The 72089-nt window shown below is 35.0% G+C and overlaps 1 protein-coding gene across 2 annotated transcripts; it reads right to left on the reverse strand.

The window, feature by feature from the left end:
* Positions 1 to 1770: 1770 nt before the first annotated feature.
* On the reverse strand, positions 1771 to 58166 carry LOC150107334 (heart- and neural crest derivatives-expressed protein 2-like). Of its 2 annotated transcripts, none has more exons than XM_090391199.1 (2): positions 57451 to 58166; positions 1771 to 2020 (listed from the first exon to the last, which is right to left on the reverse strand). In XM_090391199.1, exons 1-2 carry the CDS (start codon positions 58042 to 58044, stop codon positions 1922 to 1924), a joined length of 693 nt encoding a protein of 230 aa, XP_090247325.1. In that variant the 5' UTR covers positions 58045 to 58166; the 3' UTR covers positions 1771 to 1921. The 2 variants fall into 2 exon arrangements, with proteins under 2 accessions (XP_090247325.1, XP_090247324.1); XM_090391198.1 differs by having other exon boundaries at positions 1771 to 2038.
* Between the last annotated feature and the right edge of the window lie 13923 nt (positions 58167 to 72089).

Here is a 72089-nt window from a genome sequence, read left to right on the forward strand (position 1 = left end):
AGGACTTGCTGTTTGCTATCCTGTGTCAAAATACAAAGCCTGCATTTCTGCTGGGAAACGACTCGAAAATGGAAAACAGAAAATAGAAGACGCATGTAACAGAAGAACAAAACCGGCAAGACATATTTACTAATTTCGACAATAAACAAGTAAATATTTTTATTTGTTTTATTGTGTATATATATATATATATATATATTCAAGCGTTCCTTAGTAGGAACTCTTGAAGAAATCAAGTGTGCGTACATTGATCAGAAATAGAAATTATATTAGTATGAAGAGCAAACGCTAAACAGAGAAAATAGAATAAAGATAAAAGAAAAAGTTGTTTTTTATGTTTAGTTAGGCTGAAATAAAACTATCCTAATATTTCAGCACAGACTTGGGCTTTTATGAATGACTTAATTAAAAAAACACATATATTTAAAGGAAGAATTTAGGAATGCTGAATATCAGTTAAAAGTCACCTTGGGAATTGAGGGGGAAAAAGCCTCTGGGAGATAAAGTTGAATTATAGAGATAGGCAGAAGGCTTCAATTGATTGTTTCAGTCCAAACGGCACCTTATGTAATAGGCCGACTAAATGATGAAGCCATAAATTCTGAAGGTTCGTCTGTTGATTTTAATTTGGATTCTTATTAGCAAGAAAGAGATTAGCTGGTCACTTGGACTGGTCTCAATAAGCTGTACAGCTGAAATAGCGTAAATTGATCAGCTAATATTATATCTACTTATACTTAATGACCGAAAACAAATATTTATCATTCGAGAATCAAAATACGTGGAACTCCAAACCATTTCGATATCATTCAACTAAAATAGTATCGGTTGAAGCAGCGGATCAATTCGGGTCTAATGTAATGATAGTACACTTAAGCAACTTAGATCACTTTAAGAACAGTTCTTAGGAAGTTAAGAAAGAAAATGAAGAAAGATACCAAAGGGCATATATGCTCTGAACAAACTTTCTAAAAAGAAGAAGAAGAAGAAGAAGAGAAAAAAAAAAAAAAAACAGAGCAAGGAACTATATGAAGATCGTACATAGACAGAGTTTGAGTGATGATTTTTTAGAAAATATTTATCCGTGATAATTGAACTCACAGGAAAAATGTAATTATAAAGGCCGATGAATGAAGCCGGAAAGGTGAAACTAGTTGATTAACGTTGAAACAGTTGTGGTTATTTTTTAAATATACGTTGATTTAAAATAATCTTTCTAAATATCTGAATTAAAGATGTTTTTTTTTTCTTTTGAACTAATATCCAACACTATTAATAATAATAAAGAAACGTCAGCATGTCTGATGACAATTAGTAAGCATACTGTATAAATCGGAAATCGTAATTGATTTTAATCATGAAGATTTTACGTTTTACTCTTTCATCTAATTTAACAAGCTGCACGAGTTTATTCAAATTGCTAGTTTTTTCCCAAGCAGTGTTCAAAGTTCATAACTCAGAATAAGATTTTAAAAAATGCACTCTGCTTTCAAAAACAAATATATATAGAATCACATTTATAATTATATCTGTACAATACGATTAAAATTAATATTTCACATTTACTAATTACAAGAAAATGCTATTATATAGAAGATTCAATACCTTAAAAGTCACAAATGCAGAAGCATTTTCTCTCAATTTTGTGCTTAAAGATATCTTTATATATGTACATTTCCCCTTCAAAAATACAACCCATGAGCAGTTACATCATTGTCACTGTCCATATTACAATTCTCGTAGCCTAGGCTCAGTAGCGCCCTTGTGATATTGCAGTCTGTTCTTATTTCTACATACCAGTTTTCTTCTGCTTTGCTTTGCATATCATAACGCGATCTCTTGCAAGGAATTTCATATCCTTTTTCGTTCGATAGGTTCAAAGAATGCTTGTCTTACTGTCACATTTCAAAATGCATTGCATTTATGGGTCATGCTTCAGTTCTAGTGCCCACACATGTTGCGGCCATCCTGTCCGTCCTTTTGATCTCCTTTCACCAGAGTTTCCGCACATAAGGTTGGCCTGCGAGGAACAAAGCAACTGTAAACAATACAGATATATAAACTGTAAGTTCTTTTCAAGATAAACAAAGATTTATTACCTATATCAGTTGTAAAAAATTAATACAAAAAGTTATACATTTCAATTTGATATACCATTTCTGAAAATATAGATACGCGATTCTAAAATTACACACAAGTAGATTTAAAAGCACTTCTACTGTTAGAGGGGAAAATTACACTACAACGAGTGTTTGGGACTTTTCTTATTAGTTTGTCAGATGGAGAGACAGATTTAGAACTTACAAATCGAATTCATAGATAACTAAATGCAAGCTTACTACTTTGTTTTAATAGAGCTATGTTCAAAACTTTGGTCGGGGGAAACTTGTGTTATCCAGTTTTAAAAAAACATAGATTATTATTTTAATTTGTAACTTTTCTAACCTTTTGTAAATGTATATGCTGTTATTTGACTAATTGAACCAAATTCTGATGATAAGTTACCATTCATAACTTAATGGCAAGTCAACTCCTTTATGTTAATTCTGACATGTGATTTATTCTTAAAATTTTGATATCACATTATAGTATAGAAAAAACAATAGTAATAATGATTTCTTATAAATTATTGTAAAAAAAAGCATTATTAAATTGTGTGCAGAACTAATGAGCTTCGGCAACATTGAATGGATGGTAGAAGTGCGATATCATAAGAGCACGTACATATTAGGCATCACTAGCTGACCGTATAGGTTAAATTGAATTGTATGTTCTAATTGTACTTGTTTTTCCTGTAATTTGTGAGATGAAAGGCATCGCGGCAGCTGTGTGAATTCACGAGACATTTTTTATGTGCAACAAAATAGAATTCAGTCTACAACAAAGACGGTACACCCAAAACCTATGTATTTTGGTTATCATTTGGGAATAAAGATTAAATTTCGGAATCGTGTGTAATACACTTGAAATCATAGTACTTAAATATGAATGGATGGATTGAAGGAAAGAAAAAGAAGTAGAAGAGCATGCTTTTCTCATGATGTGGCATAACCAGCTATCTTGAAATCAGCTATTTCTGCCTCTAATGTTCAGAGCTGTTTGAGAAACCACTATTCCTGCTTATTAAGAAAAATACAAACATTGCACCATCTGATCTAAGTACACTATACACTACACACAGTAATTAAGAACCACTGTATTGAGCAAGGTGTACTTCATGACATAGTAGGTGATATAAATATATCAAAGCAGCAAGCAGAACTTTGCGATTCAAGCTGCAAGAATAGAATTTGCTTGCCAATGGTACAAGATCATCAATATTTAAAGAGAAATCAGAAACTCTCAACATTTAATGGTAAGGTTTATTTTACATTCTACATGCAACTTTGTTGAGTTGAAGAATTTAAAAAATCTTACACGATTAAATAAAAAAAAAGTCGTATTCCCTGTGGGACCTACTAATACATAAACCTAGTCAGTGACTACAGTTGAACATTTTTTCTTCACATTTTGTGATGAAGACTGCCACGAAGCTGCAGTAGCAAAATAAATAAACTTCAGAAATAGTCTCTAATATTAAAATAAATAAATCCACGAACGCCTTTTATTCCTTAAAGAAAGTAGGCAGAACTCTTTTAGTCCTAACTACCTGGAAATCCGTAGTCAGCCGGTCTCTACCTTTAATCTGCATTGATAGCCGAATTCATGGCTACGTTAATTTTGAAGACTTCAGAATGATCATGTAGCATATAACTGTTGTCATTTCATGTTCTGAACTAATAAATGATTACTTTTATTCATAATATATTGCTTATATTGTATGAATGTAATACATTGCTCAAGTATTTTACAATTACCAAGAATTTGTGGTAAATGTTTATATAAAACATTTTCAAAACAAACTGCAAAATTAATAGAAACAAATTCGGTATAGATTCATTTGGATTTATCAAAATTTCTTTTAACAACGAAAGAACAAAAATTATGAAAATAGGACGTTTTCTTCTGTCCATTATATAAATTTTATATAAACTACAAGACTTTATACCATTCAAATAATGTATATACTCCAAAGTTTTGCTACTTATTTAAATCAACAGCACGTTAAAACCGGGTTTCATGGAAAACAGTGCAGTTTATATTCTTCTAGAAACTACAAAATACTTTCAGGATTCTTATGATACTTGTTTATGCACCAGAAGTCATTTTTACTATGATATTCTTAATTTTAGTTAACTCAATGTATATTTTTTTTACTTTACGACGATAGGTGGCATTTTATAGAAAAAAATTACAAGTGTTGGCAGAAGAAAGTTGACAGAAGCTTTAATGGTGTACTTCCATAACAAGCATTATTAATATATTTCATCTTGTGTTTATGCATGAAATCTTGCTGAAAACCCTTTTGTAGAAAGCTCCCCCCCCCTCTTGTTTTAATAAGAATTGCCAGGTGAGTTCTCTCCTAAAATGTTTGAATTTAGAGCTATTAAAATTATATTCACTGTATCTAAATTATGTAGTCTGATAAACTATTGTTAACGATAGCGGACATTTTGTCAATATTCTGCTAACATAGCATACGATATCAAAATTCGGTTTCATAGTGTGTGTGTGTGTGTGTGTGTGTGTGTGTGTCAGGGCATACATTATTGCAATAATAGATAATTTTCCTATATGTGTTATGTTTTTAATATATCACTTTTTATTGTATAGACAAATATACACTTTTATTATTATATATTATAAAAAATATATAAAAACCTTTATAAGAACAACGAAACAACGTTTATAAGAAAACGGTTTCATTACGTGAAAAATTGTTTGAAAAGGCAGCATTTTAATAAAAATCGCAGTATATTTAAATACATCTAAACATTCAATTTTTAAATCACTATGCACACAATTTTCGTTCAAAATCGTGTGGGCAGGCGTAAAATTCGCGTTGAATGAGTCCGTTAGCATAAATCGATGTTCGTTTATAAAAGACGTATCTTTAGTAGTTTAGTCGCGACAAGTTCCAACCATCTTCGACTATAAACATACAGACTCGAAAGCTCTGGCAGAAAGTAGTAGATCATCAACACTGTTTCCCATTGTAAATATGGGCAAAAAAGTTATAAATTATTTATTTAAAACATGTCCATGTCGGTGTCCTAAACACGTCAGTTCACACTTCACGCACGCAAAAACAGATGACACTCAAAAACCAAAAAAAAAGCAACTCATGACAACGTTCAGTTTGATTCGTTGACACAATAGTCCAAGCACAGCCACTGATTTCTGAGTGCTATTGTCTCAGCGCACACCCTGTCTCGCCTTCTGGGTGGTTTAAAACCATTGGAACTCTAAGAATTTGAATCATTCTTAGCGTTCGAGATGTGATGCAAAAATTAGGGGTCGAAAAGTGTCCTCTTCATGATACTGTGTTTAATTTTAGGAATCACGCGAAGCCAGGAAAACAATTATGGGAATCTTTAACGGGAATAAATGCAAAATTATAATATCAGTAATATTGTAATGTGTGTGTGTGTGTGTGTGTGTGTGTGTGTGTGTGTGTGTGTGTGTGTGTGTGTGTGTGTGTGTGTGTGTGTGTGTGTGTGTGTGTGCTGAGTCCACGCGGTTAGCCTAGTGGCTTTGCGCTTCGCAACCATATGCCTGGGAAAGGAGTGTCTTAGGTTCGATTCCTGTCGCCGACGTGAGGAGCTTAAGGATCTTCCTCAGCCATAGCCAAGTTAGCCGGTCTTGGACGTGGACAGCAGGGTTTTTCCGCGAATTTATCTGGGGTTTTTCATCCCCGCAAGCAGTCAAACTGGACCCGTGAACACACAGGCTACAGTCATAAATACGGCAAAGGAAGGCAACGGGAAACCACCTTGCATCACTATCTCCCTAGTAATCAGCTGCAAACCTCTCAAGAGAGGAAGCCACTGGATCAGATCAGATATATGTATATGTAATAATGGTAAGAACTTGATGGATTTCTGTACGAGACACATACTAGTAATTACTAGCACAATGTTTAAGCATAAGGATGTGCACAAATTCACATGGAGAAGCACAAGAAAAAAAAAAAAGTCTTATTGACTCTGTTATCGCTAATAGTGATTTCTTCACGTTCTTTCAGGAACGTGAATTCCTGAAAGAACGTGAAAAATATATAAGAAAGTTATAAGAAGAATTAAATTTTAGCAGCTTTTAGAGGCGAACTGTAGACTTAACTGTAGAAATAATATTCAAGCAAAACTAGAGTTTGAACACAAGAATCAAACTCTTATTGGAAAACTGAAGAAAACAATGATTCAGCCAGAGAAGCATGTAGAAAACTAGTTTGCAAGGATACATAAAGCAGAGTTGATGGACACAAGAAATTAAACGGTTTGTTAATGAAGAACGCATATCAAGAGTTCCTAGCGAGTAAATCGCAAATGCCACGAGAGAGGGGGAAGGGGGGGGGAATCAGGTGTAAGATAAAGGTGCACAGTATCTTCAATATTATTCATTACCTATATAGCACATTATGAAAGAAAATAGCATTAAACTTGATATTAAACCTGGAGTTATTCAAATGAGTTCTTTCCTTTATGCAAGTGATGATATACTCCTAAATAAATCGATAATCAGTCTGCTGGATTTCTTAACTAAATTGAATAGCAATTGAAATAAATTCGATGTGGAAATCAACAATAAAAAGACCCAAACTTTGAGAATAAGTAGGAACATTGAAAACTTCGGCTGCATTCTCAATTGGGAACCATAGAACAAGTAAAGCATATCAGCTATTTAGGTACAATTTTTAGTATATATATGGCAAATTAAATATGGAAATAGATAATAAAATAAGCAAAAGTGATATGGTTTGGAGTTGAATAATTTTATGTGGAATAAGAGAGAGAAATTAGCCAAAACAAGGCAGTATCAAAACCAGTTTTAGCTTATGGTTCTGAGAGTTGGGTTATAAAAAAAAATTCTCAAATATGAGAGTTCTAAGAAAAAATAGGGAAGCGAACAGATTGCATAAATGCAGGATCATATTAAAAACCAAGATATTAGTGGCATTCGTGAAAGAAATTCGATGAGATCTGAGCTCATCTCAGGTTCACTCATGGAACAGGTATTTGAAAAACAGGTATTTGATCATTTGGATAAGACCAGGATCTAGGTAGATTGATCCGATATATTGATAAGCAGGGCCGGCCATCTCGGGGGTGCTATGGGTGCAATGCACCCGGGCCCCACGATCGAGTGGGCACAGTCGGTACACATTTGCGGAAACGTATTTTTTTATTTTATTTTTCTTCTTCTTCTAATTTTGCTTATAACTAAAGGGATTTCATCGACAGGATTTTAGGGCCCCCGGTAATAAAAATATTTCTGTTTCTCTATTATATTAGTGTTTTGTGTTCAGTAAACGTCATGTTAACCTGTTATTCGAATGTGTTTTTTTTTTTTTCCTGTGCCACAATTATTTACAAGTAAGAGGTTTTACAATACGCTTATTTAGGATCCTTTAATTTTTACATTTGAAAAATATTTTAGGGCCCCCAAAAGATTTCTTGCACCCGGGCCCCTTTATAGAGAAGGCCGGTCCTGTTGATAAGCAATGCATTAAGGAACTAATTTTTGTCTTTCTTATAGTTAACTGATGGAATTCTTACTTTTGTTTTAGAATGCACAGTATAGTGTCCATTGATAAACATGACAGTCCATTTCGTTCACAACCATTTTAACAACAAGATCTGACGCTGACAGGTCATTCTGTACAATTTTAGACTATCTCCGAATATAGCAATCCATAAAATAATGAACTGGACAGAATTGTGAGAAAAAAAAAAATTTTGTCACTGTAAAGCAACAGAAATTTGTTCTCTTTCCGAATAATTAAATATATTTTTTAAGAGATATAAAATGCTTTTATTTTTATTTTGACATCGTTGATATTGAATAAAATATATTAACTGATTTTAACATTTTAACATTTTAACATAAATCATGACACTAATAGTAAATATTATGTATTTTACCGTCGTGATTTGTAGTTAATAGTAACGATAATAAGAAATCTTGGAAATCTAGGCCCTGAAACATTAAGGAGTCATTTCCCTAGGACTTTATTAACCACCAGCATGTTCCCACGTTATCGATAAAATACGTTTTGTTTTTCTTTTTTTCCTTTTTTTTTTTTGTCTTTTTTTTTCCCCCCTTCGTCTTTATCCGCATGCTTGAGGTGGTGACCTTTCTTGTTCTTCGATGTCCACGTGGAGTCAAAGAGCGCGTTTTACACACACGCCCTCTGTTCTTTTGTGAACCTTCTGCAGAACTGGAAGCGAATAAAAACAAACTCTATATGCTATAAATCAGCTTTATATATGAGAAGAGAGAAGAGATTGTAAGACAAATAAATAGACTGGAGACAGGCCGACACATGTAACCAGATTCCACTAAAGCTTGTAGTTCGCTGAAGCGATGAGAGATGGACATGAAGTTTGGACTCTGGCTACTGAACAACAACGAAATTTGACAAGAGGTAAATGCTATAGGTAAGTTCTATAGCAGCAACCTCTTGTTCTTTGAACGAGAATTCGATTCGTTTTCCGATTTAAGAGTTAAGCTGTTCATGCCGTCTTATACGGCATGAACAGCGCAAAATATGTAATCGAGTAACGCGCTCCTGATTTTCTTTATTGTTATGCAAGCACATAGGTACAAAAAATGCTGGTTACCTAAACATGCATTAATAATATCCTATGACACAGATATTTGATAAACCTCCGTCAGTTGGATTATAACGAACTGCAGTCGGACTACTTTGGTGCCGTTTTATCATATTGAAGACAGGCCAATATCAGCTATAACAAATTTGATATGGTTGGGCATGTATGGCATGCTTGACATGATAAGTGTATAACAAACTGAAAGAACAGTTCTCTGTGAAATCACTTGGGTGTATAACTTTTATTAGCTATTAATATCATTTCAAATAAAAAAAATCTCTTAGTACACAGAACAATATAACGAGTATTTTAATTTAATATAAAGCGAACCTTTCCGGTTGCATTATTGCAACAACTGACATTTTTTTTTTTATCTTCAAAACTATACAGTTTTTAGTGTAGTTTAATAGTCATTACGTGTCATCTACTAGATCAGTGCTTCCCAAACTTATGGATGTAAAGGCCCCCTTAGAAAAATTTAAATATTTCACGGCCCCCCTTCAAAAAAAATTCGTAATACAGACATATATTATTATAATATTTATTGCATTTTTATTCAATACAAAACATACACAGCGAATATCGCAAAAATCAGATGCAAATATTACATTTTTATCATCTTACATTCACATTTTACATGTCACACTTAGTCTTAAAACATTTTAAATTTGTTTTCGTTATTTCACGTCCCCTCAATAAAACTAAAGGCCCCCAAGGGGGCCGCGACCCACAGTTTGGGAAGCGCTGGACTAGATACTCAAGTGTTGGATTCAACACGCTGTATCGGACAATGAAGAAATATAAAAAGAAGAAATTGTTCCCTGTTTTGCGGAACGGAGTAAATCGAAGAGTACCGACACGAGTTTTGAATTAACTGCTGTGATTCACATACAATATATAGCGTTGTTAATAATAAAAAATATTCTTGGGCATATTATAATACATTGTTATGTTTGTGACTGCAGTTTAAGTAACGATGGAGAGTAGCTATCAGTCGTCTAGAAAAGATTTCCAAACGTGTTTTAGGTAGGATATTTGGGAAATTTATTTAATATCGCGAGTCGAATGACAGTGCATTCGGTTTTGATGATTTGTGAGATGCTAATTAGAATGCAGACGAGCTGTCAATTTGTGATACAAGTTTTAATAGAAGGGGAGGAAAAGATTGAGTAGACTGTCTTATTATGTAGGGAATCTTATTATTTTAGATCAACATTAACCCCTTGACATACAAAGATGTCTGTGACACGTCTTTTGTTTATTGCACCAAAATTGATTTTGAATTTTGGTTTCACATATAAATGCAACCGAATAGAGACGCTAGACAATCTTCTGCCTATTTCCTTTCAGCCGAGAAAAGTTACCAACGACGTGTATCGGCTATTTCGTTTGCGTTTGCACAAATTCATCATTATTTTTCAAATAATGATGAATTTGATCCAGCAAATCACCCTCGCCCAAAACTCGCCCAAAAAATTGGCAGAAAAACGACCGCTTTCTGATTTTTAATTGGTACGTTAAGGGGTTAAAAATATAAATCGTATCTAAAAAAAAATAGTTGTGCATAATTATAATTAGTTGTATGTGCCTCGCTCCCACTCGTCATAATACGACTGGTGTGATGTATGAACACTTTTGTCGTTCTATTTACTTTTTCAATTTTTCCCCTTCCTTCAGCACTATCTACGATGTAGAGCGTGCTGATGGAAAAATAACCGAACCGCTAATATTTGTTGGAGAGAGCGAGCGAGCGAGCAAGAGAGAGAGAGAGAGAGCATAATAATGCTCGATGTCCTTGGTTTTTAAGTATATCAATGCTCAAAGGCCAAAAACGTCGGGAGCAACTTGGGTTCCAGGTCGCATGTTTTTCTGGCATTTCTCTTAGTCACGAATAATTCAAATAATCATCCATGGTTATGGAAAATGCAGCAGCATAATACTAGTGTTCGTTAATCGTCAGGAGGTGATACCTCTTCATCTCGATATCCTACCCATGGCAAAACCTGTAAAGCGACTTCTGAAACGAAGTGGGAAATATTGAAGCATGTGTTCTAGACATTCCTGACATCAGTCACGACTGAATCCATTAAAATAAAAGAACTTTTCCGAGGTAGGCGTTTTTGCCACTTAACTTTCAGATAGGCAGGCAGGCAGTCCCTTGAAGTACTGTAAGTACATCAAAATAATAATAGCAATAAACAAGTATGGAAATGATCTGAGGACATCATCGAAAAATGCATTTTGCAATAGCTTTCATACATATGACATCAAGTACTTTGAACATGGAACAGTTTTGAGCTGCTTATGTGTACTGTAGTCAGTTTATTTATTATTATTTACAGTAGCATAAACTAGGATTGTTCAGCCCGCTCCCAATAAACTTTTTTTGGTTTCTTGAAACTTTGTTTTTGGTCCCTCAGAGCCTTAGCTAAATCCATCTTAGCTCTCTTCCTCTCTTATTACTTGGATATCTCACTATGGTTTTTATATCATTGGTCATTTGTAATATAATTTTGTTCGCTTTGAATCGTTTTGCCAACTTTCGTAAAACGGTTCAAAATTAAAGATGGTCATATTTAAACTAAAATTATAACTCGACATACTTTCCTAAAAATCATAAACGCAACATTTTATTAAAATTCATCCAGTCAAATTGGAATTGCTTTATATAATTTTGAATCGTTTTACCCAAATTGTGCTACTAAAATAGTCCGGAATGTACCAGAACTGAGATTTCTCTACAAATTTTAGTTATTACATTCCAAATTTTAATGAAAGCCCTCCGTCCATAGCGGAGTTGATATGTCAATATCTACGTACAGAAGAAGAAGAGTGAGAGAAAAAAGGAAAAAATATACAGAAGGTACATACTACGCATTTTTCAAAATGCACATAAAAACTTTGTTGATATTCCTTTTCCTCTGCGCTTTAATAAGAAGAATTAACTCAGTTGTGTATATGCAATTGATTTTGAGATACTTCTACAATTCAGCAATCTGATTTTGCAGAATTGTATCTCAAACCATTTAGTGCAGCTCTTGAAGAAGTTTTGAATATAAAAATTATAGAAACTTTTGCAAAACATTAGACATTAATTTACGAAGTGCTCCCTCCAAAGAAACTCAGCTTTATTTATATACCATAGCAGATTGTATTCCATATCATCAGCCCATCCAGCTACATTAGTTATTTGCTGAGAACAAGCAGCCTGTTATGGTCTCATAATGTGTGGAGATAGAGATATACCCATTGTGCTGTTTCGACTGTGTGTAGTGATACAAAAATAGACAGCTCCTGCCATTAATTGGGGGTATTATAAAGATCATTTCAATTGCACTGAAATTCCAGCCACAAAAACTAGCTATCGCGCGACATATAGAGAGTACAAAATGATTCTTTCTCTTCTGGCCCTAAATTCAAACTCATGACCGCAAATTCAAAACAACATTGTTATCCAATTCTTCCCCTTAAAAAATGGTTCAATATATTAAAAATTTGCATTAAAAACAGTTCTCAAGAACATTTTATCATTTAATTTTTTTCCAAAATGCCACTGAAGTTACTGAATATTGTTGTTTTATTTATATTGAAAAATTAAAAAAAAAAAAAAAAAAGTTAAAAACTTTTTCGACGTTATGTAAACTATTTTATTCAGAACTTTTCAATGGATTCATTACTTTCTTTCCAAAATCATATGTTGCAGAGAAAATAAATGGCATAGCCTTCAAGGAATTTTAATTATATGAACATATTTAAGTTGCCGGGTATCAATGAGGGCAAATAACACTATTGAATTAATTAACCCGTTATATTAACCCATCAGTAGAAAACTGATGAAGCATATCGGTAGCGGAATAATAATTTTCTCTTTCGGATTTCCGTTTTGCATATCTTCCTTTTTGCTTTAAATGCATGTGTTGTTACTAAGCAACTACACAACTTATAGCGAACGTATCACTAACTCTTGTTTCATTATGCTAGATATAGTGACCGTGTCTCGGAAAATGAAAATAGCAGTTCCACTTTGACCTGGAATACAGGATATCAACAACTGCATTATTTTAGAGATGAGATTAAAATTTATTATATGAACTAGTATAAAGTTGAAAGAATATCTAGTATATTATTATATAGAGTATTAAATAATAATCTATATAATTTATAATAATCTGTGTAATTTATAAGTACGGGGATATAAATCATTAGATTTTTACCCTTCCTCTGGGAATTAATGTTTAAATATTTTACTTGGCATTCCTAGAAAAATATCACCTGCAAAGTTCGAAAAAAAATGAGCTTTATATTAATTAAATTAAGGGGATATTAGATCCCACATTGTTTTAAAACCGAATAAGAAACTCGAAGATTGGAATCAGAGAGTTTCATGCCGAATATAGTATAAAAAACTATAAAAGGAGATCTAATATCCCCTTAATTTAATTAATGTTTATATCGCCGAAATGAAGCCTGTTGGCTCTTTATATTTAAGTAACTTAATGGGTGCACCTTTTTGGACAACTCGTATAGTAGAGTATATAAGTTCTTTTCGCTATACCCTTTGGTATTAATAATTTGGTCTAGCTACTCACTGATGAAGGCTCAATAAAGGCTGAAACCGGTCTGGGTAGTGGCCTCCCTACCATAATGTAAGAACAGCATACATTCCCTAGGAAATGTGTTTTTACATTATGGTAAATACCAAAGAATAGCGATCAGAACTTTCCCCACCTTTGCAACGAGTGGCCCGTGTTTGTACTACGTTCTAGGACTACTTGCATTCAGCTCACGCTAGTATTCGCCGATACTTTTATAGTTTATTAAACTATATTCGGCATGAAACTCTCTGATTCCAATCTTTGAGTTTCTTATTCGGTTTTAAAACAATGTGGGATCTAATATTCCCTTAATTTAATTAATGTTTATATCGCCGAAATGAAGCCTGTTGGCTCTTTATGTTTAAGTGAGCTTTATATTTTTATTTGTAAGATACAACAGTCATAGATTATTCTACAACCTATATTGGGATTTAATTGGATAACGATTCAAAGAGGTTCTGAATGTTATTGAGTAATCTTAAGTTTCCTGATTGATTTCGGAAGTCTTGCTTGCATTGCTAGCTAGCTACAGATCTACTCGTAGTATGAAATCATACAACATCTCTCACTAATCGATTCACATTTTTTCTGCCACAAATCTTATTGTAAATCTGTCTCGGTAAGTTATTTTCTCATATATATGCATATTTATTTATCCTTATGCCGTTTAGGTTGGAAAGCTTTCAGTTTGAATCTTATGTAGGACGGAAGAGATTTATGAAGTTTTTTTTCCTCATCTGATGGTGAGTTACCCAGTCTCATATAGAGGTAGCAGGTTTTTTATTTTCTCTCCAAGAAAATAGTGTTTTTCTTCTTGCAAAACAGCAAGCCTACCCGAAGAACACACGTACGTTGCCCTCATAGGCTTAGTTGCTTCGGCTTTCATTCAAAACAACAACAGCAGCTGTTATCATCTATACGCCAGATGGCTCCTGTATTTGCTTACCCTGCTCTTAGATTGAAGTGTTCCAATACACGTGAATAAGGGGAGGGGGGGGGATCCTATATACCCCTTATATAGCTTATCATATATACGCTATCCTCAAATCTTTGAATCAAGATAAATCCTGTTTTTAATTATTAGTTTGTTTTCATTGCTGTGGTTAATCCCAGAAAATACGTCTACATCTTAACAATTTCCCATATTGCTGTGTATTTGTTCAGCAAAGAATTGCTAATCGTCAACCATTTAATCCAATATTAGTGTGAAAATAACAGGCGTTATTAGCTCACACCGCGTGTCAAATGGTTTATTGTCTTGAAAATATTAACAAATCTTTGCTGAACAAATACCCACCAGTGATTTATGTGGTCTAATTTCTTTATAGTCTTAATTGGTTTGGCATAATCATAAACAGTAACAACAACTGTTCATTTCCATCATATTCACATTAGTGCCATAAGCTACGTGATCAATCTGAACTCCCTTGCTTCATGAAGCTCTTTTGGTTGCAGTGGTTATTATTGAGGATTGCCTTCTGCAGTATTATGCGTTGCATTCATCACACTAAAAACTCGTCCTTGTAGTATCCAGAAACAGCTCTCTATTTATGAATGCTATACCTACATTTTCAGAGTGAATTTATCTCTATAATGGCACTAGAAAGAAACTAAGCTCTTGAGGGTAGAGGTGACTATTACAGTAACTGGGGAGAACATTTGTTTCCAGATATGTTTGCTGCTTGAATCAGCTGAGACACAGGGCAATAGTGGAGCTTATTCTGATCTTTTTTCCTCCCAAACAAGTAGCATGTATCAGTGATTTATAAAACAACGTTAATACAGTATTATTGGAAATGGAAACAAAAATAAAATTAAATAAATTCGTTTCTCCTTTCTTCCTTCAATCTCTCTCTCTCTCATGTACAAAAAAAAATTCCGCTGTTGTATAGATGTACTGAATGGATTTCTTACGAACTTCTATTTCGCACTTTTGCACCTTTGTACCTTGTGCTTCTGTATCACAAATAGAAAAAAAATGAAAGAACAAATGTTGACGAGAGGTTCAATTTGATTTGTTCTCGTTCAACAACGCTCCATGATAATATGATTAGGACAATTTATTCACTTTCGGTTTAGGCTATGCATAAATTTATTATTATTATTATTATTATTATTATTATTATTATTATTATTATTATTATTATTATTATTATTATTATTATGTGACACCTCCAGGGAGTCCAAAGACTCATCGAGGGAGGACACCTACTCTATATCTGTCTCCGCCACTCAATCCATCAACGCCATCTACCGCCCGCCATCTTTTATTTCGATAAAAGTTTAGGCTCTGATAATACGTAATGCTGAAGAAAAAAAAAATAGTGCTCATCTTATTTTTAATAAGTTCCAGAATCCATGTTGTGTTTATTATGGGTATAGCAAAAAAATAAAAAGAAAGAAAAAAAGTCTAATATTTAAAACAACTAAATTCTCTGTTTGGTTGGTAGTTGGTAGGATCTTACTCCGCATATTGCCTCTTCAGATCCTCAGATGCAAGGGGGCAATGTCACATACGACACCAGTTAGTGGAAGTCATCTACCGTATATTTTTTGTCCTCTTCCTTTTTCTTTTTAAGTAACACCTTACCAATCATTAGCTTATCGGCAAAGAGTTGAAAAAATTATTACCACGGTTGAATTTGAACCCGAAACACAATTGAAGTGATGTTTTTACCCCACCACTCTGCCGATGCTAGTAAAGAAAATACACAAAGAAAAGCAATAAAATATAAGAACATTTCTTATAAAAGGTTATTCTAAAAGTTGGGTTATTTGTATGTTATTAGAGCATGTCATCAGTATGTTATTCACCTAATTTTTGAACTAAATTATGCGAATTATAACGAAATGTTTTTAATGTTCGTGATTAAATAATGATATTCTGTGTTCATTTTGGATCAACATAGAGCTTAGCATGTTAAATAAAAGTACCACGATAATACGGATCTTATTAAAATTTGTGTTCTATAGGATCAGGCATTAAACAAAGATATAAAGAGCTATCAAATGCACTATGTGGTAGATATTATATAGAGATATTATATTACATTTCCTCGAAAATTATCTGTCAATGACAAACATGGAACAGCAAGATATAGAGGCGAGGGTTGCACACGTAGAATGACCGTAATGTGGCAATATTAGAAAATGCGTGGTTTTGAGAGTTCTACCAGGGTTATTATTAATAATCAAATAATTCATGCAATTGCTTCACGATTAGAGCACTCAGAATGAACTGTGGTGAACGTCAATAAATTATGGAAAGGTCGTGTTGAAAATAAACAACAACAACAAAAAAAAAATGAAATTTTCGTAATCAGGAGTTCAGGGAATTCACTGTTTGTAAGCGTGTTAACAAAACGAAACATGTTAACAAAATCCAGCTTACAAAACGCATAGATGCTATAATATCTATGCTTGGCATATAATCCGTGCTTTTCGTAGTCTTAACCGGTAACATCGTCAGAATTACAAACAAAAACTTCGAAATTATGTAAACGCTACAATTTAATGCGTTGTTTCTCCATAAAGTTAAGTGTCTTAAACCCATCTCTTGGTATCTTTTGCAGTGAGCCGCTCTTTGCAACTCATCGCTATACTAAGCTAACACAATTGCTGCAACCTAAATGAGGAGCCCATTTTTTATCTTAGTTACCAACCTCAATACAAAACGTTTATAATAAGCCTTTAAAAATCAAAGAAGTAAAATTTCGTATTCCTGATTTTTAATGTAAATTACTCACACACATAATACAAAACATATGACGTGTTATATTGTTATGATGCGAGTCGAAAGTGACTGATTTAAATGATCAATAGTTACCCCAGCAATCAGTTCTTGATCCATTGTTTTATTCAATCTTTATATTGATATTGGGAAGGATTTAGCAGGTGACACACAGCTATTTGCTGATGTTGTTGCAAAGATAGATAATCAAGAATGCGACTGATATGTAGTAGTTGCATAATGGTTTGAATAGCTGGAATTGTGGGCATGTGAAAATGGCTATCAGTTCAATGTTACTAACTGTAATGTTATGCAGTTAGTGTTATAAGATATCCAGTGTCGTATTATATTGGTGGGATTATGCTAGAAGAAATTAATCAGGCTAGGGATCTTGGGTTTTAGTAGACAGGAAGCTTACGTTCAAGGACCATATAACAAACATTGCAAATACGAGGGGGGTTCTGGGAAGTTCTGATAAACATCTAGAACAAAAATGATATTGAAGCAACTAATATAACCAGAAGAAAGAATATACTGGTAGCAGAGTTATGCAAGTAACTTATATTCTTATATCCTCATATGTTCTTTTTTTGTGGTTATATCTGTTGTTTTAATATCATTTTTGTTCAAGGTGTTTACCAGAACTTTCCAGACCCCCTCGTACAACTCAGAGGATAAGTGTAATGTTGAAACGGACCTTGACTCTCAGTGGACCACTGTGCACAGGTCGGGTCTCGTAGTTTCTTTGGTGATGCTCATTCAGTGGAGAGAGAGAGAGAGTGCGTGCGTACGTGCGTGCGTGCGTGCGTGCGTGCGTGCGTGTGTGTGTGTGTGTGTGTGTGTGTGTGTGTGTGTGTGTGTGTGTGTGTGTGTGTGTGTGTGTGTGTGTGTGTGTGTGTGTCATCTTTAACGCTATTATACAGGATAGCTTTAAAGATGATATCGGGATTGTTGAATACAGATTATGAAGCCAGATTGAGAATTTATATGCGGGTGATATGCAGCCTCTCTGGACGAGTCTTGATGAGTCCCTGTCTCCCTGGAGGTTTCTCTTAATAATAATAATAAATAAACTAATAAAGCATGTGTCATGACGTTTTCTCAAATACACCAATAACGATAATGAACAAAGCAAATTTTACCCTTGTACTATACTGCCTACACAAGGGAGAAGGCACCGGCGCAGTTACGAGGTTGTGTTACCTTTTGTTGGAATGATCTGGGTTTGACAGCCCTCTGGGTTGCAAAAGAACCTCACAAAGGTTATCAACTGAAGGTGAAAGTTGGTTGGTGTCAGTCAGAAGTGACAGGTAATTTCTTCCCGAAATGTTGAGTTTTTCATCCCTCAAACTGATCCCTTGATTCAATTAACAGACATAGTCAGAAACCAGCCAATCGGAAACATGAACAGTAAACACTCAGGACAGGATGACTAATCCTTTCCTGAGTGTTTACTGTTCATGTTTACTGTTCAGAGAGAGAGAGAGAGAGAGAGAGAGAGAGAGACTTTGGGTGAATGGGAAGAATTGTCCGACATTCCGTTTTGAAGATGAACAATTTAGATTTTTTGTTTTTATTTTTCTTCATCATTTTAATCCAAAATAACTAAAATATCCTATTTCCCTTCACATATTAGATCCAATGGTCCGTTGTGTCTGCAACGTAACTTTGCTTCCTGCGAACGTAATTTTAATGATATATCAGTTAATCCTATTTCTGTGGTATTTCCTATCTACGTACAAAACAAACAAACTGATCAGAGAAGCCGGAAGAGTTCAGATTGCCTTACGGAGGCACTCAAATAAGTATGCTTCTGTTTTGCTTCTCCCGTCCATTTTTTAAAAATTAGTCTCTGATTTCACAAGTAAATGATGCGTGTATTTTAAAGTTGTTGCTAGGAGTTTTTTATCTATAAGTTGAAAGAAAAGACAAAAGCAACTTCAGTAGTCTTAGCATAGAGCAGCCCCAGATGATTTTCTTTTTTTTTCATGGAGATCAAACGTTTAAGGGTTTCCTTGAAATTCGTTTATGACATTTTCATGTTTGATCAGTATTATGTCTTACATTCGTCTCAAAAGGTTTACTTATATATTAACAATAAATGGTTATGGTTGTAAGTTCTAAAACCATTTCCAGATTACGATGTATATCTAATTAACACATTATCACAGTTAATCCGAATTTTGTTGTTATTACTTTAATGAATTCTCTGAACATGTGAACTTTTCATAAGCTACTATTACTTAATATTTTTCATATACACACCATGAGCATTTGTTTTTAATGCAGCAAATGCAAAAATAGCAATGCAAAAAATATTGCTATTTTTTGTCTGGTAGTGATGAATTCAGTTCATTTAGTTTTGAAGAATGTCACCCAGGAAACAAATTCAGTGCCGCGTCTTTCATTATCAAAATTTGCAGCTACAATTTGTGTTCTGAAAGGAAGTTTCGAAGTTCACCTCTGAGTTCAAAGACGTAGCGAAAATAATTTTCATGTGATAACCAGCTTGCTTTTGAACTTAAAAGAAGAGTATTATATACTTGTATTACATCTTCAAAAGTTCAGCATTTTTACAGCACCACTAAGAATTAATTCGATTCTTAATTCAGTGTTTTATTTTTATTTCGCAACAGTTGCTTTATGATGGATCATAATCATGTGACTTTCTCATAAGTATGATTTACCTGCATATTAAAACAAAAGATTGTTAAAATTTTATCTTCATGTTAAATCCTGCCAAATATAACCAAATAATATACATTTTTATAATACTGGATCTTTCATTCAAAGTAAATTACAAATTTTATGCTCTTTATTCGACGACAGGGAAGCATATTTATTCATTGCACGCTTTCAATTCAATCATGCATGTCTATTAAGCATATATTCATGGTGTTGTTATTGTTGTTTTGGCATTCATGATGCCCAGATAAGGAAGTAAGAGCTATGTGTTTGATTGATTGGTTTCGCATTTGCACATTGCAAAATATTTGAACAAAGCTTGCATAGTGTTTTCTGCTCACAATGGAAGTATCTGAAAATCCTGAGCTTATAGTGATACCTTTAATTATAAGCATCTCGGTTTAAACGTTGTCTGGAAAAGTTTTTTTTTTAATCTAAAGGTAAGTTATCTCTTGCTTTTTTTTTTTTTTTGGCAACGCATTAGCATGTAGCGAGTGACGAATTAACCATATTACTAAATGTTTTGTATTCAATAACCGCTTACCCATTTTCCGTGAAACAGTAAGAAACTTTGATCTGTTAGCACTTCCATAAAGAAACAGAAGGTCGTTACTGCCTAGTAGTTAACATTTCAAATGAAATTTGGCTTACTTAAAAATTCTAGTGAAGCGCTTCGCGAATGCTCACGAAGTCATCTCAAAATTATTTCTGATGAAATGAATGACATTACTATTATTATCTATACAATTAAATTGAATAGATGATAATGTTATGTATCATAAACATTTATATAAAATCTATAATTATATTATAGTAAACTCATTTATAGTAATTAGATTGTTATAATGGATTGATAAGGATAACTTAATGAGAGGAAATATAACAGCTAATATCACATTCTGATACTCTCTTTACGATCATTTTTTTTTTTTTTTTTGCATTTCAGTTTACAGTATATCCACCCTCTTAGGTAAGATTTTCCAACCAATAGTTAAAATTCAAGCACTATTTAACATTCATTTTTATGATCTTTACAGTACGATGATAATTTGATACCTAGTTTGTCTCCTTTAGCATGTCGCCAGCCTTGTAATTTGAAACTTCAGAGCGAACTTTAGCATTCATATTATCTTTAACTGCACCATCTGGCACAAATTCAAACTCAAGCAGTAAAATTCATGCCCAAATCAAGAGAACTTAGATCTGCTTCCCTTGGCAACTATTACTAGATATTTTATTTCAAAGCAAGCATTCCTTTGGTCCTCACTCCACCTTACATCTGAGCGGAAGTATGAAGATTCATCCACTTAAATTGTACTAAGTTGTAGTGTGATATGGTTTACCCTGCAAATGAATAAATACACATAAATGCTGTTCGCATTATCGTAGTTGGATCCATGAGATTCCCAAGACAAGTGACATCTCTGTAGGAGATACTTCTCTGATCACACGGTGTTTCTTAAACCATTCTGGCACCTCATTCTTATTCCAAAACAATATTCTCACTCTCTTGAGAAAGGTGGGAATACCATAAGTTGGTGTACTAAGTTAACGATGATCCAGATAAGTTATATTATTCATTTGTTCACCTTTTTTTTCACATCGCATTTTTTCCATCCCTAAACTATTCCATGACTACCAGCACTATGCATCGCGTGCAAATGACATGCTGACATCACCATGTTCACATTGCTATAGATGAGTAAATCTAAATTCGGTCCATGCTATAATTCCTACTATTCACGACACCAGTATTTTTGTCCAAATCGAAAAATTACGTTACGATCCAAATGAATTTAATTTAATTTAGTAGTCTAATTTAGTAATCGCAAAATTCAGTTGGATCTCAACTGAATTTTGCGATTCAGAAAAAATAAATTAAAGAATATACTAATCACTGGTTCAGATCGTTTCTTGCTGCACTTACAAGCCACTTGTGAAGGTATATATTCCAAAGTGAGAAGAAGACTCAAGACTAAGCAGTAGAATACGTGGAGAAATTTCCTAAAGTGAGAGTATGTGTCTTTTGATTTTCTATAAGGCAAAATTGTACTTCTAGTTTTTCTAAAAGGAGATATAGAGTTCTTTAAATTAACGTTTTATACTATTGTCTACAATTTTTTTAAAAAAAATCAATACAATGCTGAAATTCGCCAAATGATAAATTGTCACTTTATCATAGATCTTTCGTCAAAGAAATATATAGTATTCTTTCTTGGGGGAAGGGGGATTGTTAATACATCCTAAATTCTCTCCCGGAAACTCCTCTAAACATTGGTACTTTTGTCCAAACGTTGAGCTGTTACAGTATGCGAAGCATCGTTTCTGCTGTAATCGGTGCTTTCTGTACCGATCTCAGTTTTAGCTGCCTTCTACGATTTTACAGAGTTGCTCTGTTCAATTTCTGAAGGCTAATTCAGTAATCAGTATCTTGTTCTTGTCATTAAGCATTCTTTTTTCGGTTGGAATTCGTAGTTGCAGTCTCAGTGCCATCAATTTCCAGGATCACTGCCACTCTTGACGTGTCCAAATCCTGGATGCTTTCTTTGGAATTCGGCTATGGGTTTATGAACATTACAAGAACCTATTTTTTAAATCTTAGTTTATTATTATTTTTTCTTGAATAAAGTGACTTTTACTGTGTTTCACCTTAACCCTGCTTCGTCTGATTTGTTGGTCATCAGTTTCTATATACTCTTGAGTAATGTATGGTGATGCGCATACCATACTTGTACAGTTAATCAACTTCCAGGAAGTGTTTTATGGGGATCGATCCATTCTCTGATGCTTTGTGAGAGGTGGAAAGAAGTCAAAATTACACAAACTTATGGCTTATTTCGGTGATCCTCAGAAGACAAACGACCGAAAGCACTTAACTCTCTGTTATATTAATTAGTACCAACAAACCCCAGTATCCACCTTTGTGAAATCCTAATTCTATTTATTCTAAACACCTCTCCTTCAATACAATGTTCTTTGACTATCCTTCCTTCTACTAACTCCTTCCCCATTTTATATTCTGATTACTCTTACTTATTCTGAAAACTATGCCGTTAAATACTTCGAAAACTACCACCTCACTTCAGGATAAGACCTTGTTTTGTATGTTCTTCTCGAACTAACACACTCCGATTTAAATGCGAGTTGAAGAAAGATCACCAGTTTATATTCCTGATACAACGGACGTGCTCTACAAATGTAAGCTTTCTGCTTATACTAGACTGCGTATTAAAACTCAGATAAGTATATATTACAGATAAGATGTGTTGAGAGAGAGAGAGGGGATGATGTAAACTATAGTACCAAATCCTAGAGTTTTTAGCATAAAAATACAGTAAAAGACAATTCTAGTTTCACCGATTTAGTAAAAATGTCATACAGTGTTTAAAGAGCAGTAAGAAAATATACAACTTGGATATCACCATAGCCAATGTTCCATTATTATCATGCACGCATATTATAAAGATAGATGTACAATAATTTGATGTTAGTGTCAAATCTATAGGCATTAAAAATAGAATCATATCAGATTGATTCAGATGTCATTCCATTCTGTATTATGGCAGTGGCAGGTTTTTGTTTGCAGAGTGTACGGTAGATCATAGAGACTTGGTAAAATGCTGTAACATGACTTTTATATTTTTTTTTTCACAATTTAGATACCGAAATGTTATCCAAATTCTAAACGGCACGATAGATTTTACTCACTATCTCAGTGTATTAAACAAAATATCATTTGAAGGGGATTGTCGCGAAACATGAATATTAAGCCGTGTTTCGCGACACTAGAAGAGTTTGAACAAAATAAGGTTCCACAGGATCTTAGAAAATTACTAAGAGAAAGGCTATAGAGAAACCTGTTATATATATATATATATATATATATATATTCCAGGTTTCTGCCTACCGGTGAGGAGTGAGGAGGGCCATAAGTTCGAAAACCCAAAGAACTGTCAGATCTGGAAAAATCTAGAAAACTAATAAAAGGCAAAAGTATGACGATGATTGTATAGCTCCTCAGGTTTCTAATGCTATCGCTTTCAGAACTTTTGATTGCATACGCAAAATCTGTTTTCCTCCTGGGTGAGTAATATGGATATTTTATTATTATCCTTAATTGTTATGTGTTCAAAGAGTTTTCATTTTGGGTGCAAAATATAGAAACCATCGGGCAGCACGCAATGCATGAAAATTATTTATTATATTTCGCAGCAATTTCTCAACAATGAACCGCAAACTCTCCAGAACCTGCAGATATCGCTTATGCGTATTCTGATACGAGTTAAACATGTAATTTTGTCGCAAACTATAGTCTTGTATCATAGTCTACTGAATGTGGCATGAATCGCAGAAACCATTGATGTACCGAGGAACTTTTTTTTTTATTCATATTTTTTATGACAATCCAACCCAAATGGTGTAAACCTATAGCATTGCATTTTTTCAAACAACTTCACATCTCGAATGAGCAGGGTGATAGATTATTTTCACTATTCGATATGAGACTATCACCTAAAATGTAATACTCTCAAAACACTGATACGTTAATGCGTATATGTATCAATGGAAAAATCAACTTCTCTTATATTGTTCAAGTTTAATTAAAAAAGGCAGTCATCTTATAAGCTAAGAAAACGCAGTTTATTAAATTACACGTTTTAAAACTATTATAGAGTAATATTCACAATTACAATAAAATACGAATTATTGAAAATGCAATATTCAAGATTTTGTAAGAAATGCGCATTAATTTCAAACGTCACTGCGAAGATTCGAAATAGGTTTCTCTTTTTTTTTTTTTTTTAATTGCAAGCAGCGGTGATATATCAAATGCCACTACCTTATCCTTATCCTATTTTATAAAAAATAAATCTACTGCATACTGTTTTTTCTTGTTCACAAAACAACTTCTTTGTTTTGATCTCCCAAACTCATTTTTTATACTTTTGTAATCTTGTTAAAATGTTTTTCTTATTTTTTTTAACACAGCTGCGTTACTATGAACAAAAATCAAAGAAATTTGATTTTTGTTCATAGTAAACTTATATTTTCGTCATATGGCTATTAAAATTCCTACGATGTCTTCGATAACTAATAGTATAAGATGTTAGGCAAAAATGTTATATTGCTGCCTGAGCAGAAATAGAGCATTTTATTTAATCTAATAAATTAAAAATTTTCTTTAGCTCCAAATCTTGCTTGTATTTTCATAGTAATTAATATGCATGCATATATTGGAAGTCGCACTCGTTACACTTCATATTTTTCATTTCGATTTTTACTTCGATAATCGAGAAAGTATCTTTAGAAAAATATAAATGAACAAAAAAATCTAAATTGTTCATCTTCCAAACAGAATGTCGAACAATTCTTCCCATTCATCCAAAGTCCCATTCACCCAAAGTCTCTCTCTCTCTCTCTCTCTCTCTCTCTCTCTGCTATCCTGGTAGTATTCTTCTCATCCCATTTGAACAACTTGGATACGTTCGTGGTCCCTGTGGTATCCAACCAGTTGTGTTCAAGAGATCTGTCCTTTATTATCTGTACACTATACTGTACTCAGCCAGTATCCACCCTACATCATTGAAGCAAGTCATATACAGGCGTAAGGCCGATTGCAAAAAAGAAGACAAAAGTTTAATAACAAATTATTGCTTTCACATCGCCTACTGCTCCGACATCATGTTCTGTAATGTAATGGAGAAGGCAATCAACGGTCAACTTCTTCGAAACACAGAAATTGTCATCTAATCATTCACTAGTAATATGGATTTCTTCAGTCAAGATCGAATAGATCTTCTTGCGTACATTGCCTATCTCTGGACAAACGTCATGAAAAAGTTTGAAGAAACTTGTGTTGTTACACTTGACATTTCCAAGGCATTCGATAAGTTGTTACAACTTATCGAATTACAACTGCCGAACATCGAGAGCTGTTCGGCAGTTGTAATCTCATGATCTAACCTCCACCTTTTATAACCGGATAGTGAGTTTTTTCTCAGACCGATCACTTCTTGTTGGGGTGGAGGACCTCTATTCGGATTTTCCTATTTTTAATGTAGGTGTTCCTTAGGACCCTGTTATTTCACTCCTCATATACACCAGCCTTCTCTCATAAGGCTGGTGTATATGAGGAGTCAAACCTTGCAGTGCTCAAGCATCTCAAGCTTCAAGATCATCTACTATTAATATCTTAAACACTGATCTCATACCATCCTTCGATGGGGTTATAGCAGCCTATTCACCTTTAATGTTTCCAGCCTCCAACTCTTCACGAAACACATTACCAGATTCCTTTCTTCTCTCTGACCGCTTGACTGCACATGCAACATCGTGAGATAGGTCTTGAGATCTGTCATGCGTGGGATTAATATTAAAAAGAAAGAAAAAAAAAAGAAATAATTCTCAGGGAGAATCTACGTTCTTAAATAATGCCTTAGCATTAACTATTGGTAGTTTCTTAAACTGCAACTGCGAACCGCTTGTTTTCCTCTTTTCTGTTGATCATTCGCTATTGGTAATGTCTTTGCTTGGAAAGACAGGTTCGAATCCCATCTTGGACCCGAAGAATTTTTATAGGGCTTTTCAGCTAAAGGTGAATTAGCCAGTCTTTAGCAGGTTCTTACCTCCCCGAAACTCAAGGTTTTCATTTCACTAAACAGTTAACCTGTTAGAAAAACGCTTAAGCATAATACAGTGGCGTAATAGACTTTGTTATTTCGACGGTAAATCCAAACAACCACGAACTTCCCAAGTGATTACTTACACTGGGGCTCGCCGACAGTTTTTTCGGCATGCAACTCTAGGATTCGATGGATTTCAATCCCAGTTTCGTACCCGGCTGTACAATAATACAGGATTTACCATCTCCCTTAAACTTAACTTATGTCGCCGGTAAAATAGCCTTTTGGCTTGTTATAGTAGTAATAACAATATATAAGTACACCATTTTAGCAATTCGTTAGTAGAGGTATATGTAAGTTCGGTTCACTTAAAACCTTGATATTCCAGGTCTACCTACTCACTGATGAGACCTCAAAAAGGGGTGAAACCGGTCTGGGTAGTGACCTCTTCTCATAATGTAAAACAGTACTACATCTCCTAGGAGCTGCGTTTTACATTATGAGAGAATATTAAGGACAGTGACGGAGCTTGCTCCGAGTTGCCCTGGTGTTGTACTTCCCAAGTGATTACTTACACTTGGGCTCGCCGATAGTTTTTTCGGCATGAAACTCTAGGATTCGATGGATTTCGATCCGAGTTTCGTACCCGGCTGTACAATAATACGGGATTTACCATCTCCCTTAAACTTGACCACGTTCCTCTTTTCATTTGTCAAAAAACTAAGGTTGCGCGTCTTTCAAATCATCAACCAGGTCATTTTGTAACAACTATTTCTAGTAATTGGCATTAATAGTAACAGAAATGACAATTTGTCTTCTTGAGTATTCATTATTCATTCTATTCGGGAGAAAACAATTTGTACAATTCTGATTACCCTTTAAACTAATTCGCGTTTGCATTTTCGTAATCTCTTGTCTAAACAATATATGGAATTTTTCCAGCGTTAAAAAATTATTCATTTTAAATCCTTTGTCGTTAACTACTTGAAAATAATATAACAGTTTAAAAAAACCAGAACTAATTTCCAGATTAGATTTTTGCTTCAAATCTTTGTCGTTGTTTAGGAATAATTATAACTATTATAGGATAGGATTATTTGCTCTTCAGGCACTAGAAGATCACTTTAACTGCACTTCACCATATAATTTAAATCTGATAATGAACTATATTGATCTGTAATTTATCTCTTAACTCCATTAGGACACGTTGATATATAAAAAAAAAATGTATTACAACGTTTTGATACAAGCATCCCGATTTGATATACAGCATATAACACATTATACATGACGAACGTAATGCGCTACTTAAGAACCCTATATTTGCTAGAGCTAATTCAAACCAGCCAAGCAATAACAGTAGAATATGTTACAGAGCAGCCAAAATGCAGAGGTTGACATTAATCCTGACTTACAGCTTATTCTACCAAAATATTTTCGTCTAAATGACTAGGTTAATATCGATGGCCGGCGGAGAGGAATGTGGCCATTTCTGAACAATGGATCGTAATAGAGCAGGTAGTGCACGTGTAACAAAAACTGCATTCCACATATTACGATATTGGCTGAGTCGTTGGATGTCGGATTATTGCGAAGCAGGAACAACAGGGAAATAACTGAATTCTGATGAGATGCGGCCATACAGGGCTTACTGTTCGTATAAAAGGATGACGAGAAATGGCATTCTTGTGACGGTAATTTCATAATTCGCAGTATTCTCTCTCTCTCTCTCTCTCTCTCTCTCTCTCTGCCCTTTGTTATTGTATGGATACTTAATTCTTATACTCTTTCCTCTGCTTATATTCTTATCTTATGAATACTCCAAAACACGTGCATAAGTGAAACTATACAAAAATCTGAAACAAAAAACTAGAATAAGGTAATTTTTTAAAAAAATATTTTTGATGTCTAAGAAAGATTGTAAACCTATCGCACTTTGCTACCGTGAGTGAGTTGAGGTCCGTGATTCTTACTGCAATTCTTCTATTTATTTCTAATATAATAATTTAATTTATGTTCATAAAAAATTAAAGAAGTATAGCATAGAAGAGGTATAATAGAAAGAATGAGTGAATCAAATATCATATCACAAAAAATATTATCGCTGATAAGAAACGTATAATGACACGGAAAAGAGATTCAATTATTTTATACGACGAATCGTTAAGAATCTGCTTTGTCACCCAGGAATATTTCTTCTCTCTATGGCTCTACAGTCCAAATCGAGCCTTATCCCCCTGGATTTGTTGTCTCCAAACCTGTCTGTCTAAAATTTTACTTATCCAGTCAATATGATGTCGCTGTCTTGATTAATAATATCCACCCATCGTGTTCTTAGTTTTCCTCTTGGTCTTTTACCAAGAGTGTCACTATTTATTTTCAATACGTAAAACATTTCTTTCCCACTGCAACGTTTTGAACGTGATTAAACTTGATTTGATACTCCCAAGACTATTCACTGGGCCAAATATTTTTTCTAAGGATTTTCCTTTCAAAAGCAGAAATCAAATTCTTACCATGGCTGCAAATATCCAGGTTAACATATGTAGGTAACAACTGAACGAATTATCGATTTATATATTTGTACTTTAGTTTTCAAATGGATTTCTTTTGAGCTGAATACATATGAGTGAGTGAGAGAGAGAGAGAGAGAGAGAGAAACACGTCTGGTAACTTCTCTTTATTCTATTTTACACTTCTTCAATCTCATTTGGTTGGCTTGTGATCATTACTAATATTCCCAATTTTTACATTCGTATCGGGTAACTGATTCTGGCCAGGACTACTAACAAGATTTAAAATATTAAAAAGATTAGGTTGGATTGAATTGTCACCGAAGTAACTAATAGCAGTATATTATGTCTGTTAATTGCACTGATATATAGCAGTTTGTTTATTAAGTGACATCAGAATTTCGGATTCGTAGGTGGGAAAAAAAACTTGTCGTCGGTGTATGAGACCAACTAATCATCAATTTACGAGGGTGGTCAAACATTCTCGGCCCAACAATGAAAAAACGAATTTATAATTTCAAAATTAATTTTATTTTTCAATATAATCTCCCTCAAGACTAATGCATTTATCCAGCGATGCTCCAACGCCATTATCCGGTCCCTGCAGTGATTCTCAGTAAGATCTACAAAATACCCCTCTACAGCTGCAATCACCTCTTGATTCGAAGAAAAACACTGAGCATTGAGGAAGAGTTTTTAGTTTTGGGAAGAAATAGAAGTCAGAGGGAGCCAAATCAGAGGAATAGGGTGGATGTTCCAACAATTCATAGTGCAGATCCCTTAATTTTCCCATTGCCAAAACATCTTTGTGGGCAGGTGCATTGTCCTGATGAAAGATGACTTTTTTCTTCTGCAAACTGGGTCTTTTCTCATGAATTTTTTCATTTAGTCTGGTTTAAAGATCAGAATAATATTACCCGGTTATTGTTTTACCCTTTTCAAGATAATTAATAAGCAAAATGCCTTTAGCATCCCAAAACACCGATACCATGACCTTTCCTGCTGATGGAACCAACTTTGTCTTCTTTGGCGCTGAACAACCGGCTTCTGTCCACTGTTTTAACTGCTGTTTGGATTCTGGTGCGTAATGGTGAATCCAAGTCTCATCCATAGTAATAAATCGACGCACAAGACAGTTTTATTCTTGTTAAAACGCTCCAAGCACTGTTCAGAGATTTTCATGCGAGTGTTTTTGATCTGCTGTGAGCAAGCGCGGTAACCATCTTGCGCATAGCTTTTTCATTTGCAATTCTTCATGCAAAATATATCCTACACGTTCTTTTGAAATGCTTATAGTCTCAGCAATTTCACGCACTTTGACTCGTCGGTCATCCTATACCATATCGTGCACTTCATCAGTGATTTCTGGTGTTGTTACACTTTTTGGACGTCTTTCACGTGGATCATCTTCAAGGCTGGTACGGCCACGTTTAAACTCTTAAGCCCATTTCTTAATTGTCGAAAACGAAGGAGAAGGAGAAGAGTGTCCATAAACTTTTATGAACTTCGAATGAATTTCTTTTGTCGTTAAACCCTCTTTTACAAAGAATTTTATAACCCCACGATAGTCAATTTTATCCATTTCAAGGGATACTTTTGCTTCAGACAGCCGTATAACACAAACTACTCAATAGAATCACTTGCAGTTTCACACGGATGCTTATGACAGATGTACCAACTTAGAAAACAAAATCTTGCGGATAGTTTTGCCATCTATGGTCGAGGCCGAGAACTGTTCAGATGATCCTCGTAAAATCATGCTTATGTGGGATTCGGACTCAGGCCTTTCTTTCGGAAAAGCATGCGTCTCAAGGTTGAGAGAGAGAGAAAGAGAGAGAGAGAGAGAGAGAGAGGGGGGGGGGCTTGACAAGTCCAAAAGAAAGAAGTCTTAGAAAATAATAATACTAATCTACGGCGCTTATAAATCCTTGGCGTTCGGATCCGAAATTTTAGGATAAGGTGATTTTATTTTTATGACTAAATACTCGTATATATTTTTGTGTATCAATTACTTGTGCTTTCTTAGCCAGTTTGGTTGATTGCGGGACGAAAAATCCGAGTTTCCGGGAGGAAAAAACTATTCCACCTCCATATGAGGCCTGCTAATTAACCTTCATTTAAGTTAAGAAGTCCTAATAAATGTTCTTCGCATCCCAGAGAGGATTCAAAATCAGATCTTTCCAACCGAAATCGAGTAAGCTATGAAGGCTCTTGCTTAGAAAATAGTAATCAAAAAAGTGGCCAGTGTTTAGAAAGAACAGTAAACTGTTTAAAATCAGTAGAATTAACTACAATAAATTTATCAAGAAATGATTATCCAATTTAAATTGGAAATGCCTCCATAACGCAGTTCCGAACGACATTGTGCCTTTTTATTACACGAACCTAGGTTAGAATACCATCCAAGAATCGAGAAATATTTTGACTTTTTGATGAAGGTGAGTTAGCCAGTTCATATTTATACGAAAGTGAAAAATTTTCCTCCTAGAATCTCGGTTTTCGTCCGTGAAACAGGCAAACCAGCTGGAGAGCACATGAAAGTAACAATAATGGTAGACTATGAATTAATAAGACTAGCCTGACAAAAATTCGGTTTTGGTAAAAGTTGAATTATCTTCATGTGGATTTCAGCCTTTAAATAATTGGAAGAACGATGATATTATGTATTATAGCTATTATATAGTAAACATCATATAACACCTCATCAATCACTATTTTTAGGATGACCAATTTTCTCCTGTTTCTCTTCCCGGTCTTTCACAGAACGCTGTTATATACGGATCACTGGCCCACAAAAATATTAAAACCCATTTCCCTGAAAGACTACAATTCGTGGACAAACTCAAAAATATAATTTCGATTTTATAATTTCTTCCATTTAGGGATTCATCGATCTGAATTTTATTACTGGAGAATTTAATTGCATGAGTATTTATTTTATGTCTGCCTTGATTCTTTTATTGTTTTAGCGCTCTTTTTGTTTTATTATTTTATTTATTTTGGAATAAGAAGCTGATTATTTTAACATTAATACACAAATATAAAACTTGAACTTCAATCCAAGCTATATGCTATTCAGTATTCAAGAGGGATATTTGTCAAAAGAGTATAATACATCCCAGAATGCACAGATACATCTGCGAATGTAGAATACTACTACACAGATGGGGGATGCAATGGACATCCTGAATCAGTGCAGTTCTTAGTTTTTAAACAATTTTAAACAAACTTGGAATGAAACAAATAGGCCTAACGTACTATATTGAAAAAGGATTTTTTACGGAATCAGCTCTTATTAATATATGTTAATATGTTTATTATTTATAGATTCATTTGAACAATTACATATAATTGAACTAAATTATTACCAGAAAGCAAAGATAAAGATATGTCCGAAATATTTTGAAATATCCTTTATGAAAAGAAGCTGCAGAAAATATGAATTGCATTGCATTATATTTGCACTGCATTTGCAAATCGAGTTCGTTAATGGAAATTCTCTCATTTTCATGGGAAAAAATACGATAATCAGTTATATGGAAAGAAAAAGTTAGGATAAAAAGAAAATCAGTAACGATCATTTAAAATTAATTATTGATAAGAAATTTTGGGCTACTGAATATGATTACATGGATTCTAATTAGAAATTTGAATATGCATGTAATCTTTATTCATCTAGTAGTTTCCATATGTTACTTGAATAAAAAATTAGAAACCTTATCCCTATGCAAATTGGAAAATTATCTGATATGTTACCTTTTGAGAATTTAAAGCCTTCGCAACCAAACACTCCCTTTTGACACGACAAATGAATGCGTTATTGCTGACTTCTGAAAATATGTCTGCTATAATCTTGATTTGCTATCACAAGTGAAAGCAATTAACTGCAAAGATTCCAGAAACCACTGGTTCTTAATGACCACAAAAAATATATATAAAAATGGTTAGCATTGACTGCTGGTAATAGTAGCTGGAATTGAAACAAAATGCTGCAGTAGAGAGTATGTTTATGATTAGGTAAATATGACATGTTCATTTTCCAAATTAGGAAAGACACGAAATATTTTAAGATTTATAAACAGTGTATAATTTTGAAATGTGTAATATTATAATTTTTATTTAACTAAAATTTCTGAATAATTTGTAATAATAATTTTGAATTATTATAAATTGATAATAAGCATGATATGATCATTTTATTGAGTTATGTCTAAATAACGCGCCATTATTATATATGCAAATCAGAAAGCCAAAAACGTATTTAGCGGAAATTCGGCTCATGAGTGGGATACTAAACTTCGAGCTCTGTCAATTGATATTGTGGTTAGGTAAGTCCACACTTATGTACATTCGGAAAGACCTTTCTAGCACATGACACAATACACCCTCTTATACCACCTTCTGTAGTTTGCATGGTGGTAAAATATAAACATGGCTGACAGACTGATATCATTGAAGTTTCAACAGAGCGCTGCCTTGCTATGAATCTTTCAGAACACCTACGTCCTATAATTTTATATTTCTACCCTTTACAGGATGATAATATTTGTTTTTTTTCATCGCATCATATTCATCGGTTTGTGGAATATGTTGTAAAATCAGTTATGTATGGTCCCATTCTTATCCATTTGAGAACCTATGAGATATGCAGTGTGTAGTTTGCTATTCTAATAAAATGATCAGCATACATTATTGCTATGACTTCATTCAAAATTTTCTGAAATAATTTTCGAAAGTAATAGAATGCCACATTAAATTCTTCCTGTTATTAGACACAAGAAGGTTCTACATGGTAACCAAAGGCTTACTTACTCTTTAATGCATTTCTTAAAGTGAAGACAGAATTATTACAAAAATGTAATAATTCTGTCTTCGCCTACTATTATTCATCTTAAAAGCATGAAACCGATTACAGAATGAAGCAAACATAAAAAAAAAGTTATGGCGAGTACTCCAGCATGTACTCTTAGAGAATATACAGCAAAATATAGAAAGCTAAGATTCTGGAAACAATACAGAAGATAAATATTTTCTTATCTATATGTATATATATGAAGAAGATTAAATATTTTGGAGGCTTCTAAGAAAATTTGGAAATGAAGGAGAGTGCTACAAAAAGAATAAAGAATACAAAGGTGATATATAAGGATATTTTTATGTTGCTCTCACTCACGAAAGGTTATTTACAAACCTGTAGTACATTGTGTACCATGGGTGGGCTTGAGGATTTTTTTTCTATTTTTATCAATTTTCTATTTTTATTATTTTTTAATGGTATTTTAAAAATTTTCCATATTCCGGAAACCTTGTTCCAGAGACCAAATATGGAATTCTTTCAAGTCACTTCAGGCATCCAATAAACGGAGCGGTGGTCTCTCACCTAAAAAAAAGAAATAAACAAAATATACGAGCCAACCAGGACTCAAACCTGGAATCTCCTAGTCCCTAGTCAAACGTGTTATCCGTTGTGCCACTTTTTTTTTTTTTTTAGTGAACTATATATTCTCTAAGATAAATCATATATACATCTGTACTGCGAAATAACATTCATATGCAATCATCTACAGAATTTCTTCTATTATATTACAAGTGGCAGTTATAATCACATACAAAACTTTCACGTATGTTACATAAAATTCGGCGTTTTGTAATTTTCCTGATAGTTTTTTTTTTAACTTGTAACACTGAGTTCGCTGTTTGCATTGAAGTAAGAGAGCACTCTTTTTTCCTGCGGTAGGAGATCTGTTCCAAGTGACTCAGGCGCTGTTTCCTCTGATGGAGGTGGAGAGCTAATATACTTCCGATTTGCCCCATTTCCACTAGGAGTGATGAGGGTGTCGTTCTGTTGTTGGTTGGAGGGTTCGTCTGATATAAGATTGGAGGTTAAGTGTGCCCATTCTTCTGTAGTCATTCTTCTAGACTGGACTCAATTGGTGATCTCCTCCTGGATATAGTGATGTAATTTCGATATTGTTCCGGGACTGTCTTCCCTTCCATATGCTTGATCGCACCTGTGAGCCCAAATTGCGTACATCATTATGATTAGAACAATTGTTTGCACCCTGTTTATATGTTTTCCTTTTAGCCAGAATAATATTTCTTCATTGATTAATTTGATTTCGGGAAGCCGTCTTTTAACGGCTTTCCAAGTTACTTCTGCTTCCTTGCAATATAACATTAGGTGGTATAGTGTTTCCGGTTCCTGGCAAAACTGACATGTTGCATGCCCTTCAAGGAGTGTACCTTTGGCCACTATCCACATCTTGGTTGGTAGGCAGGCATGGTGCACTTTAAAGAAGGTTTTATACCTTGATGTATTGGGAGCTTGAAGATATTGTTTAATACCGGACTGAGTGTGATTTGTCCTCTTCTTAATTCTCTATGTTGTGGTATGGGATTTGGTTGTTCTGCTTAGTTTGTAGTATGTTCGTTTTGTTTTTTGATGAGCTCTGTCACAAATACGTATCCCTCCGCCATCTCTGTAAACATTCTGGGAACTCTTCCGTGAATCTCTGGCATTGTGCTGATTATTCTTTGTGGAAGGCATTTCTGTAGGAATGCTATTGCATATCCGTGGTATGACTTAGTGTTTGCTGTTTCTGCAGTCTTCGCTCTGTTGATAACTGTTTTTAAGTGGATATTAAGTAGACCTAGACCTTCGGCTTCTAATTCGTGAAAGAGCGTTGTTCTCCTCATCGGTTCGTACCGAGAGCCCCAGATGTAGGTGGCGCACAGCCTGTGGATCTTGTCTGCCCATGATACGGGATGTTGTTCACTTTGTACCAGATGCGAGAGGATAAATATATATTGCATATTCGCGCTTTTCCTCTTACAGATAGTTGTCTTGGGCGCATAGTATTTATTTTCCACGCAACAGCTGCGTGGAGTTCTTTCCACTGTTCTTCATACGTTTCTGGGGCTGCCTATTTTAACTCCCAGAACCGGTAAGTATTCCTGAGTTCTTATGCCTTGAGGAATCTCAGGGTTCTTTTCCCATTTTCCTATTAGCATGCAATGAGATTTATTCAGGTTTACTTTCAGGGCCGAAGCTCTTGCAAAAGCCTCTAGTAATTTCATTGACTCTTCTATGGATGTTTCCGTCTCTAGGGTTAATGTGATGTCGTCAGCATATGCCAATATTTTTGCTTGGCTCTCCCCGTGAATGTTTGTTCTCTTGATTTCATTGTTGGAGTTGATCGCTCTGATGACTGGTTCTAGTGCAAGGACGAAGAGGGTCATAGAGAGGGGGTCTCCTTATCTCACTGAGCATTTCATTTTAAAAGATGCGGATAGCTTCCTGTTCACGATTACCTGACTTTCTGCATTTTCGTAGAAAGTTTGCAGCCAGTTCCTAAATTTTGGGCCAAATCCTATTTCCTCTACAACTTTGAATATATATACGTGGCTTATGGTGTCAAATGCCTTTTCTATATCCAAGTCTAGTAGGACACATGGTTTGTCGGTCAGATTGTAGTACTCATATACTGATCTTAAATGAGTAATTGTGTCTGCTATGTTTCTGCCCTTAATTGCACAAGTCTGTGCGGGAGATATTAATTTCTGTAGGTACTTCTATATTCTATTGGACAGGATTTTTGAGATGATCTTGTAATCGGTGTTTAAAAGGGTTATCCCTCTCCATTGATTTATGTCTTTTAATTTCTCCGTGTCCGAAGTTTTCGGGATAAGTGTGATGTACCCTGTGTTGAATCTGTCTGGCTTTATTTGTTTTTCGTATATTTCTTGCGTCATTCTCATAAATAAATGCTCGAATTTTTGGAAGTAGTGCTTGTAAAATTCGTTTGTAAGACCGTCTTCTCCTGAGGATTTCTTGTCTGGTAAATGTTTTACTGTTTGCCTGAATTCTGCTGCTGTTATTGGGACGTCAATTTCCTCCACCTCCTGCTGGGTTATCTTAGGTATGAAGGGGAGGAATTTGTTTCTGTCCCGTTCCTCGCTTTGTTTTTCTGAAAACAGTGTTGCGAAGTATTCGTGAATAGCATGCAGTAGTTCCGCATCTTCTTGAATAATTTTCCCATCGTAGTGTAAACATTCTATTCTCTTTCTTTAGTAATTCTTCGAAAATCCAAGCTGTGGATATTTTTCCCTCATCATTTTCTGTGGTTCTTAACCGGGAGCGGAGCCATGCTCCTTCTATTTCCTGAAGTTGTTGGTTTTAATTTTTTCTCTAATTAGATTTATTTCTTGTTTAACTTCTGGTTTGGTCCGATCCATGTAGTACAGGCTGGATAGTTTCTTTAGATCTGTCTCTCTTTCTTAGTTTTGCTGGTGTTTTCTTTTAGTGCTAATTTGTATGGCTGCGTTTTTAATTTTTCTTTTGAAGGTTTCCCAGGCTATGATTGGATTGACTATTTATTCTACATCTGATATTATATTTTGTAATTCTTTGTTGAATTCTTCATCTTTCGTTAAGTTCTGATTAAATTTATACAGTGGGAAATTTCTGTTGACAAATTTTGTTCTTTTTTCCTTGTAAGGGGGTTGAAATCCTGCTATTACCATGTACTGATCGCTGAAAGTTACAGGGATATGTTCAACACTGTTCGCAGTGAAGCCTCTGTATTGGGACAGGTAAATCCTGTCGATTCTTGAGGCATTCCCAGGAGCAAAATGTGTGAACTCCTTTTTTCTTGGATGCAGGAATCTGAAGGCATCTGTTAGCCCACAATCTACAAAGGTCTTGATGTGTCCTTTCTGTGACGCTTGTGACTCTTTCTCCTGATCAATGAAGAGCTGTTCCACGAAGTTCATGTCACCTGCAATTACTGCTATATTCTTCTGTTGTAGATTTTCTTTGATTATCTGCCAAAATGTTGTTTTTTCTTCACGTTTTGTTGGGCCGTACACATTCATTAAGGTTATTATTTTATTGTCGAGATGTATGTCAACTTCTAGGGTTCTGTGCCTGACAGAGACTTCGTGGGACAGCAGTTGCATGTGTGGTGTCTTTTTGATAAGGATAGCTACTCCTCTGCTAGAACTACTGCTGGCAGGTTCATCGATTAGGATGTAGTGATGGGCGAGTCTTTTTTCTAGTCGTGTTATTGGCTCTGGCGCGTGAATTCTTGTTTCCTGCAGCATTACGATGTCTGGCAATTTTTTGTGAATTTCATTGATCAGCAGGTTTTGGCATGCTTTGGTATTTATCCCGTTGCAATTTAGGCTCATTAACTTCATTTTGGTTCAGATTTGTTCTGTTACAATTATTCGGGTTGTTTTATGTTTTGCTTCTGGCTCTGGTAGTATTTGGCGTGACTTTAATTTTTGTTCTTGCTGTGTTTTAGGAGCTACGCTTTGTGTTGCTGGCGATTTGCTACTTGTTTCCCCTTGGGATTTTGGATTAGGGGTTATTTGTGATTCATTTGAGTTTTCCTGCATATCACCTGTACAGTTCTTTCCACTAATCCCTTCCCTCGTTAATAGCTCAGGGCGACTTACTGGAATTTCATTTTCTCTGCTTCCCCCCCCCCTTATCGTTTGATATAGACATTTCTGAAACAGTGGTTTTGTTGCCTTTTTGCAACGTGAAGTTCTTTTCTTCCCTGTCTGTTGATGAGTTGTTGCTTCCGTTGTTATTCTCCCTATTTTCTTCTTTGCCTTTGTTATGCCCATCTGTGTCTTGCACATTCTCTTCTCCGCCTTCCATGTCTGGGGACTCTTCGTTTTGCCTCAATATGGAAGCGTACGTGCTACTCTTGCATTGATCTGCTGCATGACCTATGCGGTTGCACTTTTCACATTTCGGCTCATTGCAGTGTCTGCGTAGATGTCCGATTTTTTTTATAGCGGAAGCATGATGGCGGTCTTCATGGGACGACGACTATTCCCATAACCTTTTTCACTCGTATAATATATGGGATGTCGTCAATTTTTGCACCTTCGTTGAGTTCTATAACTAATTTGTTTTTGTTGCTTAGACATGAGACCAGTCATCATTTTTAATTGTCGTTATGTTTTCCAGAAATTCTATTTTTCCGAATCTTTCAAAGTGGAGAGCAACCAAGTGATTTGGTATGCGGGGTGGCATCCAGTGTATTAAAATTTCTAATTTCCTACATGCATTTATATTAATAATTTCACAGGTGCCATTCCTCACTTGGATGTTCCCCATGCTGACAAATCGTTCTTTAACGGTCAGTTGTTTGAACGACAGTAGAAATACATAATTGTATTTTAGATGACCTAAATGCCACACATCACTTCCTTTAACTTTGTTTTTCGTAAAACTTTTAATTATGTCCTCCTCGGTGTAAGGACTGCATTTTGCGTCACCTTTAAGAATACAGTTTTAGACCAGTCTATTTCCAGTGGTAAGTTTAGCGATTTTAATAGGTCCTGCGAGTTAAAACCTTCAGACCGATTTTCTTGTTCACTATCTACTTTAGGTTCAAAATTGTTATTTCTATTCATTATGCTATTCATATCACGAGGTGGTTGAAACAAAAAGGTACTTACAGTTCTTTCTTGGTTAACCTTCGCATTAACCTGCGAAGCTAAGGTTGATCTTCGGTCTTCCTCTGCGGCCTGCAGCTTGGGGGTCGGGGCAAGGGTCGCGCGGGTCACTAACAATAGGAAGCACTAGAAAACACGTCTGCACTCTATGAAAGCTAATCCGTTGACAAGTCCAAAAATGATGAGAATATAATAAGGATCAAAAATCGACATGTTTAAAAATTGTTCATCTCGAAAAAGCATATGATGATTTGCCGAGAAAGCTGTTGCATGACACAAAAAATCTGTGTGGTGTAAATGAAACCTCATACAGAGCGATATACTTGTTTTGCAAATCCGTTGTTGAACTGAAGGATGTACAGGAAGATGATCTGATGTTAAATCAGATGCAGGGTAAGGATGTACGCTGTCTCCGCACTTGTAACTTAACCTGATATTTGAATAGGATACGTTAAGCTTAGCTCTTTACTGTATGCATATGAATTTTTTTTTTTATTAAATAGATTTGCTGTAAATCTGTCATTAGTCAAATTAAATAATTGCTTTTACACATTTTGTATGAAAATCAGGCATTTTAACTATTTCGGCATAATTTTTATTGAATATGGCAAGCAAATATGAAAAACGGATAATAGAAAACTTTGGCTAGTATGGTGGGAAGCCAGTTGAATAAGTTTATATAGAATAAAAGAGAAATAAACGACCATGCTAACATTGTATAAGAGGTAATATATGGAGTGAAACTAGCATTATATAAACGTGTTCAAATCAGTTTTAACATATGACCCAAAGATTTTTGCTAGACATAAAGCAATCATCAAAGACTGTTGACCTCGGAAATGATGAAGTAAATCAGTGGAATGAATAGATGGTATCTCGGGCGGCATAAATCATATTAAACATTAAGATAACAGAAAATAATTTATCATTATTAATATTCAATAATGTATACGCAGAACTAATCAAAGACAGTAAAGCCACTTGGCTAGAATGGTAGATTAACAAAAACTTTAGAAGCTTAGGACTGCTTAAGATCAAAATTCAGTTGCTGATCAAATGAAGCGTCTGACAGGTAATAAACCATTCTGGAAGAAAGTTGTTGATTGGAAATTAATCGTGAAATCTTAATTGTGGTTGACTGTCGCTCTTTACTGCTACATCCTAAAATGTACACTAGAAAATGATGGTGGTGGTGGTGGTAGATTACTTGAAATGGGGGACTGCGTATTTCATATTCTCTAGAATCTTGGATATTTCTTGAAACAAAAAAAATGCAAAAAGTAAAAGTTTTAGAACCTGAACTAAAAGTATAGTTTCACGATAATGTAGTTGTACATCCTGTATAATAAATCGTAAATCGAAGTGATTTCTTTATATTTTAATTCTCTGACCAAAATCAGTCAGTACAAAACGTGCCGCGTTAAAGGTTTCCTATTATAATTTACAGAATTCACTTTCAAACAAATAGAGTTTGATCTGGGTGCGAAATTAAATTAATCCACTGTATATCAATTACCAGAATCTACAGCTTGTATAAGGTATAGATTCTGGTAATTTGGCAGAACCGGAGCACTTTAGCTTCTCATTACATGTTTGTGTATTGTTACTTGAAATAACTTAATGAAAAAGACTTGGAGACCTGCCGCATATGTATGCTTAATTTTCTATTCTATTTGCTTTTATTATTTCTTTTTCCTTTTTAGAGATTTCAATTATTTACTGGCCTGATTTTCCGAGTGAATAGCGTTTCCGCTGTTCACGTTTAAAGATTGAGTACTCCATTTCAGCTGTGGAATAAATGTTTGTGAAAGTATTTGGGTGGTATACGGCTTTCATCGCCCAGTATGGGACTAATGCCCTGCTTGTTAGAAGCTGACATGACTTGAATAAGTACCATGTTTAGCTTGTAAAATAGTGTTTCCAAGTTTTGTAACTCATAATCACAAACTGTACTGATGAGCCATTGCTTTACAAATATCATGAAGTTATATATATTTAAAGTACGAAGTTAAAAAGCACTCGTTATGTTAGGTTTGTCGTAACATTAGTTCCGCCGGTCAAGAAAATAGCATTGCAATATTAGTCCACCAAATATTTGCAGTAGTCTGTATGTTGATTGGCTTCAATGTATTATAGTTTATGCAGTTCTACCAATAGAATACTATATAACCACATTACTTTTAATCGATTTTCCCCACCTTAAAACTATCTTTTGACATGTTTTGCGCTTTGTCAGATTTTAATGGTTTTGTAAATAAAGTAGCATAATGGCTAAATCCATTTTTCTGCTTTGTTTTTATTACTGCTAATAATTGTTGTCAATTACTGTATTTTTTATTTAATTTCTTATTCACCAAAAATATAACCTAAAATTTTATAGACGTAGATATTTTAGACGACATGAAAATAGAAGAGGGGGGGGGATGTGAAATACTATTTACATATCACCGAGATATTAAAATGAAGAAGCAGCATTCATGATGGACAAATGATGATGATGATGCGGTTGAACATGAATGGAAAGAGATTATTTTTTTCCCGGAATATATTCGCAATTATTTCTTTTGGATAATGGCACCCCTGATACTTATGCTGTTCTCTTCGAAGCACAGCATAAGTCCCTTGCGACTTGATAGAGAGAATCCAGTATTTGCGCCAATGTTGAAAATTTACTCAAGTATTGCGTTTTTTAACTGTAAATAGTTTGATTATTTTTATTTGAATGTTGATGCCATCAGATCTCTCCCCTTGGAAAAAGAAACGATATTAAAGCATCAAATCTAAGAAGGATGCGGAACAACTTCGTTCACAGACAAGCCAGAGTGAGGACTGTCATCACATCTTGTGTCAAAATGTTTTGACTTAATTCAAAGAAACTCCTAATCGCTTACTTAAAGGATTTTAAAGGAGATAAGCGATTCATCTCCTTTAATGGACAAGTTCGTTCATTTGTCACATCTTCATCTGTCTCCAAAAGAGAAAAGATCCAATTTTCTCTCCGAAAGCAAGTTTTAAAGAATTTCGGTGGTAATTTTAAGTTTTCAGAACTAGATGCATACTCTATTATTACTATTATCTAAAATCTACCAGTTTTTGATTAATAAGAAATCGCTGAAGGGCACAGTATACAATTATACTGTGTAGTGTTACTCTTCAATAACGCAAAATAAGCAAGTAATAATCTAGAATATATCATACTCCATCCAGATCACAGAAACTGATATTTATATTTTAGACGTCTTCCGCTTTTGTAACTTTGCCGTCAATAAATTTATATGCATTATGAAATTGATTTCGTTTGTTATATTTGAAAATATCAATATTGAAAACATTAAAAGTTTATATATCTCGTGATAATGCCGTCAAGAAAAAACATTTTCTCTCTTTGCTGATGCGAAGAGTTTTTTGTTGTTTCATTTATGAGTCAAGGATAGACAAAAGAAAAATTCGAATGTAAAGTAACACAACACTTGTCTATGCACAAACACCCTTTTATTCATTACTATCGAGTAGTAAACCGAACCCCCCCCCCTAGAAATGCAACTCCTCGATATAAATAACTTCAACTATCAGAGTTTTAAAACTTTTTTTCTCTCCTTTTTTTGACCTCCACAGAGGCTTTAAATATCGTTCTATTAATCATACGACTTTAGATCCTCTCTATCTTTCGCTCTTCCACTTCAAAAATCTGTCACCCGAAGCAGGCGTGCATAATGGAATGATGTCTCGCATTTCACATTAGAGGCCGACCGTTACATCAACGACTGGATACACTATGGTGTTCAGGACAGGAAATCTGAGTGGATATCACTAAGCGCTCTTTGCGCTTCAGGAATGCCTTTAGTCAGACTTTCACATCTAATATGCAGGTGGGCAGCAGCAACTCCAGAAATTTTTTAGAATGAACAGACTAATGAAATTGTGAACGATATCCTGCAAAGTGTAAAAAGTTAATTATTTTATGTTCGTCTTATTATTATGTGTACTTGCATCGTACCATTAACTTCCTTGGTATAATCATGAACAACAGCTGCATTGCTTGCAATAAAATATATTCAACGATAGCTTCTCACTAAAGATATGTGTTCATAAGATTAACACATTCCTTGTCTTTGGTTCCGAAATTGTTCTCTACTGTATATTTCTGAATGAGAAATATTTCCCTCCTATAAACCTTACCTATTCCTATCAAGTTTGAAGATTCTTTATGACAGAACATGATTGTAATAAACAAAAAAAAAAAAAAAAAAAAAAAAAAAGCATTTATTCTAACAATCAAGAAGAAAGTACGGATAAGCAAACATTTGCAACAAGATGGATTTTCATTAGTACACGTTTCTTTGTTGCATTCTGTGTTTTTAATTTTTTGTATCGTTTGTCTGTAATCTTGACAAAGAGCTACCAGATATTTGGGTAGTAGATCTTATTGGTTGCAATTTTTTTTTTTATTTGTTTCGACAACAAATCAAGTTAATTTAAAATTATTTCTCTCATAATGAAAATACTTTTTTGGCACATTCGCAATCGTCCCAGTTTGTGTATTTTAAGAGGACGCCATTGACTATAATTCTCTCTATTATTCAAAGAACGTCATCGGTAGACAGAGTCTAAGCGTTACAAACGCACCATCGCTACAAATACAAAATGAGAGAATAGCAGCCAACTGTATATTAAGACGACGGAAATATTTTCAATTTTCTATTGAATAAAAATTATAATTTTAATTTATATAACTATATAATTATACGATAATAATATATATGTATGTATCATAAACAAATAGACATATATTAAAATTAACAATTTTAATACTGTATGCATATTGCAAAAATCATTCTAAAGCCACATGTAATACAATTCAGAGAGCTGGTAAGAAACATTCTAGTTGGCTTCTATCGTGTACACGCGCGCACGTTCGCACACTCACACACAGACAGGAATAATAATGTAGAGATCCCTTGAATCAGTGAAATAATGGTGTTTATTGGTATAAATTAAGAAAAATACAGATAAAAAATACAAAAATAATAAAAATTTATTTACTATGGAAATTTAGAATAGCTGATAATATAGATGCTAAATGACTTGTGGAAATTTGATCTACTCAATTAGATATCAATTGGGTGTGTCAATAAATATCTGATTAGCCTAAAATCTGGTCTGCGACTCTGTCTCTTGTAGCACTGTGTTAAAAAGTTGTTTTTCGCGTTATTTAATTTATGTTCTCAGTCTTAAAGTACGCAGTAATGTAATATATATATAATATATATTAGGAGGAATAATTTTCGGTTAAAATTTCGGCTGAGTAGCATAAATGTTCGTGTTTTAATTCCTTTGAAGACAACTAATATTTGTATTAACAAGTAAGTAAATTGTGTGATATTGTCATGAAAAGCTATGTTTCACAATTGAGTTTCCCAGGCCACATTTCATATTTGATAGTCATCATCGGCATGTGAGGCAAATTGTCCATGAAGACCTTGATCATGATCATGATTCCCGTTACATATTGTGATATTTCACTCTCACTGGTGACGATGTATAGTTCAAATCGGTAGTTTTCATGCTAATATGAAGAGAGAATTTTGCAAGTATTAAGGGATGCTTCTGCCTTGATTTTTGAGGAACTGAATTCATGAAAGTGAAGTTTTGTTTTTCTTCTGTCGGTTGTTTTTTCACTCCAGTTATGTCTTTGAGAGAGAGAGAGAGAGAGAGGGAAACTCTTCTATCTCTTATGATGTTGGCTAATGCAGTCGTGTTGATAGCATTGCATGGATCTTTGTAGATCCGTGCGATAGACATTACTGCTTCCACGTTGGGGATCTATTAGTTCAAATTATTTAACGGTAGCTTGTTTCCTTTTTTCCAGTTCATAGTAGATACCGTCAAGTTGAGAAATGGAAGACAGTTATATAGTGCATGTACGAGGGTGTTCTCGTACATGCATTGTATGTACGAAATTCTATCAAGTAGTTTGTTTCATACAGTTATCTGAAGCAAAAGTGTTGTCTCCCTTGAAATGAATAAAATTGAATATCGTGAGGTTATAAAATTCTTTGTAAAAGAAGGTTTAACGCCAAAAGAAATTCATTCGAAGTTCATAAACGTTTATGGGCACTCTTCTCCTTCGTTTTCGACAATTAAGAAATGGGCTGCAGAATTTAAATGTGGCCGTACCAGCCTTGAAGATGATCCACGTGAAGGACGTCAAAAAAGTATAACAACACCAGAAATCATTAATCATGTGCACGATATGGTATTTGATGACCGGCGAGGCAAAGTGCGTGAAATTGCTGAGACTATAGGCATTTCAATAAGATATATTTTGGATGAAGAATTGCATATGAAAAAGTTTGCTCAAGATGAGTGCCGCGCTTGCTCACAGCAGATCAAAAACGCACTCGCATGAAAATCTGTGAACAATGCTTGGAGCGTTTTAACAAGAATAAAACTGATTTTGTGCATCGATTTATTACTGTGAACGAGACTTGGATTCACGATTGCACACGAGAATCCAAACAGCAGTCAAAACAGTGGACAGAAGCCGGTTGTTTGGCGCCAAAGATGACAAAGTCGGTTCCATCAGCAGGAACGGTCATGGCATCGGTGTTTGGGGATGCTACATTTGGTTTATTAATTATCATGAAAAGGGTAAAACAATAACCGGGGAATATTATTCCGATCTTTTAACTAGATTAAACGAAAAAATTCGTGAGAAAAGACCCGGCTTGCAGAAGAAAAAAAATCACATTTTTTTGCCAAAATATCGAGTGTTTTGACAATGGGAAAATTAAGGGATCTGCAGTATGAATTGTTGGAACATCCACCCTGTTCCTCAGATTTGGCTCCCTATGACTTTTGTTTCTTCCCAAAACTAAAACTTTTCCTCGCTGATCAGAGTTTTCTTCGAATCAAGAGGTGATTGCAGCTGTAGAGGGGTATTTTGCAGATCTTACTGAGAAACACTACAGGGACGGGATAATGGCGCTGGTGCATCGCTGGAATAAATGTATGAGTCTTAAGGGAGATTATGTTGAAAATTATTTGAAATTATAAATTCGTTTTTTCATTCTTAGGCAGAGAACTTTTCTGACCACCCTCGTATTTACTCCTGTAAAGTAGGTATAGTTTTGCGTAACTGAAATGCAACATAATGTCATTTCTGCTTTGAGCGTCACATTAAACGTCTACTGATATCTTTGTATTACTGATTCATTAAGTATTCATTCCTGATTCATAAATATTGATTACTGATATTCTACAAGAGCATCAGTAATTAATGAATAATTAGTAAAATTATTCATTAATTACTGATGCTCTTGTAGAATATCGGTAATCAATGAATGAATAATTAATGAATCAGTAATACAAAGATATCAGTAGATGTTTTTCGATATTTTAATCGGTAATGAAATAGCTGTAGATGTCATTAGATATTTTAATCAGTATTGAAATAAACGAATCAGTAATTAGATTAGCGCATAGGAACTAAATTCATGAAAGCGAAGATTTTTTTTCTGTTGTTTTCTCATTCCAGTTATTATGTCATTGAGAGAGAGAGAGAGAGAAAATTCTTCCATCTCTTATAATGTTAGCTACTGTATCAGTAGATATCATTTTAACCCGACAGCTTGATTACTTCGATTAACAGATTATTGGATAATTCATTAATAGGAATAACTCACAGTATTTCTAAAGAGAGTTCGTGTCTTTTTAAAAGTGCAATACCGCCAAGGTAAACTATAGCCAAAGGTTATATAATATCCTTTATTTCTATAATTTTTCTATGTCAAATTCTAGCATTCTATTCTGTTTCTTCAACTATTCTAATGTTGGTTTTGCTAAAAGTCTGAAGAAAGAAAGTTTACTGACATTCTAGAAATGGTAAATATGAACTGAGAAAAAGCACAACGTAGCCAATCGAAAGAGCCGTCTTCATAAACATTTTTCTTGTAGGATAAAACGTAAGAAAAAAACTTTTATAACGGATTTTCAACGCATGTAGAATTTTCTTCCTAGAAGCTCGCCGCAAAATAGATAAAATGAAGAAATGAAGAAAACGCCGAAATGAAGATGCTGTTGACACTAATTGCGGGACAGGGAGTGTCAATTTAGGTTCAGGGTTTGGTTTGAGCTGGTCTGGTTAATCAAAGTCGAAGCAGTTAAAACAATGAGATCAGCAAATGAGACCACTATTGCTTACCGGGTTGCTCAAGTGGATAGTGTCTTCGTTCTCCAACCAACATGTTTCAGGTTCAATTTTTGGATTTTGATTTGATTTTTATGACGCAAAGACATCAAAGATCATACCCAGTACACAGGTTACAGCAGTACATATGGTAAACGGTTAGTATGACAATCACAAAAGGGCGCGATTCGAACCCGCCCTTTTGTGATTGTCACGAATTGTTTGATTTTGATTGTCATGATTGCTTTGTGAATGTCACTCTCACCACTCGGCCAACCAGGCTGGCGAAGGTTCGAATCCCACTACCAGCATGGATGTTTGTGAATTTAAGCGAGAGATGAATTTCATCCTGCCCCCCCATCCAGTTGGAAGCCTGGGGTGGCTTGAAGAAGTTCCATGTTTGGTCTATAGAGCAGGATTCTCTGATTGTGTAAATAAAAAATATAATGAAATTAGAACAGAACAAAGAAATCTAAGCCCCATCTATGATACTAATGTACGACTGGCTTACTACTTTTCGTAGATGGGAGTCATATATGTGTGTGTGTGTGTGTGTGTGTGTGTGTGTGTGTGTGTGTGTGTGTGTGTGTGTGTGTGTGTGTGTGTGTGTGTGTGTGTGTGTGTGTGTTCATTAACTGCATGTGTTCCCTGACCCGTTTATCTGTTTTGCAAGAATTGAAACTCTAGTTTCTGCAAGGAAAACCCTGCCACCTCCTGGAAAAATGTTTCTGGAGGAGCGGGAAGGAAACTCTGTCACCCGCGATTGGCTAATTCGCTATCGGTTGAAAAGTTGTTACATTAGGCCATTTGGCCTAAAACGTTAATGGAAAATGAGATAGGGTGAGAGTTGAAGAGGGGAAAGAAAAAATAGTTCAGTTGCCTTGTAATTAAAGTTAAAAACCATGTTGGTTGGCTGCTATCTGAGCCTTGAATTAGTCCGATCTGTAGCTGATATGACAAAGTTTTTCCTCTGAGGAACATTTTTTCCCCTCCCATAAACAAAGAAATTGGCTGAAGAATGCATGCAGTTGTTTTCTGGATAAGTAGTGTGCCTCATGGGCTCAGCTGCCTTGCCACTAAACCAATTAGTCATCTCTGCTGTGGGGCAGAAGAAAGCGTGTTATCGTCGTTTATCTTAAATAATAAGCTGTATTGCTATTTTACGAACAAAGATAAATCTGTTTGCCGTTATTAATCTTATAGTGATATTGACAATAATAGCCAAAATACGCTTGAAAGAGAAAGAGAGATAAGGCGGGGTCTTACAATAAAATAAGATCGATGTGATTATTAATCGTATATATTAAAAATACAGACTTCCTTCTTCTTCCTATTTGCTGAACAAACGAAACCTGCTTGTTAAAAATGTCAGTTTTAACAAACCAGGGTTAACAAGCAAAATGGCTAATTATATTAGGAAAAGAATCTCATGCACTAAAAGTATTTTAGTGCATGAGATTCTTTACTGCATGAGAGCGTTCTGTATTTCCCCCTCTCCTTTCCTTCATGAACACATGAAGGAAAGGAGAGGGGGAAATACAGAACCTTACTGAAATTCTAGAAGTATATCACTTTCAAAAATTTAAGTTATAAATCAGATGTCATCTATTAGTCCTTTTTGATAAAGGACTTCGTGTATTAAGAGATCATCTTTGAGTTTTTCTGTTTAACATTGATTAACATTATGGTTTGCAAAGAAAACATAATAATTTGGACATCCTGCCAGTGTGTGTGTGTGTGTGTGTGTGTGTTGAACATGTTAAACCTGTACTTTTTCCTTAACTCGTATTCTGCTCCATTCCGTACTTCTCATGCCAACACGTTGGTTGTTTGACACAATGTGAATGCTACTGATGCAAAGAAGAATGGACTGTTACCCTGTTATTTGAGATTTTATTCTCGAGGAAAAGGTAAGAGAGCGTGTTCGGCGATGGTCGCATTATAGTATGGTTGTTTTTTCTAGTAAATAAGTCGGATAAAAATCAATAATTAATTATATGAGTTCATCATTGGAGCCTAACGTTCAGCGATGAACGTAAAGTGGCCTATCTCTACAAGTTCCAGCTTCCCTCATTCTGTTTTGTTTTTTTAATTCATGAAATTTGTTCCATACTTTCTAGTGATTGCATATGTTTCTATATTCTTCTAATGTTTTGTAGCAGCTAATATTTCAGAAATCGATGTGTATTTCGGTATCACGAATGAGAGTTACAGTAGAAACGCACTAGTAAAGAAACAAAGTTATTGTTGCCTTTCAAAATACGAAAGACACACCCATATGCGCGCTCAGAGACCTGCACAACCCCCTTATGACATGCTTCATTAATGAAAACTAAAAAGCCTTTATTTTTTCAGATTTTTTCCTTTTTTTTTTTTTTCGCCAGCATTCTCAGCGAGCATTTTGCGTCTTATTGCAGTTCTGCGATAATAAAGCTGGCATTTTTGCAATAACGAGCACTTCCAGTGGCTAGCGTCTTAAAAGATAGAAAGATAATTATATCAAAAGAACCGTTTATAACCCCCACTCGTAAGGCATAGACGGCGACCAACAGTCCGAGGAGGAACGCAGTTAATGGACCTCATCAGTGGTTGTAACGGCACAGCAAGATATCTGAGGTTCATTATTTTCTTAACGACATATTTTAGAGTTAGCTTTGTCACGGTAAGGAACAGAAAAAGCAATGACCCGCCTAGCTCACTTATTTGGTACTTCTTCATAACTGTCTTTTATGTCATGGAAAAAGACATCTTATGGTTGGTAAAAATGTTTGAAAGTAGGAAAGCCTCAACTAATCGAATAATTGTTTACGAAGTTCGTCAGAATACGAAGTTCAGAAAGCGTTACATTCTGACTTAATTTAGAACAATATAATCGCTGAGTTTGAGGTCCTACCAGTAAGACAAGAAAAAGCATAAGTCCAGATTGTTTTGTAAGAGAAAGTTTCTCATTAAACACGCGGAAAAAAAAGACTAAAACCTCTTTATAAAACCGAAAAGTTGGTCATATCAGTCTTTATTAAAATATGAAGAAAGATTTTCTTTTAGAAAGGAGCTTCTTGTTTGTATGCTGATAACCAATTTACATGCGTTGGATTCTGTGTATTTTACTAAGTGCAGTCGGAACAACTCCTGCGTCCTTTGAATGAAAAGAACTGACTTTAAATCTCGTGTTAACAGTGATCGAGTTCAGCTTCCTACACCTTAAAATATAGTCATTTTAGAGCTTCAGTAAAACAAAAGAAAATATTTACTCTGAAACATTTATTTTATCACATTGAAATCATGAAACATGAAGGTTATATAGAAAACACTACGTAAAACTTAGCACACAGAATCTGTTACGCTTAATCCGTGTCGTATATATAGAAATGAGTACGATTCATATGAAACGGGTTCACCGAACTTTCACATATTTAGGTGCCGAGTGTAGTGCGAGATTAGTATTTATTAGTGTAGCTGTCTACGCTATCAATATTTGTGACTGAAGATTTTACTTCTATTTGTACTTCTTTTTTTTTTTTATCACGCAGTCGCTTATCACATTACCTACACTGAATTCAGATCTGAATTTCAATAAAAGGGCTGAGAAGATAAATTAAAATATCATGTTGATCATAGATATTATATATGTATTTTTTAAAATTATTTAAAGTAATCGTCGCTTCGCTGATTCATTTTTTTTCTCTCATGTTTAACCTTAACATTACAAAGGCTCCCAACTTCTAAACTTCTAGCTATACAATGCCCAATGTTTGTTCCAGCAATTTAGATTTTTCTCCTCGCGCAGAAACAGATCCCCCCCCCCTCCATTTAAAATGTTTTTATTTGCAACTAAACGAAATTTATATATATATATATATATATATATATATAAATTCCTATCACATATTTTTCAGTAAAAAAAAAAAAACGTGCACATCTCGATTTACATAAATCATATATTTATTAAGTAATTTGATTAATTAATATATTTCATTACTTGGGTATTAGTTATGCATAGTTAATTCACTTGTCTCTGTCACTGAGAAAACTGGTGTGCCTGAAGAATACACTCTCACGGTAAGATCGGTTAATCAGCACCTTGTGGACGGTCTTCCAAAGCGCAACTTAGGGGATTGACACTCAACCTTTTCATTCGTATGTCTTAACTCTTATCCAACAGACTACTGTCAGTTGTCAGTTGAATAAGAGTGAAAGTGAATCCCTAAAACAAAAATATTTGTACCAAACTATAAAAACAAAATCGTGAAACTACCTAAAACGAGTTCGTTTCCCCACAGAAAAGGCAAACGCTTTCTCCAATATTAGAACAAAAAATGGGCGGTGTAAATTTATTTTTATTTTTTCAGGTTGCTTGTCATATGATCTATGGGTTAAGTTAGGTGGATGAGAAGAGATCAGGGAAGTGGGGGACCGAAGACCCGTGAAATGACAGTCGACCGCCCGGAACGCTAATTGGAGTCACATGGCATCGTAAAAGATACTCCGGCTTAAGAACACACTGAACTGAAAGCACGGCAATTTCATCGCTTCCACATGTTGAAGGGAAATCGTGCCGTTATAAGCCTCGACGTTTTGTACTCGCTGCAGTCTCTTTTCTGACAAGGCTTCAGTCGATTGTCTTGCAGTAACACGGAGAGAGGGTGGAGCAGACAAGGCGGCCTTTGACAACTGACGGTGTCGCCTAGTGGTTGGAGAGCGTGGGCGATTTGTCGCAGAAAATGTGGATCGCTTTCAAGAAATCCTGACCTTTCTTTATTTATCAGTTAATGAGGGCTCTTTGAGTATGAAGCCGTCAGACTGTGGCGGTGAGTATCCCGCGTCTGAAAGCATTATGCCGTCATTGTTTTCAGGTCTGCACGTGCACTTTCCGGTATCCGCTACGTTCATGGGCTGCATTACATTTTAATCTGATACTATACAAACACAAGTGAACAATAATTAGAACAGAAATATATATAAAAAAAAGAGAAGTAAATACTGTATCTATAGACCACGTGACAGTTAATGCTTATACTTGCTTGGTTCTGCTGTCGTCCAAATGCTGGTATGACGTAAACATTCAATGTGCACCATTTGCTGTATTTGTCACTATGAATTCGGCTTTTTAAAGCATGTTATTCTAGCATGACATCATTCTCCAGGACATATCAATGAAAATCAATGAAATACACTAAAATAAAAACAAAATATTCTTGAAATCCACGTTGTATTCTTAAAGGTTAAGACAATGCCTACGGTTCGTTCAACTTCTAGCGATTATGATCATCTCTCTGAGAATTTAAACTATACACTCTTTGAAAATTGCGAAAAGTATGTTTCAGCAATTATGTTATCCTTTCACTTTAAAAGGCACAACAATCACAAACCAATACCTTTCTATTTTTAATATGTATTTAATCCAGTAGATTTGCTAATTTACACAAGCGAAAGACTTTTTGATGAAGGCCACATAGAAACGGGGTCGGGGAATCCATTCTGAGCAATTTGTCAAATCGAATTTGAATTGGGCTGAACAAAGGGAGAAAAGTTAATGAGAAAAGTTAAACTCGATTACCTTCTCAAGAATCTGAAGGAGAATTCTTGAGATTATTTAACTTGGGAAGAACAAGTGGAGGAAGTATGAGGGAAAATATGCTAGCGGCTATTGCTGTAATACTACCCCATGATGTTCTTGACAGAAATGTGAAAAAAAAAAAAAAAGAAAGAAAGGAGGAAAAAGAAAGGGGAAAAAAAAAGATGCCGAGATTGATAGAATGCGATGCTAATTCCAATGATGAAAAACAACGAAATTCAATGCCGATAACAAGTAAAAATGAATCGCGTAACTGTCTCTTCACAGAAGCAAGAAATTCAATCTAAAAAAAAAAAGCCTGAAATGAAAACCCAAGAGAATTCAAGCTGACTTAGATATTCAAAGAAGATTACAATTAAACAACAACATAAAGCTTATAAGGTCTGAAGCTACACGTGAAGTCGCTTTAAATTTTGATTGCGTCGTTAGGTACCTCTGTGCTGCATAAATTAATATTGAATAATAACGATAAGTTAAAACTGTGTCCTAAACTTGATGCGTCCATGGAAAATGCCTTGGTATTTTCCTTCCCCCCCCTCAGATGATTCTCTTTTGTGATCATTTCTTTTTTAATGAAATTTTACCTTTCTTATGAAGAAAGGAAAATAAAACGTTTGGCTTGAAGGCTAACTTCATGGTATTAGTGTCGATTCCTTCTAGGAGTTCATTTTCAGGTTTTAATGTTCTATAAATATTTCCATGGCAAATGTGGTTAGCGTATTCGCTCTCCAGCCAAAAGGCTGCTGGTTCGAATCCTGCAGTGGGCATGGATGTTTGTGATTGTCTTTGGAAATAATAGTGGTGGTCGGCGGTAGATGGCGTTGATGTAGTTGTGGTCAATTGGTGGATTGAGCTGTGGAGACAGTTGTAGAGCAGGTGCCCTCCCTCGATGAGTCTTTGGACTCCATGGAGGCTTCAAATAATAATAATAAAATGTTCATCTGAAACAGCATCAATTATTCCTCCGCTCAGTACTAAATCCATTGGAACACGTCCAACCGCCGCCCAAACATCCCTTCACAGTACATTGCGAAACCCACAGAACAAGTTTCTTTTCTTCCTTCTTCATCCCTGTTACTGCTGTATTGGGAAACAGTCTCTTCTCTTATGCGTTTCCCAAGGAATATACAATATACAGGCTTTTAAATCAAATGTAATCAAGTTTCTCCTTTCCCAAGCCACTACCCATACATGGTACTATAGGTTGATTAACCAATCTCTCGTGCATAGGCTCAACATAAAAATAAATAAATTAATTAATTAAATTAAATAAATAAAAACTACGTGACTCTCGGTGCCAAAAATGATCTTAAAAGTCTAGCGATATTGGTATGTTTTCGTATTTTGAATACTAATAAAATATTACGATATTAGCAGTTAGATATTTTCGAACTGATTTCAACAAATAGTATAAAATTCTTCACGTTCTCCAATTTCTCTTGAAAACCTCTATCTTCTTGTACTGTTCATCTTTACTCCTTCTCTTAAATGTTCTGAGACAGTGAAGTTTGTAATGTTAGATCGTGTGTTGTTGTAATGTGAATATTTGTACATTGCCTAAAAGAAACAGTTTCATATGAATAAATCCCACCTTTAACCTACCTACAAATACAGCATATGTATTTGTAGGTAGTTCACCAAAGATATGTTTCAACTTTAAATGCTTCCTTCCTTTCTCTCTCATGAGTTAAAACAGTCTCCACGCAATTTTCTCCCTCTCATCTTTAAAAAAAGTTCATTTGTTTAAGAATGCCTAAACATCTGATGCTATTCACCACAGAATTGCATACTAGCATCACACTATTTAGAATGACGCAGTATGAAGCTGAGATCAACGTACCGGCAACATGTAGTTTCATACCTTGCTACGAAAAGCATTCCAATGTTAATACCCACTCCTGTCAGAATACTTGACATTTGTGGTAATTCTATCCATTGGAAGCATTGCTGTGCTGTTGTCAGATCTACTCTTTCATCAAATGAAAATATGATCCATCGCTTCAAAGATTGTCTTTGTACTTTTCCGGAGTCCAGCATCTGTCTATCATCATAGTACCATTGTGATCATCGTTTAGCAATAAAATCTGCTATTACAAATTTATGAGATATACAATTATCTAAAATCCTTACAGATGCCATCCGCCACATATACTAACTACTCTTCTATTCTGTTCGACCTCTTCTGAACAATTCTAGTCCATCTGTGGATGCGATTTTTTTAGAAACGTATACGACTAATCTCAGACCTCTTTCTATGAAAATATTCTTCCATTTTTTTTTTCATTTAAAAACTCAGTATGCAATGTAGTATCTATCTTAGCATTTGGAATCCTAATCAAAAGAGACATTATATAGTCCATTTTACGTCCGTGCTGTACAGCTCTTTCTGCATCATTATCGAAACTGTATTTGGATGTCGTGTGTTCAGATACCCGAATATTTTTGGAAACAGCGTACTGCTCAGAGGTTGCAGATATAATCCATGAAACTTACTGCTAGTGGCAAAAGTTTGCAGATTTCCCCTTATTCTAGTTGGTAACTTAAACCGATATATGCATAATAGTCATTTAAGACATTACTAAAGTTTTAATTTGGTCAAATTTTCAGATAAAACGAATTTTTAAAGCACCTTCGTCATAAAAGATATATTTTTATGCTGTTTTAGAAAACGTAGTAATTAATTCCCGAGAAAACGAAGAAAAGATGGGGATATAAATTTCGTTTTGATTTCATTTTACTCAGTGAGTAGATTTCAGTTAAGTAATCGAGATCATTTTTTTCTTCGAAACGCGTTAATATCAAATAACAATCAAAAGTTTTTTTTTTTTTTTTTCTGAACTGAAAAAGTACTTGTAACACGAAAGGTGGGAAAGCATTAAAACGCCCTCAAAAGCGAAATGAGTGTTTCGTTCTATCACACAATAAATGACAATGGTAAACAACAGCTTCCATCTGCCTTTCATACCAGTACCCAGTAAATAAATCCAATTTAATGATAAAAATCACGAAATATGCATTCTGAGCGTTGTATTATATATTATCCAATAGAGGATGTGAACAAGAAAACGCATTCATTATTCTTAGAGTTTATTACTGTTTTCTGGTGAATTAGTTGTATTAACGACACTTTGTGCTTTACAATGAACTACATCTGAGTCATAGATTCCAAAGGCAATTCAGATGTTGTCATCGTTAATTGAGAACTGATGGCTAGATAGAAAGCAGTCAGATTCTTAAATCTCAATCATCTCTTTATTCTATAGCTGATACCTGGCTGCAGCCGCGAACTGCATACTTGTAGTATGGTGTAATCTCAAGCATGAAAAAGGCCACAGGCTGTAACGTTAATGCTGTGTCTATAACTAATGTTTTTCGTTTATACAGAAAGTGCTGTGTAACCATTACTTTAAGGTATAAAATGAAACAATTCCCATAAAACTAAAGTTATAGGATTAAAATAAAGTTCTAGGAGTATCAATATACTGTTCTTTGGAAAAACATGTATTTCTGCATCTGGATCTTTATCACGCCTCATCCTTCCTTTTTTGAACTCAATGACCCATCACGACTAAGCAACTTCATAGAAATCTAATTAATGTCATGGTTGGGAGAAGAGTAATCTATTTACATATTTTGTAATATTTGTAAATTGCGGGTATTCTCTAGCAATTTGTAAATTTTGCAGGATGACGGGAGAAAAACCTGCTTCCTTATGAGAGCAGTTATCTTTAGTTAAATAGTCCAAAGGTTTCTCACGTGTTAGACAAGATTCGAATTCAGGGATTTCCAAGAGAACATCATCCATACTGTCTGAATTAGGGAGGCTCTGGACCTTTATTGGCTATCTCTCAATATGGTTAGTAAAGTCTAATTTTCTATGATATTAAATTACTGAGTGATGCAATCCAGCTATGTCCAGGCAGTGTTTTGGCAAGTTTCCGACACGGTTTCATTATTCCATTTCGTAGTATTTTTGCTTCATAAGAGGCTTTTTAAAAGGACGTTTGTTTATAATTTAGGTTAGCAGATAGAATTAAATACATTTAAATTAGTTTCTTGTAATCATAAAAGTAACACTGCTCCACAAACGAAGTTAAATATAATCATACGCTTCAACAGGAACAGATTGTACGTCTCTTCTAGTTAGGAAACTAGACTTAAATTTGCGCATTCTGGATAATAACGCTATATTATTCCTGTTCCCCCTCGCCCTTTTTTTTAAAAAATCCTAGGTTTTTTTTTTCCCCATCAAGAGATTGTTATCGATGAATAATCATATTACAATAAGTATCCAATCATATTTACAAGGACACTTTTTGTATATACATGCAATTAAAAATAAGCATAGCTTACTTACGATTTCTTTCTTCCTCCTTTCTTCCCTAGATTCCAACTTCTTCGTCAACTCGGCTTTGAAACCACCTTCTGGTGCACGCGCGGGATCGTCCTGTGCCAATAAGTCCATCAGGTAAGCGATGTAACTTGTAGCCAGTCGAAGGGTCTTGATCTTTGACAGTTTTGTGTCTGCCGGTACGTTCGGGATACAGTCCCGTAGTTCTGCGAAGGCGTTGTTGATAGACTGAGTTCTCCGTCGTTCTTTCTTGTTCGCCGTCACTCTTCGTTTTACAACACGTTGGCCACTGATAGGAACCATAGGCATTTCGCAGATTCCATAGTCCATGCTGGGGACATGGTTCACTGGTGTAGAGACGATATGTAGCGGAGGTGGCGGAGGTTGTCCCGGGCTCTGTGAAAAAGGTGGAGGGCTGTATTCGGTGCTAGCGGGAGACATGTCTGGACTTTGACTCCCGCTGAACGACCAGGTGGAAAAATACGAAGGGTCTGTTGTTGGCGCGTGAGGTTCAAAACGAGTGGCGTAATAGGTGGGATATAGAGTGTCCGGTGTGTGAGACGCGGGGAAGGGCTGTGAGTAGCCGCCCACGAGACTCATGATACCCTGGCAGAAACCACTTAGCACTGTCTTAATACAAACCAGAAGCAGTAAGTCCGACTGATGCACGTGCGCCGTCTCTTGTTTCCGTTCGGAAGATTTTCGAGTACGGACAAGTGGAAAACCGAAACTGCTTTGATCCGTGTGGTGGCGATTGCCGTCTCTGGGTTCCCAACAAACAGTAATGACTCTTTTAATAGCATCCAATGAAGTCCCACACATCCCTTCTAGCAGAGGTAGGAGGCGGAGGAATAAAGCTGTCGCCTGCACGTTGCCAAGGGAAACCAGAACCCGGATGCTGTTGACGGAGACAGATAAGAGAATAGGCACACGGCATTGCAAGGTGGCTACTCGAGCAGCTCCTCCTTCGCACGAGCTCCTCCTACTGTAATGTCAAATACGACTACATCACACTCACAAGTGTGAAAGCGGAAACAAGAGTCCGACAGTGTTTCGCACCTGATCAGAAAAACTCTCCTGATGCTGTCGTTTACTCTATTTAGGTGAGAAGAAAGTTGCTCTCCCCCCATTTCCTTCCATCCCCCTTTCTCCTTACTGAATTTCTTTTTGAAGGGAAAGCATGTAAATGGCCAAAGAATTGAGGAACTCGTGGATAAACAAAGTAATGTTCGGTACTGGAAGACTGCGAAATCACACACACACACACACACACACACACACACACACACACACACACACACACACACACACACACACACACACACACACACACACACACACACACACACACACACACACTGCCGCAATAAACAAAGGCAGTGAGTGCCAGATATCATAAATAGAAATCTAAAAATCTAATAGGAGTGGTTCATACAATTTCCTACAGATATTACTGTGAAGGCTCCAATTATTTCACACAATTAGAGCCTTTCCTGATCATTAAAGGAATGAATAATAAAAATTCATTATTATTTTATAGCCTATTAGACAGACAATGTTTGAAACTTTTAAGACATTTTAAAGTGATTTGGATAAAGCAGAGTTATTTTTTAATCAAGATTATGCAGTACCAAGGCATGCCGAAGGTTGTATTTCTCGTTGATCACTCTTGAGCTTTTTAAGATTTTAAAAGGCAACGATTTTTTGTTTATTTGAATCCAAAATAATAATTATTATTTACTGTCATTTCGTTTAATAGTTTTCAGCAGTAAGTTGAATCGGATTTTTGACTCTTTTCCTCTTGATTATCTACAATCGTCGGATCTTTGCTCTTATTATCAGACTGATAATTAAAATTTTATTAGCAGATAAAAGAAATGTGGCTGCAAGATAAGACTATATGTGTTCATCTGTGATCAAAAAATGTTTCTTTTATTATATAAAATGTAAAAAAAAATCTCAGCTGAGTAATTAAGCAAATATATATCTGAGAGCCCTTACAAACAGTAAGGCAGAAAGAGGAAACATAACCACGCCGTAACTAATAGTTATACAAAGAAAGCGAGGAAGGCAAATGGAAATGCACTGAAAATTTGTAATCATGCTGCTGTTTTTTTAAGGTTTTTTGAATGACTAATATTCGCCTGTAGTAGTACATCATTAATATTTCAGCAGCTTTTTTTTATTAGCTTATTTCATTTGAATCTAGATCGCTGCGTTTTTATCTGATCATTTAATTTATCGTCAGGCAACAACAACAACATGTACACTTAATTTTCAGGATTAACTCTCAGTAGACAGCCTGATTAAACATGAGATAACAGCCTGAAATTTTCCTTTATAAAACATATTTATACAGAAATTGAATAGATAACGAACTTTCCATCAACAGATCAAGGCGCTGAAGTTATTTTGTCAGACACTCCTTTTTCTCAAATGAAAAGGGGAAAGAACAAAACGAACCTTAAAAATCCCATTTTTAGCATTTATATTATAGCAACTGATAATTCAGTGTTCAGTGATATCAGTGCGCTAAATAAATCGGAATTGAAACCCTAATATAAATTATTGATTTTAACAAATATCCATCTGAGTTACTCTTTAGTGAAAAGACACAACTAAGGGGAAAAAATTCATATAGATTGGGAAAGTCTAAAAATTAAAAACAGATTACTATGAAATAGTAGCAAGAAATACATTTGAAATACTGAAGATGTAAACGTAGAAAAATTGAATTAACTATTAGGCTGGATTTTTATAGATAAGATGTGACTATACGCACTCTTTGGAGATCGTGTCTTTTAAATAGGACAATACCAAGTCAACTCACGTCGATGATTGCATAAGTTCTGTACATTACCAACTGTATTGCGAAAACGTTTTTTTTTTTTTTTTTTGATGGTCGATAATGCAAACAGTTTTCTTATTAGAAGGGTGCCTCCGTATTGCAGTCGGGAGCGCACAATTTCCTCACTGCAGTGAGGAAATAGCTTTGGAATAAAAGGACTGTTATGTTAAGATATGTTAACAGGTGTCATATAGACGTCTTTTTTTTTGTTGTTGTTGTTGTTTTTCTCTGAAAACTGGTTTTTCCATCTCGTAAATAGAAACTCCGGCTTGAGCACACGCATTGAAATTAGGCAGTGTATCAAGTCTATTAGGGACTAGCTACAGACGTCCTGAATGCATTAGTTAAACGGTGTTTAAGGGATAAAGGGGGGACTTGAATCTATGCTGGGAGTTTCCCGGACCGAACCTAAAGCAGACTAGAATATAGAAAATCTGATTTAGGAAGGAAAATAGTGAACTTCAATTTGGGAGACCATAAACAGGAACCTGAGATAGGGAGCCAACCAAGCCTTCTCCTTGGAGTAAATCCAAATTCCATGCCAATTCATCTTAAGGAAGGTGGCAAATTTTTATCTCCAGAATCTTCGGTTTTTCATCCCATATAGCCTACGAACCGGCGAAGAGAAATCCACACTCCTCATGACCTTAATTGCTTTGTTGAAATCGCAACTAAGTAACCAATTCCTTGAATTAACTAAACTAGAAGTGATGTAGCATACAACACTTAGCATATAAGATTATGAAAACCGTTAGAAAATCTCACAGAGTTCACAAAGAATTCATTGGAAGAACGAATGGACATGGCATAGGAATAAAACTAACATTCAGAATTCATTTAAGAAATTCAGTTAAAGTGAAATCTTAAAAACAGCAAATGCGAACAAGCAAAAAAAAAAAAAAAAAAAAAGTTAAACAACTCCAAACATTCTTAGAAACTGTGCTTTGAAGTTCGTTTTAAATTGTTGAATGCAAATCAGAATTGCTCTTTTACATGTTTACATACAAACAGACGGATTTAATGCTGATAAGATTCTCGTCTTCCCTGCGGAACATCTAAAAATGACAGATCTTAATAAAATGGTCATTTGAAAATAGTTTTTTTTTGTTGTTGTTTAAAAGAATTTGGATTCTGAGAAGAAAACTGAAATTATACAAAGATGCATAACAAATAATGATGATATATCTGGTATCAGATCCTCCGTAGCTCAGTTGATATAGACGAAGCCCTGTGGTTAGAAAGACCTGGGTTCGATTCCCGTCAGTAACGCGAGGGACCTTTTACCGGTCTCTTTCGACGAAAGGTGAGCTAGCCGGTTTTAAACGGAAGCAGGGTTTTCTTTTTCACCCGGAAATTCGAGTTTTTCGTCCCCAAGAACAGGCAGACCAGTCCCGTGAACACACACGGATTACAGTAATGAATATTGCCCTTAGGGGATGCAGTAGAGGAGTGCCGAACCGGCTGCGTTAATTCGTCGTAAGCCCCTTATTAAGGGAGGGGGACTCAACCCATCCTAAGGGACTGATGAGTAGGGTAGGAGATAGAATATCTGTTATTGCTGGAGAAGCCAAGTTAGCAACAACAGAAGAATAAAAAATAATAAATGGAAAAAAAAAAACCTCGAAAATTAATGAATTAGAGTAGTAATTCTACACAAGAAAAATAATAAAGAACATCTAAACAATCATAAACCTAGTCGTCTTGTTTTATGTGGCTGAAAGTTTTAGCAACATATTCTAGTTCTAAACAAGGTAAACAATAAGGGAAGCAATTTGAGATCACATGTGCGAACGCAAAATGCATATTGCTGTTACTCTCATTTAAGTTCGTTAAATTAAAACTGGTCGTTCTTTCGTCCATTCAGGCTGCACAAGCACACAGAAAAACTGAAGAAAGTGAGAAGAAGATGAACTAATTGAAAAAATGCTAATAAATAAAAACTATGTTCAGTTGATTACAAGAGATATGCAAGAGAAAGTGCGAGTACTAGGACAACACTGAGCAGATTAGAAGAGAAATTAATCCAATCATGAAATGATCCAAGGATCACAAAAGTAGTTAATTCTGGTTTAAATTGTCCAGTTTATGTCAAAATTAAAATATGACAATTTTATACCAGGCTTATCGAAATTGATATCTTGTCAGCGCAGTGCTCTGTTATTTACTTGTAGAGAGACAAACCCGCAACATAAAGTAATAAACAGAAGCTCGTTTGATAAAATATGTGAACGGTGGGCTTAAAACCGAGCTCGATGGAGAATAATATGCTGATAATGCCCTTTACAACTTTGAAGGAGATTGCCTATTCTTGTTTATGATTATGCTAAAGCTACTAAGACTTTTAAGCCAGTTTATTATATCATTCGCATGTTCTCCTGCTGGTTTTTCTGTTTTTTGGAAGCAGAAACTCGATTATCGGGATGAAAACACTGTCATATGAAAGCACTTAAATCTCCATTGAAGGTGATATTCAAATACTTAGATTGGAGGGTGGAGAGGGATTTATTTTTGTGATAATCTCACACAATGAGAAGTCATTCAATCTTTGTAAATACACAGTATCTTGTTCATGGGAAGGAAGAAACTTGTTAATATTCTATTTAAAGGCCTGCATCTTGTACTCCTTAGGAAATACATAAGATGTGTGGGGGGGAGACTTTTCCAAAAGATAGTAGAGGAAATGGATGAAGAATACGAAAAATCTGTTCTGAATTTGGAGTCGAAGAAGGGAAACTTGAGTTTTTCTGAAGTATTTGTTGTAAAAAAGTTAGAGGAGAGTGGAGGAATTTCTGTTGCTAATTCTGATGAACAGTAACCATGGAAATGTCTTCACAAAATGCAAACAGCAGAAACTGAACATCTGTGCGAAAGAGAACATAATGAATTGGTGAGTGATGAGTCGTTAATCAACTTAATGCTGTCTTGTGTATAAGCCAAGGATTTTAGGGAATTCTTGTGGACCCCATATTAAGAGTTGTTCAGAGATGAAGTAACGGCCGGAAAGAAAAATAAAAACCTAATTTCTTGGTATACGAGTATGAGGCAGCGATATCTGTAATATGTTTATACTGGTAAAATGAAGTTAGAATTATCTCAGGAAGAGAAATTTAGTCTTGTTCAGAGATGTCGATATTGATTGGAAGAAAATAGTTCTTTTTTACAAGAAATTAGATTGGGATTGAGTTTTCGCATGAAAGGTTATTGCAACTGCATTGAAGAAAGGTTTGGAGATCAGAATTTTGGTTGGATAAGAACAGTGGCTGCTCGTGGCTTGAAATCGTGGGGGGTGCTGCAACTTTCGAAATATACATACACACTGTAAGTACAGTGTATACGTGTTTGGATAAAATATCAAAATTATGGTAAAAATGTAAAAAAATTAAACGTGAAAAAATATTGTTTATTATCGATAAAATTATACAGTTTAGGATAATTCAAAATTACTTAAAAATAAAATACATTATCATAAACCCCGATAATGTTCTAAAATAAAAAGTATAACAAATGTTATGTCTTGAATTGTAATGTCCAAATATTTAAAGAGACGGAATAAACACGATAACCACTACAAACACTCTACTACTGGCGCAAACTACATATAAACAACAATGGAACTGCGCGACGGACAGTGCCGCATTACGCTAATAGCTCGCATCTCACTATGACATGCATATGTCTGCGCGCGTAACAATATGATACTGTGGTAAACCCAGTGCTGCTAGCGTCCTTTGCCCTCCTAAGTGCTACAAGATGGATTTTTATTATTTTTTATACAAAATAAGAGAATTGTACAGGATTGTTGATGATAAAATTAAATATTACAAGCAAATATAAATAAATTAATAAATATATTTATGTATTGAGAAAAATTTGGGATGCTGCAGTTCCGCAGTGCTTATGCAAGCCGCCCCTGGATAAGAAGTTATTTTAGAAGTTTTGATGGTTTACGTGGTGCAAGGAAGGGGGGAGGAGTGAAATGTCATCAGCACGAATGTGGAATGGATTTGGAGTCAGTTAGAGAAGGTTATCAATGTATAGAAAGAAGAGAGTAGATGGAAGAATGGAATCCTTTGGTTGCTAAGCATTACTTTCCAAATCTGAACATAAAGATGTATTTATCATCATCGATTGTGTGCGATCAGAAAAATTTGATAACGTAGTCTCAGAAGTCAGAAAATAGTTTATAAGCTCACACGATAGGCCACGTCGGAGATATCAAGAGGAAGCACTTGAATTTCTCCAAATATTTTCATGGCATTTGTCCAGAGGTGGATGAAATAAGCTAGATGATCTCCTATTGTTCGACAATGGTGGAATCTTTACAGGCAGTCGTTTATTAGTTCTGAGGATTAATAATATCATAACACTAATGAAGTAGGTGTTTTATTCTTCAACATGTGCGATTCATGCACATCCAGGTACTTTCCCCATTATGCATGTAAGCTTGAGAATATACGCAATTAATTTTCCTCTCAGTTGCTTCAGCCGTAATTCCAGCCAATACTACCGTATTTCCTTCGAGAGGTGTAGCGCAGAAATAATCTGAGATAAATTTAAGGTTTCACAAAAGTTTACGTTTGTGAGTAGGACAGGAGCCTGCTGTCAAGAGGGAGAAATAATAATTCCTTCTAAATGCTTCTAAAAATTTGAAAAATAATCTTACCTAATTACTGATTCTGCTATTATTATTATTATTATTATTATTATTATTATTATTTTATAGACGATTCTAAACAGTGATAGCCTTATTATGATATTATTAAAAATTAAACATGAAAATTTCCATTACTGTAGCAGTATTTAAAAAAAAAAAATGGCTTGTCTAAAGTTATTCTTCCCGAAAAAAAACATTTCGCTTCAGATATTAGCAGTATTAGATCCTTTTCAATGGAAAGTAATTAAATAAGTAACTTGTATTCTTGGCATTATGTTTGTTATGAGAGCTCACTCATATACTAATGCTTATTATTTTTTTATAACCAAATGAGGCCACAAGGAACACAATCACTGGTTGAGACGAAGCATTCTTTACATATTTGAAATATTTACGAAGTAAAAGAAACGCGAAGGGTCTTATAACCCGGAGGAAAAAATGAAATAGCTGGACAGCGAAAACACGAGGGAAAGCAAAAATGACAGAGGAATGAATGAAATACAAAGAAATAAAACACAAGAGGTGGTTTCAAGCGGTCACACTACATTACCCTAATGACTGGCAGTGTGATAGACGGCTGGGAAGGGGGGTCAGGTCGTTTTGATGGGGTCGTAATTACGAGGTTCACATTACACACTCTTGAGGCAGATATACTGTAATGTAGTATTGGCGGCCTATTTTTTAAGAAGTTAAATTTCCTACGTTAATTTTTTTTTTTTTTTTTTTTTAGCATTGCGATTAGCAGTAGCAGACTATTCTTAAATGTACTCAGCTTGTTCAAGATTTTCATTTCTTGGTCAATTTTTGAAAAAGGTTTACCTGTTGTCATTTGATAATATACTTAATTGAAACAGGACATTATTCGAAAAGTTCTTTCTACAACACTCATTTTTGGACTCATACACTAGAATTTATGCATTTCGGTTTAAATGAAGTTTTCTCTCGAAACTTAATTTAAGTTTCAAATGTTCTCAGTCTAGTGTGAAATCAGAATACTAGGGAAAAAATATTTATTTATAAGTTATATTATGTTGCATACATATAAAGAAGTTATGCTTAATAATGCATCCTACTACTCAAGTAGAAGCATTTCAATAATGATTATCTGAATTTAATATCAGATAATTGTTAAAGTAGGTCTTCCAAGACCAATGGTACGGAAGCTATTTATTTAGCTTTTGAGAATTACTAACGAGATAAGTAAAGTCATGAATCTCACCCTGTGTTACATTTGTTAATTGGGTATTTTCTAAAGCTGGTTTTGTTCAAGGAAAAATTTCCGCAGCAGACTAAGATCGACTAACTAAGCCTTGATTGCGATAATGTTTTAGTATGACCTTTGAACGTTTCTCAACTTTTGATTTTCTTTTTTTTATAATGAAAGCTTAATATCAGTAGCTAAGATCAGTGCTGCTGATGTTGTGTTCGTTTTTCTTTTTTAATTTCGCAAAAGCAATCAAGGTCGTGAGGTCATTGCATTATGCATATTAATTGCGTGAGTTCTTCTGACCGATTTGTCTGGTTTGTAGGATGAAACGCAGAGTTTTCCGGCGATATCGAGTAATCAATGCACTTAATAGCGCTAACGCTGTAGGAATTTGTAGTGATTTCATTTTGTTGATTTTCTAATTTAAAAATTTTGCTATTTGTAAAATTATTCAGTGATTTTTTTTTTTTTTTTTGAAAAAACAATTATTTATCAGTGATAAAATAAAGGTGGACGCATCTGCTTAGAAAATATTCTAATTACCTGAAATGTGTCCTCCGAGAAAAAATAACGAATGATTATAAAGAACATATTCAGTTTTCTTTAAAAGTGGAAATTCTAATTTTGGCTCGTTGGAAAATCGTATCGTATCTTTAAAAAATTTAATTTTTATAGGTGAGAAAAATTTAATTTAATTTAAATTTTTGCCTTTTTTTGATTATTGTATATTTCCAACTGGAAGGCTCTTTTTGCTAAAACTGCATTTGCGGATGCTATGTAAACATTTATTTATTTATTTATCTTTGCCATTAAAATGTAAGACAACACAATTCGCTTTCCTCACCGAAACAGGCTCACATCTACCACTTGAGATGAAACCAGCCATATTTTAATTTCAACCTTATTAAGGAGAATTTAAATTGAAGTATAACTTCTGTAAAAATAATTAACTTATAATAAATTTTTATTTTCCAGTAACTGGCTGAAGCAATTCTTACATGCTCTTTATCTTTAAAGATATTTCTGATTCCAAGCCAGACATTTTAATATTGTCTTGTATTTCAGAAAAACCAAGTTCTGGGGTTTGGGGTTATACAACTGCAAGGTTCTACACAGTTCTGTTTTTCCTGTTATAACCATTCCAGTGCACTGACATGGCTTGCAATATCACAATGCAGTATCCACGTACTAATTTGCAGTGACGGTTTTGCTTTTAAAATGCAAACACCATGACTAGCAGACGGTCCCACTGGTCATTGCTTTTAGAGAATGTGCCTTCTATTCATCTAGTATTGCAGTGATTAACTTCGTCTCCTCCTCATTTGGCAGATACAACGAACTAAGAGTGTTTACGCCCATCAAGGCCACCCAAAGAGAAGAGATGACAAATTCCTGTCAAGAAGCGGGAATCGAAGCACTGTCCGTGAACACCGATTTGAGTTGGGTCACCCTTCTAGCTTCTGTTTCTCCCCATCTCCCTGCACTTACGACACATCCCTTAAAATACAGACGTTCCCATAATAATTTTCGAACTATCACACAAAAATGTCTATTCTGGCTCCTTGTCTTCGGGGGTATGCTGTAATAGGAGAAGGGGGGTCAAGCAGCGGTATCGGACACTGAAAAGGTCAAGGTCAGACCAGACGTCCGTAATGTTATATAATCGTTGCAATGGATACTTCGAGAAGCTTTGGTCCAGAGACGCTTTTAGAAAGACAGAACCACGTGATAATTAGAAGAACCATTTATCAAGTCGCTCTACAGTGTCGAAGAAACGTGAATGCGTTCTAACGTCTGTGCTTCTCATGTGACAACTTGACGATCCAATTGTAATGGGATTTGACGAAGTTAAACGTAAACGTTCGAATCATAATTGGATAATATTATATTTTTAAAAACAAAGTTTGGATAATGATAATAGAAAGAGAAAACTTATTTAAATTCATTTGTTATGTGAAAGGAAAATAGACCAAAAAAATGAAAGTAATAGAAACAACGAAATAAAATTGATATAAACGAATGTTTTTACTGGGAGTCACAATAACGTAACGAATCAGTAATTGTGACTTTATTGACGTGTGTGTGTGTGTGTGTGTGTGTGTGTGTGTGTGTGTGTGTGTGTGTGTGTGTGTGTGTGTGTGTAACAAAAATGGGATCTTATCAAATAACTTTGTATAACACTTAGCAGGATTCTTGGAATTCTCTTATATAAAATTCAATATAAATTAGCTGTACACATCTTTCAATATTAACAATGCCCATTCTAATGATGCTAGCATTAGAATGGGCATTGTTAATATTGTCGGTCCTGTTGGCGGAATGATCCTTCGTATCCGTTCTCCAACCAACAGGCTCATGATTTGAATCCAGAGGTAGAATTGGATGCTTGTGATTGCCTTCAGGCGGGAGACGTTCATCGTCTGGTGTGAGACCACCGCCCTCTTATTAGAGGCCTGAAGTGGCTTGAAAAAAACGTTTGGTCTCTAGAGCAGGCTTTCCCGAACTTTGTAAAAAATAAGAAATTAAACATGGATAAAAAAATATAAAAAAATATAAAAAAAATTCTTAGTACACTCATGGTACGAATGTACTGTAGGTTTCCAAAAATATTTCAAATATATCAAAGAAACCACCACTAAAAAAAAAACAAAAAAACTTGGTTACCCAGCTATTACAATTTAGTTCCTTTCTGATGTTACTTGCACTCTCCTGAATTAATGGATAGATAACAAAACCAATACAGCAACATCTGGCATTAAGAACCACCACATTTCATGAAAAACATAAATCCTCATTTCAATCCCCCAAAAGGAGTTAGGTGAATTCTTTTCGCCTTAACAAACTTTTTAATGACAGAAAGGCAGTCATCCTCCATCCTTCATTCTTTCTCTGATAGCACAAGCTATCGGTGAATCAAGGCATTTCAGAAAAGATAGAAAGAGAGAGAGAGAGTATGGTAGACAACTGCTGCCATCTCGTGGCCCCAAACAACACTTGCATTATTGTCTGCAACAATGAGTTCTACTGCCGATTTTTAAGAGGTGTGTTAAAAACCCGAGTTCCTGTGGAAAAAAAAAATACCCTGCCTGCCCTACCAAAAATCGAATAACTTTGCTTCTAGGCCGAAGGAAGGCATATAAGAGTTTCGGTGACTAGAATCGAACCTATAACAGTCTTTTCTATGGGCGACCTGGCTCAATGAAAGTAAATGTAATTTCCTCAGCGATACGCGGGAATCTACCTTTCATGAAATTTGAACTTAAAGGAGAAAAGTGTTATTTTTTTTGGTGCTAATCCTGCGCAGAGTTGTGTCTATAACATCTTTAAATGCCAGTGCAGTGAACATTAGCACTTTTGAAGGAAGTAAGTGAAAAAAACTAACAGCTTTGTATATATATATATTTATGTTAAAGATACCAAGGAATTTTATGCTTGGTTTTTAATATTCTTTTCCAAGGAAGCAAAACAAAGTTTTACGCGTGAAATATATTCATGTCTGAGCTACTTGTACAGAGGCTAATGACTTCATATCACTTGCCTTAGTATGTATCCCACAATGAAAGCACGCCCTCTTTCGGACTTGTATAGTGCAATGCATAATGGGAAGGATCACTACCCAGACCGGTTTCGATCTTTATTGAGGTCTCATCAGTGGGAGTCAGACCCGAGAGAGATACCAAGGTTGAAGTAATGCAGAAGTCATGTATATTTCATACACAAGTAGACAAAAAGGTGCTTGACCTTATTAATAAAAATCTCTGGATGGATCTAGATCTTTTATTAATAAGGTCAAACACCTTTGTCCCGGATCTGACTCCCACTCATGAAACCTCAATAAAGATCGAAACCGGTCTGGGTAGTGACCCTTCCCATTATGCATTGTATTATACACTCCCGAAAGAGGGGTGTGATATGAAGTCGTTAGCCTCTATACAAGTAGCTCAGACTTCAATATATTTCACGCACAAACTTTGTTTTGCTATATATATCAACGAAATAAGTAAAATAATATATATATATATGGTAGAACTGAAGAACAGCCGAGTTCTTCAATTAACTGGACCTTTTAAATATATATATATATATTTAAAAGGTCCAGTTAATTATAGAGGCCTGAAAGGACTGTATGATTTCATACATACATACATATCTATCTATCTATCTATCTATCTATATATATATATATATTTATATTTATATATCTATCTATCTATATATATATATATTTTTTTTTTTTTTTATTTAACTTGTTAAAATAAACATTACACGATAGGCAACAATGACTATTTACATATTATAAGTATATATTTACAGAGAAAGAAAAAAAAACATTTTCCTTTCGGGTGTACAATAGAGATATAAATGAATATTCAAAATTAACAGTTCAGTTTCATTCTGAGTTATCATTCAGATGGAGCACATTGTCGTCGTCAATCCAGAAGAGGGTACCAGTTGGATTCCACTCCTCTAGGAATTTCGCGACAGTTCTTGTTTCTTTGAAGTGCTCAAGTTCCAATAGAAGCCTGCTTTTTAGTTTCCGACGGAGGATGTGCATGAGGGTTTGTGCAGCTTCAGTGATCGATGGGTGCTGGTTACTTCTTGTCTGTTTTAGGTAAAAGCTGTAGATGACGGCCTTAGCGCAGATGAAGATGAAATTGCATGTTCTGTGTCTGTTTTCTTCTGTGTGGACTAAATTCCAGTAGTCTTCTTGGCTGTGTGTGTAGTTACAGGTGCTAGAGGCGGTATTCAGGGCATAGGTGATTATCACTTTGTTTGCAGGGCAGGTCAGATATGTGTGTTCCAGGGTGCCTGAAACGTCACAGAATGGACACAGATCTGTTTCTCTTAGCTTAAATTTGTAGAGCTTTGAAGGAGTTGGTAAGATGTTATGCCATAATCTCCACTGTATTTCGGAATCTGGTTTGGCACATTTTGATTTATATGGCAGATCCCACTGAAAACTGTGTGGTATATGCAGCCTTGTAGATGAGAGTGTTAAGGCTGAATATAAGAATGGTGAGGATGGGGACACTGACATGAGGAAGTGGTATATTTTCTTGTAGTTGGAGGGATGAATTGGAAGTGAGGCTTCAGATTGTACAAGATGAAATATTGGCCCCGAGCAGTTTCTAGAAGGAATACGGATTTCCTGAGGTGTAGCGATATCTGGATAGGCTTTTATAATGGAGGCTTGCAACTGTTGATATTGTTTTTCAGTTTTTGGGTTATTCATTGGTAGGCTTGTGAATGCTTTCCACTTTAGGGTGTGGGTTAGGAGGTCTCCTATGACTCTTATTCCTGCCCAGTTCCATGTAGGGAAAAGAAAAGGCTGGCCAGTTGTGAGACTTGTGATGTTTTTGTTTGAAAATAGTGGTTCTGTAAGTACAGCTGACTCTGTTGATCCTGTGAGTGTGTGATGGAGTTCTGTGTTTTTCCATCGCTGTAGAGCATCTTTGTAAAAGGTAGGTAGTTTAGGAGGAGATGGTGCAGGACTGGCCATTCGGAGGATTGTGGAAAGTGTAAGTCCTCTGGTGGATGCTTTCGTGATGTAATCGAAGGTGGTTACATAAGTGTGATTGCATTGAAGTGTCTTTAGGAGGAGGATTATCCTGAAGGATCGAATCTTGTTTTCAAGGGAAATCAGGCCTTGACCTCCCTTGCTGAGTGGCTTGCAGAGTTGAGGGTGTGTTGTCCAGTTAGTTTTGTTCCAGAGGAAACGTTTGATTTCCTTTTGAATGTGGTGGAGAAATTCTTCAGGAGGTGTGAGTACTTTGAGGGTATGCCATAAGACACTAGCAGCCATCTGGTTAACTATTAGTACTCTTCCTCTAAGTGAAGACATGGAACGAACGCTGTTCCATTTACCTAGCACCTGTTTAAAACGATTGTGCAGCTGCGTCCAGTTCAGTGTGTTATATATTTTGGTGTTGCCAAGG

The sequence above is a fragment of the Typopeltis vanoorti genome, chromosome 4, assembly GCF_054136105.1.
Source record: "Typopeltis vanoorti isolate ZY-2024b chromosome 4, IOZ_Tvanoo_1.0, whole genome shotgun sequence".
Classification (NCBI taxonomy): domain Eukaryota; kingdom Metazoa; phylum Arthropoda; class Arachnida; order Uropygi; family Thelyphonidae; genus Typopeltis; species Typopeltis vanoorti.

Coding starts and splice junctions, on each gene's coding strand:
- LOC150107334 (XM_090391198.1), bottom strand. CDS start 58,044: ATGAGTCTCGTGGGCGGCTACTCACAGCCCTTCCCCGCGTCTCACACA. Junction 2,039..57,450: donor AAAGGAGGAAGAAAGAAATC/GTAAGTAAGCTA, acceptor TATTGTTTACAG/TTGCTTTGTTCCTCGCAGGC.